Raw genomic sequence first — 71,621 nt, 5'->3', positions numbered from 1 at the left:
GAGGGCATCAGGTTGACCCCAAGAGGGGAGATGGGCTTCTTGCATATGTGCAGCCCTGGGGTTGGGAGACAGCTCCAGACAGGGCCTGACAATGTGCAGAAGCACCCTGCATCCTCACCTCACCAGAGTCTGCAACACCCAGGGCCGTCCCTTACCTGCTGTCCCGGTGGTGCCCCAAATTATGGTGACGTGAATATGCAGACGCTGGGAGGAGAGGTTACCTGGTTAATGCCACCAGGGCCATCCCTAGGGGGGGTGCGGGGCCTGTGACAACCCCCACTCCATACCAGACCCTGCCCCTGCCTCTTCCTGCCCCTGCTCCACCCCCTCCAACCCTCCCCAAGCTTCTGCCCCTGCTCTGCCTCCGCCCCACCTCTTCCCAGCCCTGCTCTGCCCCCATTCCACCCTTCCCCCAAGCCCCCTTCTCCTAGCGATGCTGGGAGACAGTGGACTGGAGCAGGCTGGGGCCGGGTCACCCTGCTTCCCGCTGGTGACTGCGGGGTCAGGCCCGACCCCTGCTCCTGGTGCCAGGCCCCCACTAACCGTCCGGGCTGTCCTGGGCCCCACGCTTCCACTAAGGTGCGTATTCTGCTGCTCTCCTTTCTTCCTTGTGTCAGGATCCTGAACTCAACCATCTCATGGTCACTGCCTCCCAGGTTCCCATCCACTTTTGCTTCCCCTACTAATTCTTCCCGGTTTGTGAGCAGCAGGTCAAGAAGAGCTCTGCCCCTAGTTGGTTCCTCCAGCACTTGCCCCAGGAAATTGTCCCCTGCCCTCTCCAAAAACTTCCTGGATTCTCTGTGCACTGCTGAGTTGCTCTCCCAGCAGATATTAGGGTGATTGAAGTCCCCCATGAGAACCAGGCCCTGTGATCTAGTAACTTCATTTAGATGCCTGAAGAAAGCCTCGTCCACCTCATCCCCCTGGTCCGGTGGTCTATCGCAGACTCTCACCACGACATCACCCTTGTTGCTCACACTTCTAAACTTAACCCAGAGACTCTCAGGTTTTTCTGCAGGTTCATACCGGAGCTCTGAGCAGTCATACTGCTCCCTTACATACAGTGCAACTCCCCCACCTTTTCTGCCCTGCCTGTCCTTCCTGAACAGCTTATATCCATCCATGACAGTACTTCAGTCATGTGAGTTATCCCACCAAGTCTCTGTTATTCCAATCACATCATAATCCTTGACTGTGCCAGGACTTCCACTTCTCCCTGCTTGTTTCCCAGGCTTCTTGCATTTGTGTATAGGCACTTAAGATAACTTGCTGATCATCCTGCTTTCTCAGTACGAGGCAGGACCCCTGCCCTCTCGCTCTCTCCTGCTCTTGCTTCTTCCTGGTATCCCACTTCCCCACTTACCTCAGGGCTTTGGTCTCCTTCCCCGGTGAACCTAGTTTAAAGCCCTCCTCACTAGGTTAGCCAGCCTGCTTGCATAGATGCTCTTCCTCCTCTTCGTTAGGTGGAGCCCGTCTCCGCCTAGCACTCCTCCTTCTTGGAACACCATCCCATGGTCAAAGAATCCAAAGCCCTCTCTCTGACACCACCTGTGTAGCCATTTGTTGACTTCCACAGTTCAATGGTCTCTACATGGGTCTTTTCCTTCCATGGGGAGGATGGACGAGAAGACCACTTGCGCCTCAAACTCCTTTATCCTTCTTCCCAGAGCCACGTAGTCTGCAGTGATCCGCTCAAGGTCATTCTTGGCAGTATCATTGGTGCCCACGTGGAGAAGCAGGAAGGGGCAGCGATCCGAGGGCTTGATGAGTCTCGGCAGTCTCTCTGTCACATCGTGAATCCTAGCTCCTTCCAAGCAGCAGACTTCTTGGTTTTTCTGGTCGGGAGGACAGATAGATGACTCAGTCCCCCTGAGGAGAGAGTCCCTGACCACCACCACCTGCCTCCTTCTCTTGGGAGCGGTGGTCGTGGAACCCCCATCCCTAGGACAGTGCATCTCATGCCTTCCAATCAGCGGAGTCTCCTCCTGTTCCCTTCCCTCAGATGTATCATCTAGTCCACTCTCCTTGTTAGTACCTCTGGAGAGAACATGAAAACGGTTGCTCACTTGTATCTGCATTGCTGGTACATGGACGCTCCCTTTTCTTCTTCTGGAGGTCACATGCTGCCAATTTTCTTCACCATCCTCCTGTCCCCGCTGCGCAGCCTGCTCTGAATCTTCAGAACGTTGTGTTCGTAGAAGCATATCCTGACGTCTGTCCAGGAAATCTTCCATTTCTCTTACCCAACACAGGGTCGATACTTGTTTCTCCAGACCTTGAACCTTCTCTTTCAATATGGAGACCAGCTTGCACTTTGTACAGACAAAGTCACTTCTGTCCTGTGGAAGAAATACAAACATGGCACAAACTGTGCAGGTCACAACAGCTGAACGCTCACCATCGATATTACCTTCCATCATTTCTATATACCTGGAAAGTAGTCCATGATAACCAGGTAATAATATCCTTTGAATGTGCATAAATCTGCAGCCAGTCTATTCCAAGACTAGTCTCTCTGATAGGGATTTTTGTACACTGTTTCTGTATTGTCTCCACTTGATTTAGACTGGATCTCCATTCAAAAGTTAACTATCATTAAATCCTCCATTGGGTTCTTTCTCATTGGGCTCATCCTGACTGCCAAAGTGCAGCTCAGAAGGTTCTTGGTCTTCAGTCTGTTGAACACATTCACTCTGAATGCATAGCCTTTGTCTTTGTAAATTGTTTCTGTGGTGAACTAGTCCACGCAGTTCAGAATCCCTCCAGAGCTAGTCAGAGCTGTGTCAGCTGACTTCAGCTCTGGGAGGGGCTGAATGTAAGTCCCTTCTGAAATGGCTGTGACATCAGCTTCTGAATCAATTTTTAAGTCAATAGTCTTGCTATAAATATCCAGTTTTACTCTCCAGGCAGATTCTGTGTTGTCACAAGTGAAAGATCCCAGAAACAATGGCTCTTGATTCTCTGTAATATTAGTCAAACCTCTGACTGCACTGGTGCAGAAAGCAGCTGCAAAATTGTTAATATTTTGTGCATTTATTACACCTTCCACCTCTGGGTTGATATGCATCTCTCAGGCTATGACTTTTACCGCACCTTGTACCTTGGAATTTGTCCCTCTTAGTTGGAAGTTCTGTCTCCTTGACTCTGGCATTTTATGATAGACTTTTAGCATTCAGGTTTCTGTTTGCAGCTTCTAAGCTAGTTTTGGGGGTTTCAAGTTTGTCCTGCCTTTTGCTCTGTGCTTGATTAGTTCAGAAAGCTTTGCTTCCTGCATAGCTGTGGCTAGGGTTAAATCTCTCTTCTGCTGTAGCTGCTGTGAAAGGTTTTTATTTGTTAACCCAATAACCAGCATATCTCTGATATTTTCATGTTGTACCGTTTCAACATGACAGTTTTCAGCCAACGTATGCCGAACTCTTATAAAACAATCAATATTGTCCCCTGGTGCTTGAATTCTCTGGTGGAAACATGCTCTTTCATAAATCATGTTTCTCTGCAGTATAAAGTATGCAGCAAAGATAGACAGAACCCTTTCATGGTCATCTTTGTGACTGTTTTCAGTAAAGTCAAAGGATTTAAGGCTATGTTCTGCCTGCTTCTCCATAGCATAAATTAAAGAAGATACTTGTATAGGTCCAGTTTCCTTGTGGAGTTTGTTTCAATGTACAATCTTGCAAAATATGTTTCTAGTCTGTCCATTCTGAAGGTTTGTCAAAGCTGAAGTTCTCTGGGGCATTTAAAAGTGGCATGCTGATGAGATCCTGCAACCTTTGCTGGTTTTTTTCCCTTCTATTTACATGTCTGTTGCTTTCTTCCTTCAGTTTCCGTTCTTCTCTGGCACTAGTTTATTTCTGATCCCGTAACAGGCATCTATCCCAGATATGGACTGGCTACAGAGGTTCCTTCTAAGACAGATACCCTCACACGAGATGTGTTCAGTATAAGGGCATGTCTACACTATGAAATTAGGTCGATTTTATCGAAGACAATCTTTAGCAACTGATTTTATACAGCCAATTGTGCATGATCCCACTAAGCGCATTAGGTTGGTGGAGTGCATCCTCAATAACATGGCTAGTATCGACTCACAGAGTGGTGCACCATGGATAGCTATCCCACAGTCCCCGCTGCCCACTGGAATTCTGGGTTAAGCTCCCAATGCCTGATGGAGCAAAAACATTGTCGCGGGTGGTTTTGGGTACATGTTAGTCTCCTCTCCTCCCTTCCTCCCTCCTGGAGAGCAATGGCAAACAATCGTTTCGCTCCTTTTTTCCTGGGTTCTCCGTGCAGATGCCTTAGCACAGCAAGCATGGAGCCCGCTCAGCTGCACACTGCTTTTGTGAGCATTGCAAACACCTCGCGCATTATCAGCAGAACAGCACACAGCAGGAGTTTGCCTGGGATTGGTGAGTATTCGAGTGCTTGTTTGCTGAGTAAGTATCCGAGTGTGTGTGTGTTTGCTGGGAGGGCAGCGTGAGAGCCTGAGCAAGTGCCTGATTGGCTGGTAGCCTGCAGGGGGCGGGCCTTGGGGCTGTCTGTTTGTTTGTTTCAGGGAAGCCTGGCTGTTTAAAAATAGCCAGAGCTTCGCGAACCAGCTGAGCAGCGGGGGACATCAGAGCAGCACACAGCAGGAGTTTGCCTGGGAGTTCGCCTGGAGTGAGCCCAGTGAGGCTTACATCTTGCCAACTCCTCTGAGGAACCTCAAGGTAGGAAAGTGATATGGAAGGGGGGGGTTCAGCTATTGTGACCTGCACTGGATGTGCCATGTTTGTCTTTCTTCCACAGGACAGAAGCGACTTTGTCTGTACAAAGTGCAAGCTGGTCTCCATATTGGAAGACAAGATTGAAGGTCTGGAGCAACAGATAATGACCCTGCGTTGCATACGAGAATCTGAGGATTTCCTGGACAAAAGTCAGGATATACTTCTACGGGCGCAAAGCTCTAAAGATTTAGAGCAGGTTGCACAGCGGAGCCAAGAGGCCAGTGAAGAAGCTTGGCAACATGTGACCTCCAGAAGAAGAAGGGGGAATGTCCGGGCTTCAGCAACACGGACACAGGTAACTAACCGCTTTCATGTTCTCTCCACAGGTACTAATGCGGAGAGTGGACCAGATGATACGTCTGAGGGAAGGGAGCAGAAGGAGACCCCGCTGGTTGGAAGGCATGAGATGCACTGTCCTGAGATGGGGGGTTCCACGACCACCACTCCCAAGAGAAGGAGGCAGGTGGTGGTGGTCGGGGACTCTCTCCTCCGGGGGACTGAGTCATCTATCTGCCGCCCTGACCGGGAAAACAGAGAAGTCTGCTGCTTGCCAGGGGCTAAGATTCGCGATGTGACGGAGAGACTGCCGAGACTCATCAAGCCCTCGGATCGCTACCCCTTTCTGCTTCTCCACGTGGGCACCAATGATACTGCCAAGAATGACCATGAGCGGATCACTGCGGACTACGTGGCTCTGGGAAGAAGGATAAAGGAGTTTGAGGCGCAAGTGGTCTTCTCGTCCATCCTCCCCATGGAAGGAAAAGGCCAGGGCAGGGACCGTCGAATCATGGAAGTCAACGAATGGCTACGCAGGTGGTGTCGGAGAGAAGGCTTTGGATTCTTTGACCATGGGATGGTGTTCCATGAAGGAGGAGTGCTGGGCAGAGACAGGCTCCATCTTACGAAGAGAGGGAAGAGCATCTTTGCGAGCAGGCTGGCTAACCTAGTAAGGAGGGCTTTAAACTAGGTTCACCGGGGGAAGGAGACCAAAGCCCTGAGGTAAGTGGGAAAATGGGATACCGGGAGGAAGCACAGGCAGGAACGTCTGTGAGGGGAGGGCTCCTGCCTCATACTGAGAATGAAGGGCGATCAGCAGGTTATCTCAAGTGCTTATATACGAATGCACAAAGCCTTGGAAACAAGCAGGGAGAACTGGAGGTCCTGGTGAGGTCAGGGAATTATGATGTGATTGGAATAACAGAGACTTGGTGGGATAACTCACATGACTGGAGTACTGTCATGGACGGTTATAAACTGTTCAGGAAGGACAGGCAGGGCAGAAAAGGTGGGGGAGTAGCACTGTATGTAAGGGAGCAGTATGACTGCTCAGAGCTCCGGTACGAAACTGCAGAAAAACCTGAGTGTCTCTGGATTAAGTTTAGAAGTGTGAGCAACAAGAGTGATGTAGTGGTGGGAGTCTGCTATAGACCACCGGACCAGGGGGATGAGGTGGATGAGGCTTTCTTCCGGCAACTCGCAGAAGCTACTAGATCGCACGCCCTGGTTCTCATGGGTGACTTTAATTTTCCTGATATTTGCTGGGAGAGCAATACAGCGGTGCATAGACAATCCAGGAAGTTTTTGGAAAGCGTAGGGGACAATTTCCTGGTGCAAGTACTAGACGAGCCAACTAGGGGGGGAGCTTTTCTTGACCTGCTGCTCACAAACAGGGAAGAATTAGTGGGGGAAGCAAAAGTGGATGGGAATCTGGGAGGCAGTGACCATGAGATGGTCGAGTTCAGGATCCTGACGCAGGGAAGAAAGGTAAGCAGCAGAATACGGACCCTGGACTTCAGGAAAGCAGACTTCGACTCCCTCAGGGAGCGAATGGGTAGGATCCCCTGGGGGACTAACATGAAGGGGAAAGGAGTCCAGGAGAGCAGCAGTAACTCTGGTAACAGCAGGAGAGTGGGGTGGGAGGAGGTATTGTTTCATGGTGTCTGTGTATATAATGTCTTCTGCAGTTTCCACAGTATGCATCCGATGAAGTGAGCTGTAGCTCACGAAAGCTTATGCTCAAATAAATTGGTTAGTCTCTAAGGTGCCACAAGTACTCCTTTTTTTTTTTTTTTTGAATGAGGGAGGCAACCTAGTGACAGAGGATGTGGAAAAAGCTAATGTGCTCGATGCTTTTTTTGCTTCTGTCTTCACTAACGAGGACAGCTCCCAGACTGCTGCGCTGGGCATCACAACATGGGGAGTAGATGGCCAGCCCTCTGTGGAGAAAGAGGTGGTTAGGGACTATTTAGAAAAGCTGGACGTGCACAAGTCCATGGGGCCGGACGCGTTGCATCCGAGAGTGCTAAAGGAATTGGCGGATGTGATTGCAGAGCCATTGGCCATTATCTTGGAAAACTCGTGGCGAACGGGGGAAGTCCCAGATGACTGGAAAAAGGCTAATGTAGTGCCAATCTTTAAAAAAGGGAAGAAGGAGGATCCTGGGAACTACAGGCCAGTCAGCCTCACCTCAGTCCCCGGAAAAATCATGGAGCAGGTCCTCAAGGAATCAATCCTGAAGCACTTACACGAGAGGAAAGTGATCAGGAACAGTCAGCATGGATTCACGAAGGGAAGGTCATGCCTGACTAATCTAATCGCTTTCTATGATGAGATTACTGATTCTGTGGATGAAGGGAAAGCAGTGGATGTATTGTTCCTTGACTTTAGCAAAGCTTTTGACACGGTCTCCCACAGTATTCTTGTCAGCAAGTTAAAGAAGTATGGGCTGGATGAATGTACTTTAAGGTGGGTAGAAAGTTGGCTAGATTGTCGGGCTCAACGGGTAGTGATCAATGGCTCCATGTCTAGTTGGCAGCCAGTGTCAAGTGGAGTGCCCCAGGGGTCGGTCCTGGGGCCGGTTTTGTTCAATATCTTCATAAATGATCTGGAGGATGGTGTGGATTGCACTCTCAGCAAATTTGCGGATGATACTAAACTGGGAGGAGTGGTAGATATGCTGGAGGGCAGGGATAGGATACAGAGGGACCTAGACAAATTGGAGGATTGGGCCAAAAGAAACCTGATGAGGTTCAATAAGGATAAGTGCAGGGTCCTGCACTTAGGACGGAAGAACCCAATGCACAGCTACAGACTAGGGACCGAATGGCTAGGCAGCAGTTCTGCGGAAAAGGACCTAGGGGTGACAGTGGACAAGAAGCTGGATATGAGTCAGCAGTGTGCCCTTGTTGCCAAGAAGGCCAATGGCATTTTGGGATGTATAAGTAGGGGCATAGCGAGCAGATCGAGGGACGTGATCGTTCCCCTCTATTCGACATTGGTGAGGCCTCATCTGGAGTACTGTGTCCAGTTTTGGGCCCCACACTACAAGAAGGATGTGGATAAATTGGAGAGAGTCCAGCGAAGGGCAACAAAAATGATTAGGGGTCTGGAACACATGACTTATGAGGAGAGGCTGAGGGAACTGGGATTGTTTAGTCTGCAGAAGAGAAGAATGAGGGGAGATTTGATAGCTGCTTTCAACTACCTGAGAGGTGGTTCCAGAGAGGATGGTTCTAGACTATTCTCAGTGGTAGAAGAGGACAGGACAAGGAGTAATGGTCTCAAGTTGCAGTGGGGGAGGTTTAGATTGGATATTAGGAAAAACTTTTTCACTAGGAGGGTGGTGAAACACTGGAATGTGTTACCTAGGGAGGTGGTAGAATCTCCTTCCTTGGAAGTTTTTAAGGTCAGGCTTGACAAAGCCTTGGCTGGGATGATTTGATTGGGGATTGGTCCTGCTTTGAGCAGGGGGTTGGACTAGATGACCTCCTGAGGTCCCTTCCAACCCTGATTGTCTATGATTCTATGATCCTGCAGTACATGCAGAGCCTAGCTAGGAGCCGCCACCACGAGGAAGATTGTGACGAGGACATGGACACAGACGTTCCTGAAAGCACGGGATGTGACAATTGGCATATCATGGTGGCATTGGGGCATGTTGATACAGTGGAACGGCGATTCTGGGCCTGGCAAACAAGCACAGACAGGTGGGACCGCATAGCGTTGCAGCTATGGGATGATTCCTAATGGCTGCGAAGCTTTTGCATGCATAAGGCCACTTTCATGGAACTTTGTGAGTTGCTTTCCCCCGCCCTGAAGTGCAGGAATACCAAGATGAGAGCTGCCCTGACAGTTGAGAAGTGAGTGGCAATAGCCCCGTGGAAGCTTGTAACGCCTGACTGCTACCGGTCAGTCGGGAACCAATTCAGAGTGGGCAAATCTACTGTGGGGGCTGCTGTATGGCACCATAGTAAAAATTGAAAAATGTTTCACAACCATTTTATTAGATTTAACTCATGTTTTAAAATCATCACACAAATTAAAGTTGACTACTCAAGCCTTCTATGAAGCACTGTACCTACATCCTTCTTGGCTTCTTGTAATTTTGCACAACTCTGTTAATGAATTTCTTGAGTGCAGTGAGTTCATATTTGCTGACTTCTCATGTTTCCAGTACTTCCAGTCCCTCACGATATGCTCATGATCAGGCAGAACGTGACTCCTTTCAGAGCACAAAATTCTATTCAATGAGGGAAAATAACATTCAACTGTAGCTCTTGTGACTGGGAGTAGCAAGAGATGAATTCCTACTTCTTTCACCCCGGGAAACATAGCACAAAAAGTGGGTCAAACCACTAGTGATGATAAAGAAGAAGTTGAAGTCAAATCTTAATGTGTTTGTCATGTGATATTCCAGTCTGTGTTCAAATTCTCTATTCTGTCCTGGGCACATGGCAGCCCCATGGCTGGTAGTGCCTCACTCCACTCAGCTGTCGGCGTTTTGTAAGACAGCGATCTGTAAAAGCTACGTAGAGGTTGAGTAGAATCCAGAAGTCACTGTTGTAGATTCGTAAAAATCAAGTCTGTGTACTATTTCAGCTGGTTTAACAAACACTTTCTGTCCTCTTCACTTAGGAAGACTTCACTTAAGTGCCTTTATAAGTCAACTTCTAGACTGAAGTCTTTGCTTCTGCCAATAGGTTTTCAATTAATATCTCTCTGATTGAATCAAATGTAGCTTCTATTGCTGGACAGAGATCTAGTACTGTTGTAGGAGATGCCTGGAAGGCATTGTTTAATGACCAAAGTGGTTGCAACAGTAGACTTACAAGAGAAAGAATGGCGATAGTTTTATCTGAATTTAGTAGCAAAAGTAGTCCACCTGCCTCACCACTCAAATCTGTCCCATCTCAGCAGATACTTTCCAAAGCCAGTAATAATGGTTGCAGTAATTTTAAGACAACAGCCAAGGATCACTCATGAGAAAGTCAGCAGGTTTTCCCAGGTAGGACTCATCTGAACGTCAATCCCAGTGTATCTTCTATTTTTTCCAAGACTTTCAGTCCTTTTGGACTCTTGCTGGAAAAAGGAGTATAACAAAGACATTACATTTATGGTTTTAAAAATGTCTTTTGAACATTCTGCAGCTCACACTAGTGCTAGTTAGAGTAGAGGGCCTCTGCGGTGAGTATAAGAGAGATTAGGACTATGTTATGCTTCTTTTCTCTGAGCAAAGCCATGTCTTCCAGAGAAGTTTGCAGCTCCATCAAATGCACAAAGAGCCATCTCGTTGGGGTTCAATTTACAAGCATTTAATTCTTCCAAGATGTGGATTGTCAGAGATGCAGATGATGTGTCTTCTCTAATCTGAACATCTAGAAATGCATCCATTGGCCTACCACTGACTTCAAGATAAGATAGGCAATGACTTAAAACTTGAACCCATTTCCATCGGTGCGTTCATCAGCCATGTGAGCACATTTTCTGAATGCACGGAGAGAGTCCTTCACTTTTTCAACTGCTGAGTCTCTCACTGTTGCACCGCGTGCTTCTAGCCAGACAGCTGAGTTTCTTGCAGAAAGATAGTGAGCATTTGTTGGTCTTGGTCAGAACCAGTGGCCAGCTTCAGAATTAACAAGTGACAATGCACTTAACATTGGCCTCCAGTTTCTAGTTTGTGGTATCTCTTGCTTAAATAGGAAGTACGATGTGACAGCCATGTTTGTTCACATAAACTATGTTGTGTCTCCAGCGTTCTTAACAGCCTCATCAAGTACTTCTAAAATTGGCTTTGACAGTGACTGGCTTATAAGGCTTTCGGTGTGTCGTTGCAGTCCAGAGGCTTGGTCTTTTGCAGCCTTTTCATGTAGGTTGATGGCCTTGGCTTTGTTGAACAGTCTGTCAAACTAAACTCCTCCACTTTTATTATATACGGTACATCCATGGTATGCCCACACTTTTAACACTGCATGTAGCTCTGGTTGCACCAGCTCAATAAAGATATACTAGAATTGGAAAAGGTACAGAGAAGGGCAACAGAAATTATTAGGGTTTTGGAACAGATTCCATCTGAGGAGAGATTAAAAAGACTGGGAATTTTCAGTTTAGAAAAGAGGTGCCTAATGGGGAAGATGATAGAGCTCTATAAAATCTTGCCTGGTGTGAAGGAAGTGAATAAGGAAGTGTCATTTACACCTTCACATAGCACAAGAACTAGGGGTCATCAAATGAAATTAACAGGCAGCAGGTTTAAAACAAATAAAAGGAAATATTTCTTCACACAACACACAAACTCTGGAACTTTTTTGCCGAGTGATGTTGTGAAGGCCAAAGCTATAACAGGGTTCAAAAAAGAACTAGATAAGTTTTTTGGGGTTAGGTCCTTCAATGGCTATTAGCCAGGATGGGCAGGGATGCAACACCATGCTCTAAGTGTCCCTAGCTGCTGTTGCCAGATGCTGGGAATGGGCAATAGAGGATGGATCCCTTGACGATTACCTGCTCTGTTCATTCCCTTTGAAGCACCCAGCATTGGCCACTGTCAGAAGACAGGATGCTGGGCTAGATGGACCATTGGTCTGACTCAGTATTGCTGTTCTTGTGTGCTTTATGGGCTTAACTGAATAATCACAAATCAAGTTGATTGTATTAAAGACCCTGGCACTTAAAGAGACTTACCATGCAATTGGGTGAAAGTTCATCAGGATACCTTTCTTCTCATACATCATTTCACAAAGGATGATATATTTGTGTCATGTGAGATTTAGACCACAAAGAACATAAAGCTGTTCTAGGAAATTCATCCCAATCGCTCTGGGTTCAGTCCACCATCTTCTGGAATGCTCTGTAAAAATTGTGATTGATTCGTCTATTTTCTTGAAATTAATAATTGAAGCTACTCACTTGAAGAGATAGTTGAGCAGGTCATGAGGGGAAGCACACCACCTGGCATTACGTCGACTACGTTTTTGTTTTAACCTGGATGCAGCATTAACACTTTTATTGTAGTTCAATTTTGAAGATTTATTCACAATATTCAATTTAGGGCAGAGTGCACTCTCCTCACTTTGATTATTTGAAAATAAAGACCTAAAATTATCTTGAGATGGATTCATTTGGGTTTTCATCCAACCTGCAGGTTTCTAGGTGGCATGGGCTGGTGAAGCTACTTGTTATTCCCAGGCTTTCACACAGGGAAAGGTTAAGCTGAAAATAAATATTTTTTCCTTAACATTTCATTCAGAAATACCTGTGCTCCTTTCCCTATTGCACACTGAAATTATGTGTAATTACTAGGGTTTCTTATCCAATCTTACTGCATTACAGCGGGGAGTAGGGATTTAACAAAGTGGGAAGGGGCGAGAGACCCCAAGGAAGAAGAGCCTCTGGATGGTGTGATGGATTTGGTCACAGAGATCCCCTTGAAACTGTCACTTGATGCGCTGGGGTACCACTGAGAATAACCCCCCTGCCCAAATGGGCGCCCCTCAACTCTGTCTTGCTAGCTAGACACTCCAGTTTAGCTCCAGCACATACTCAGAGAATGGGTCACACTCCTCTGCAGTTCCTTAGACACTGAGATTCACTGAGCCGTGGGGCTTTTCAGTTCACAGGGACTGTTCCAGCACCGAGTGTTCAGCCTTTCTGGGAGCCTGAACCCTAGATAAATATGCCTTACTCTGTATAAAGCTTATACAGGGTAAACTCATAAGTGTCCGCCCTCTTTATCACTGAAAGAGAGATACGTGCATCTATTTGAGCACCCCACCCCACCCCGTAACAATGACCTACCCTGGGTTTATCAATAAACAAAAGTGATTTTGTTAAGTATACAAAATAGGATTTAAGTGGTTTTAAGTAATAACAGACAGAACAAAGTCACAAGCCAAAATAAAACAAAACCTGCAAGCCGAAGGTTAATACACTAAGGGTATGTCTACACTGCACCGTTGTCACCAAAACTTTTGTCTTTTGCGGGTACTTAAAAAAGCCCCCCTGTGAAAGACAGAAGTTTGGCCACCACAAGTGGCGGTGGGAACGCTCTCCTGCCGACAAAGCTTATGCCGCTCGCGGGGCTGGAAGTGTTTTGTCGGCAAAAGTGCCATCAAAATACCGCAAAAGAGCGTTCACACAGGCTGACTTTTAGCGACAAGGCTGTGTCGACCCAGCCTTGTCGCTATGAGCTGCACAGTGTAGACAAGCCCTTAAGAAATCAGTTACAGATGATAACTTCTCGATGTTATTTCAGGTAAAATCCTTCTCAGGTCAGTTGCTTTTTCTGACCTGGGTCCAGCCTGTTCTCTCTCATCGCTGTGGTCACAATCCAGGTGCTTTCAGGTATCTCCTTGGGGTGGGGAGGCCATCTCTTAAGCCAGATGAAGACCCTCATTGTTTACTTCCCCCGCCTTATATAGAATTTCCCTAAGGTGGGAAACCCTTGTTTGAAATCCCACCCCCCTGTAGAAAAGTACCAAATTCAAGATGGATTTCAGTGTCAGGTGACATGGTCCCATGTCTCTGTAAGACCCCGGTCTCCATTCTTCCTGGGCTGGCCCACATGTACACCAGAAGGTTTGCAGGTAAACAAAGCCATTTGCAGCCAATTGTCCTGGTAAATGGGAGTCATCAAGTTCCTAAAGTATCACTAATGGCCCTTACTTAGCATAATTACAATAGGATCTCAGATTTATACTTCATATTCCTAACTTTAAATATAGGAATGGTACATACATACAAATAGGAAAACCATATTCAGTAGATTACAACTTTTTCAATGATACCTTACATGGGACCTTTTGCATAAAGCATATTCCAGTTATGTCATATTCATATTCATAAGCATATTTTCATAAACCTTATGGAGTGCAACGTCACAGATGGGGGAGGAGCCCAGTGAGTGCAATGGGGCCAGTGAGTGACAGGAAAGTCCTGGCATTTCCTGCCCCGGGGGAGTCTCTGCCCATGCAGAGGGATGAAATAGCTGCATGGGGCAGGAGTGAGAGTGACTGGGCCCCACTGTATGGACATGTTGCACTGCAGCCGTGGGGGGGAGCTGGTCCCAGCGCGATGGAGGGAGGGGTGGGGATAGCTGGGGAAGGGGATTCAGTAGCTGGGCAGGGGAAGGGGAGTGAGAGCCCAGCCCCAGGGCTGTGTGAGCGATGGGCCTAGGCTGGGTGAATGTGACCTGGTCATAGGAAAGAGCCCAGGCAGCTTCCCCCTTCCCATGTGTTTGCCCCACCCTGGTGCAGCATGACAAAGGAGCCTGCTGGCAAAGCGTGATCCTGCTAAGAAATACGGACAGACAGCTGGTGGCTGTTGCTGCTCCATCACGGTTTGCTGCTCCTCACCTTTCCCCACCCCCTGACCTAGTGATAGCAGATGGTGATGGACAGGACCATTCACTCCTGTTAGAATTTCTACCCCTGTAACATATGGAGGGAAAGAAAAAAGAGAGTGTTCTAACTTCGAAAACGTTATTAGAGTTACAAGGTGTAAACACAAGAATGTTTTATGTTATAGTTCAACAGTGTTTCAAAAAATGCCTCTAAACACATTTTTAGACGTGTAATTATTAACATTTACTTTGAGTCTTACCTGTACCTTGAAGTTTAACTTCTCTAAATATTATTCATTTGTATTTCAATTGTCATTTCAAGAAATCCAAAATCGGTAGTGACCTCATCAGGCACGTGTGACATTATATGACTAAAATATGACCATGTAGATCTTTGTTGCTACCACTGCTATATAATTGCAAGAAGTCTTATATGAAGTGTGCCATGTGTGATTATTCCCTTCTGTTCGGCACTGGTGAGGCCACATCTGGAGTATTGCCTCCCGTTTTGGGCTCCCCACTACAGAAGGGATGTGGACAAATTGGAGAGAGTCCAGCAGAGGGCAATGAAAATGATTAGGGGGCTGGGGCAGATGACTTACGAGAAGAAGCTGAGGGAACTGTAAAGTAAACAAGTAAACAAACAAGTAAACAAGTAAAGCTCCTCCCCTCCCTAGCTGGTCCATGTCAGTTTAATAGCATAAACCTCACTGACCTGGGCAGTGGCTGAAAGTCCATGTGTGGCTGCTCACGGGCCTGGTGGAAGGGGCTGGGGTCTCAGCCTGGTCCCTAGTGGGGCAGGTGTCCCTGTCACACACAAACATAACCAGTGAAGTCTGCCCTGCACCCTTTGTCATTAGGCTCAGGAGGGAAGCCAAGGACTCGATGGAGCTCCTCTCTCTCTCTGAGGTCAGGGCTGAGCCCCGTGGAAGTGGGCAGCCTGGGTGAGTGGATGCTGGGGATCCTGCCCTGTACAGGCTGTGGGATAAGCAAAGAACTCCAGTCCACAACGCTCTCAGTTCACTTGTCCAGTCTGGCTGAGGAAGGTAATCTGGGGACCCATTGTGGGGGCCTGGAAGAGGCCACCTGGGATGAGCAGCAGAAATTCAATTGTGCTGGGGAAGCTGTGATCACTATAGATGCTGCTGGGGATGTGGCTAGTTCCTGGGTACAATGATGCAGCAATTTGGCAACACGGTTAATAGAGATATTGTGGCATCTGAGCTGAGGAAAGCAGAGATGCTGCTTTGACTTCCCCCAGCCCTGCTGTTCCCTGGATGCTGTTGGCTGAAGAATTTCTTTAAGGGGAAGGAAATCACTGCTGCTGTTTAGCAGATGAATGCCCCAGCCCCACCGGAGCAGAGCTAAGGTTAAAAAAAAAAAAGTCATATGTATTGTGTCCTGTAATTTATGTGCTCTGACTGTAGGATGTTGAGTACTCAGCCGGTTAAATAGAAACATTGAGTTCGGCAGCTGAAGATGCCACCTTTGAACCTTCCTAAGTAAATGGTGGCTGTGTAGATAGATGTCAGCCCTTATGTCACTCCACAAATGTGAGTTATAGCTCTTAGTGCAAAACCTAGCTGAAATGCTGCTATATATTTATTGTGTTTAATAAGGAGGAGTTTTACTCTTACACAGAACTGGAGCCCAGTCACTTCCCTACCCCTCTTGCTTTCACAGGGGTCTGGCATTCAAGCCCCTGGCTTAACAAGGTCCTTTCAGCTGAGGGTGACCCCCTCATTTGGGACAGGCTAAGCACAATTCTGTTCCCCTTTACTCAAACAATAAAGACAACAACATTTCATTCAGTACTAAAGTGATTTGTAACCCAACACCAGCCAAAGTTGATCATTTTGAGCCACACTGCTCTATATGCTGGATATCTAGGCAGCGTAGGTGTGTTCATGTAAATACAGTTTGCTCCTGAAGTCTCTCCCCTTCCCAGCTAGCTGTCCAGGGACAGCTCATTCAGATCCTGCTCACATCCTACCCCCCACCCACAGATAATTTGTCGTTGCAGCAAAGCCCACTCCAGATGTTATAAACTGCATGAATTCTCATAAGTTTGTTTACTGGTCTTATAACTCTGTCATGCCTATTGAGAGTTGGCATAGCAGGGACAGGGACAGGGGCAGAGGGGACTTTTTCTTGGGCTAGGGGTGGTGAGGGTTCCCTTGAGGGTATCCCTGCTACTGGCACAGGCCCCTGCATCTTGGCTGGTGGGAATGGCAAGCAGGTGGTCGGTGGGAGTGGCTGGGCACTGAGGAACAGTAGCTGGCAAGGCGGCCTGTCATAGCCGTACAGCGAAGTGTAGCCTAGATAGAATTCCTCCTTACCTGTAAGGGGTTAAGCAGCTCAAATAACCTGGTTGGCACATGACCAAAAGGACCAATGGGGAAAGAAGATACTTTCAAATCTTGGGGGTGGGGAGGGGAGGCTTTGTTTTTGTGTGTTCTTTTGGGAAGGAGAGAAACATCAGGTCAGAAAACTCCTTCTACTATAAACCATCCTAAAAGTCTCTCATATTACAAAAATTGTAAGTAAAAGCCAAGCAAGGCGTGTTCGATTATCTTTTGTTTTGCTTGTGAATTTTTCCTTTGCTGGAGGGAGGTTTATTCCTGTTTTTTGTAACTTTGAAACTAAGCCTAGAGGAAGTTCTGCTGTGTTTTTGAATCTTTTGTTACTCTCTAAAGTTATTTTCTATCCTGATTTTACAGAGGTGATTTTTACCTTTTTTTTTAAAAAACAAAATCCTTCTTTTAAGAACCTGACTGATTTCTCTATTGTCCTAAGACCCAGGGGTTTGGGTCTGTGATCACTTTGTAACCAATTGGTGAGGATATTATTCTCAAGCCTCCCCAGGAAAGGGGGTGTAAGGGCTTGGGGTAATATTTTGGGAATAGGAACTCCAGGTGGTCCTTTCCCTGATTCTTTGTTAAATCGCTTGGTGGTGGCAGCATACCCTCCAAGGGCAAAGAATTTGTGCCTTGGGGAAGTTTTAACCTAAGCTGGTAGAAATAAGCTTAGGGGGTCTTTCATGCGGGACCCCACATCTGTACCCTAGAGTTCAGAGTGGGGAGGGAACCCTGACACGGTCAGTCAGAGCAAGTGCTCAGAAGGCAGAGAAAGCCAGGTGCTTTCTTCCCTGGGTGGGAGGTGAACTCACGCAGATGCACCTCTGAACCTTGGGTCCTACTGAGGAAGGGCAACCACTGTGAGTGGAGTGGGGTGTGGTGAGGGAGCGGGGGGGGGGGGGCACAGTAAAGGAACTTTTGGTTGTAGAACATGAGGCAGAAGACACTGCCCCATTCAGTGGGGGTGGGTGTCCTGCTCACAGGTTTATGTTTATGATGAATCCTGCTTGCAGCATTTTCCCTAATTAATGTCGGGTGACTTCCCTCCTTTCATTAAAAGTTTCTTTATTACACTCAGACCCTGTGTTTGCGAGTGGGGAAGTATTGCCTCTAAGAGGCACCCAGGAGTGGTGTGTAATTTTTCCAGGTTATTGGGTGTGGGCTTGAGACGGTTTTGTGTTGTACTGTTGAAAAGGAACCTCTAGATATTGAACCTGGCCCTGGTTGCTGCCGACTCCACCTGGCAGAAGGGTTACACATACTTATAGCTTCCTTTCACAGGAAACAAGCTGACAATGTCACCACCAGGTGGGCTTTTTCTTTGACTGGTGGAGAGAGAGAAGCCCATTTTGAGTCTTTGATCTCTGATCATCGCACACAATTACCGCTCGCCTTCAAATGTGCATGAATTAGCTCTTTCCTGCTAAAGTGCTTCATTTGCATTGCATGATTATTTCTTTCTCATTTGATGGGTTATTTAGTTACAGGGGTATATACAATGTAAATGTTTTCTATTACAGTCTATCAGGATACAGATAAGTGAAAACAATGCACGTAACATCCCACAGTTTTCATGAAGTTTAAACACCAAATAAATTTACAACCACTTTGATCTATACTAATGCACAAGTGAACTGGCCTAGGGCTTTGGCATGAGTTGGCAGCTGGTCTTCCAGCATCACAGAAGCCAAGCCAAGAACAGGGACTGAGACCCCAAGTGGATTGTCACAATTGTGTGTGTTTCTTTAAAAAGAGCTGGGTTGGTTTTTTTTAAAATCACAAAACCATGTGACTTTTCTGAATTCCTCCTGTGCTCTTCCACTTTCACATTCACCCTCTCATTGCAGTAGAGAGGGGCGTATGAAATGCTGATTAAAAATCATTCAAAATTAAAGTCTGTAAGATCTGAGGAACATCAAGGAGCTGGGGGAAAACTTTAATGCCCTGAAACAAAACTGGAAATATGTAATGGAAAAAAAGCAAAAAACAAACAAAAAAAGCCCGTCTGGCTTGACTCTGAGGAAGGAGAAGCTAGGAAGTCCCCACAGACCGACTCTACTGAGCAGTTTCTGCCAGTTTAAACAGGTAGGTGAAACACAAACACACCTCCTCTTAGCTGTATTTACATCTGTTTATTGCTGTAATTCAGGCCGCAGCATGGTCCAGCTCTGAGGACAGGCACAAGGGGCCAGGAATATCTGATAATTAGCTTCAGCTCTGCCACTGTAGCGAATGGTGGTCCTGTCTCTTTACAATTCAGGTTTCAGAGTGACAGCCGTGTTAGTCTGTATTCGCAAAAAGAAAAGGAGGACTTGTGGCACCTTAGAGACTAACCAATTTATTTGAGCATAAGCTTTCGTGAGCTACAGCACCTGATGCATCCGATGAAGTGAGCTGTAGCTCACGAAAGCTTATGCTCAAATAAATTGGTTAGTCTCTAAGGTGCCACAAGTCCTCCTTTTCTTTTTACAATTCAGGTGTGATCCGGGGATTGTCACCAGGGGGAAGCAGCATCCTTCCTGTGTGAGAAAGCTACCTGTGATGTAAAGGGTCAGCACAGAGCCCTGAGCAACATCACTTCAGCACCCCATGGGGTGCATGGCGAAGGGAAAGAGGGATCTCTTCACCACAGGGTGCGCCTTGGTCCCCAATTAGGCTGGCGAACTGGCTGTGAGAGTCAGGCCGTGCTGGATTCCTAGGACCCAGCCCCATGATGGGGGAGGATTCCCCCTCCCCAAAGTCCTGCTCTTTAGCTGCATAGTCTGATGGGTGGAGAGTCACATGGTGAAATAAAATTCTTTACAATAATAAATATTAAAAAAATAAAAATATTGGAGAAATAACTCCCTTCCCTGCCCCCACTCTTGGGCCTGACCCTGCCTGCATTGACGTCAATGGGGGTTTCACCACGGTCTTCAGTGAGTGAAGGGTCAAGTTCTTTGTGTCTCAGTTTCTGCGCCTGCCAAAAGTGGGTTATTAACATTCGCTCACCTGCTGCAACAGGGAATGGTAGCGATTGATTTTTTCAGCCCTGTGAAGATGTAAATTGCGAAGCAAATAGGAAGATGTGGATTTAGCACAGCCTTGCCTACTGGGGAGAAGGTCCTGAAAGACGCTAATGTCCCTAGAGGAGACACTCCCAGCAGGGCCGGCGCTAGGTTTTTTGCCGCCCCAAGCAAAAAAAGAAATAAATGAAAAGGGGGGTGGCCGGAACGCCTCCCCTGGAATTGCGCCGCCCCCCGCACGTGTCTGCTTTGCCGGTGCCGAGAGCCGGTCCTGACTTGCAAATATTTTTACTCATTCCAAACACTGGCTCATGAATTGTCAGTCTTGTATGTTTAACAAACTACAAAATAGACAAGCGATGTCAGGAACAACATGGCCCATTCTCCAATATCTGGAAGCAAGGGAAGATAAGGGAACTGGTAAAAGGGGAGACTGAAACAGGTGACACGGGAAGGTGAACTGTCAGGCTAGAGGGAGGTTCCTCGTGGAGTTCCTCAGGGATCAGTATTGGGACCAAACTTATTTAACATTTTCGTTAATGACCTTGGCACAAAAAGTGGGAATGTGCTAATAAAATTTGCCAATGATACAAAGAAGTTGGGAGGCATTGCCAATATGGAAGAGGACCAGAATATAATTAAGATGATCTGGACGACCTTGTAAACTGAAATAATAGAAATGGAATGATATTTAATAGTGCAAAATGAAAGGTCATGCATTTAGGGACTAACAACAAGAATTTTTTCCTATAAGCTGAGGACATAGCAGTTGGAAGTGACAGTGGAGGAGAAAGACCTGGGTGTATTGGTTGATCACAGGATGACTATGAACCATCAATGTGATATGGCTGTGGAAAAGGCTAATGTGGTCTTGGGATACATCAGGAGAGATATTTCCATAGGGATAAGGAGGTTTTAGTACCGTTATACAAGGCACTGGTGAGACCTCTCCTGGAATACTGTGTGCAGTTCTGGTCTCCCATGTTTAAGAAGGATGAATTCAAACTGGAACCGGTACAGAGAAGGGCTACTAGGATGATCCGAGGAATGGAAAACCTGCCTTATGAGAGGAGACTCAAAGAGCTTGGCTTGTTGAGCCTAACTAACTAAAAGAAGGCCGAAGGAACATATGATTACTCTCTATAACTACAGCAGAGGGATAAATACCAGGGAGGGAGAGGAGTCATTTAAGTTAAGTGCCAGTATGGACACAAGAACAAATGGATATAAATTGACCATCAGCAAGTTTAGGTTTATAATAAGAGGAACATTTCTCACCATCAGAGGAGTGAATTTGGAACAGCCTTCCAAGGGGAGTAGTGAGGGCAAAAAACCTAACGGACGCCAAGACTGAGCTTGCTAAGTTTATGGAGAGGATGGTATGATGAGACTGCCCACAATGGCATGTAGCTGATTTGCGACTGGCTGGTGATGGGAGACTCGATGGAAAGCACTCAGAGTTACCTTGTGTTGATTTCACTGAATTGTTTTGGTAAAAAGAAAAACAAAATTAAAAAATCAGAAAAAATGAAAAGTTTCATTTCAGGATTTTTGAAATTCAGTGCTTTTGAGTTTTTATTTGAAATGACTTTTCATTTAGAATTTTACTTCAATTTTATTTTATTTTTTAAATTAAAAGGCTTTAAAATAAAAAAGGAAATTAAATGTTTCATTTCAAGTATACTTAATCCTGTCTCAGCCTGGGAAGATGGACTCATGGCTTTCTGGGGGCCCACCGAGTCCTACATTTCTATGATTCTATTATATGATTCTGGATCAAATGAAATGTGAAATGTTATACCTATTTACTTCTTGATTTGCTGAAATTTGTAAAAAAAGAAAAAAAAGATTTTTGGGTCAAGCTGAATATTTTAACTTTAAAAAAATAAAATAAATATTCCTATTATTATTATTGGGACTGCCACCAAACTCCATTATTTACACAGCTTTAAAGAAGAGGCGAGGCAATACGATTTCAGCTTTTTTGTAAAATCTTACAGTGATGATCAAAACAGTTACTTACCTTTGTACTCTTTCAGAGGCCATGTCCTTTTAGAGTTGGTCAATACACTTTTTGCTGAGATTTAATTGAAAAAAATGATGATCTCTTATAAGCTGGTCAAACAATAGCAAAAGATCATGAAAAAATACAGAATTTTTGCAAAAAGTATTCATCTATTCTTCATACTCCAGCCTCCAGTTTTTCTCTTGTCACAATCTCTGCATTATGCTCATTTTTCTCTCTTGCTGTCCTGATATAGTTATAAGGAAAATGAAGGTTTCCTCCTTCCCTCATGGCCCTGTAATGAGCTCCTCTCTGCCTGGCTACATCATGTTCTTCATTATTCTGTCCGGTCACAAAGTGGACTCAGGTAAGGAATTCCCATGGCTTCAGTGTGCTTTCTGCTCTCGTGGTAGATCGATAGATGATTTAGATTAGATATAATCTCTTTAGCATATGGATATGTGTCAATTCCAACCTTTAGGAACATGTACAATGACATTTATACATAACCAAACACAAACTATAACTGCAAACTGCTCTTATATCTGGAAAAGAAATCTTCCCACTCCATCTAAACACAGTCATTCTTGATTCAATTTGTCCTTTCCCAAAATCAAGGGGAATAGTTAGGTCTGGGCTGGCAGCCTGGACTAAAGATCAACGGATCGGGAGTCAGCCAGACCAAGGAGCAAAGAAAGCTGAAGCAACAAGGACCTTTCACTGAAAGTTCCCTGGCACTCCATTTAAACCAGAGAGCGGTTACGTCAAGCAGCCCAGCTGATATGATCTGCCATGGTATGACGTAGCGAGGCAACACAATCTCTTATGTAGTCAAGCCCTGGACTCCACAGGACTTAGATCCAAACCACCTTGAATTGCACTGGATGCCTGAGCAGATCACAGAGCTGAGAGGTGAAAGTTTCCCTGTGAGATGAACGAGTGCTCTGCCCATTCTGCACCGGTCTTAGACATCTAAGGTGGACAGACCGAACCACGGCCTGGTGCAGCTGGAGCGGTGGGTCAGGGAAAAAATAAGTAAACATCAAGGAAATACCTCATTGTTTCAGTTTCCTCCCTCTGTCTCTCTGGTGTCCTAGCACCCTCTAGCAACCTTTGCCTCTTCCTCTAATATTGTGCTGCCAAAAGGAAGCCGCATTCATTTTGTGCATGTCTGGAGGGTAGGTGTCTTTATGCTTTGGGGGGGTCCCACTTTCTGGGGGCTGTCCCTTTCCCCTGGGATGCCGTAGCAAACAGGGTGATTATCTGGATATACATATCCCCTAATCTATAGCCCTGAGTGTTACCAATAGGCTTATCTCCGAGGCATTCGCTCTGAATCGAGGCGTGCGTCAAGCATCCAGCTCTTCTATTCAATATGGCCTTGGAACTGTTAGCTAAAGGTGCTGGAGCCTGTCTACATGCCTCTGGCATCGAGGTTTCTCAGCAAGCATGTTAAACAATGTTACACGAATAGTTACTCCTTCCCCGCCCCACAAACCCTGACAGCTCTGTTCCTGATTTACCAAATTTCTGTACAAAAGATATGAGTTTGTCAAGCTTTTAAAGCAGGCTGGAATAATGCCGACATTTTCTCTGTTCCTAAGGGGGATGCCTGAAATACGACATTGACTGATGGGATTTTGGGCAGGGGCAAGGAGGAAGGAAAGACAGGTTCAGCATGTAGGGATACCGAGACTGCCAGCATTATGGTGAACCGGAGCATGTTACCCCACACGAATGAGCAGCTGTAAGTGCGCTGAGGCTGTGGTATCAGGGCCCGTACACATCCGCAGATAGATACGCCTGGGGAAAAGTGGAGAGCTCTGTCATGGGGTTGCAATGTTACTGTTCTGTTAAAAGGAGGGGGTTTGTTTTGTTTTGTTTTGTTTGGGGGTGTAATATATATTTAGGGTGCAAAGTCTAACACTCAAAAGTTAGGAAATGCCAGATTTAAGATTGCAGGTGCAACATTAATTCAGCTCCCTTGTATATACAAAGTCACGTGTTAATTTCCCATCAGTCTCCTTCCTCATGTATTCAGGGCAGAGGATGGATGGTGCTCAGGGAATGCGGGAGCTATGCCTCATTGCGCTGAATGAGGAATGAATGACCTTGTGGGCTTTTCTAGGGCATTCATCACTGAAGTATCTTGAGTGCCTCACAAACATGAATGTTTGAGCTTCTCATTTCTGGTGTGAGATAGCAGAGTAGAGGACACTGCCCATTATCCGAATTCCCTTTATCTGAAAATCCACAGTGTGTCCCCCCCGTAAACACTGGGGGTTCAGATAACAAGGAGAGCCATTTACAGCAGGGAGTCTCATTCGTGCCACATGAGTGCCACATTGTATCCTCTCACATTGTGGTTCCGTGGCTGCAACACTGCGTCCAGATCAAAGCGCCGTCCGGGCAACTCCTTGTATCTGCAGTGGCATCTCTAGTCAGGTCTCCTCTCTCATCAGCGAGCCCAACAGCACAGTTCAAAACAGCACTTCCCTTTATCCGAACACCTGGTTATTCAAAAGCTTCAGGTGGCCCTCGGGCCATTTGAATAAACAGAGGTGTTCGGTGTTATTTTTTATTACTAGTTTAGCGGTGGGAAACTGAGGCACGGAGTGATTAAGGACAAAATTTGCAAAGGTCACTATTAAATGTAGGCCCCAATGTGAGACATCTGAGGTGTCATTTATTTCAGGGTAGGTCACATTTTTATATGTTCGGAGCACTCTGTGGACAGCTAATTAATCTCTGTAAAGCTCCAGAGAAGTAGTTGGGTAAGTATTGTTCAGATGGGGAACTGAAAAGTAAAGTGCAACACCCCACAGTGACTCGGGATCTTGTCGCAACACAAAGTAAAAAAAAAAAAAAATACCGGGCTGGCCAATTGTCGACCGACCACAGGAAACAACAAAAAGCCTCCAGCTTACGGCAGGTTCTTGTCACATACACCAAAGGTGCCGTGTGCAAACCCGCTGACGCAAAGGGCACCAACCGGGAAGGCGGAAAAGCTAAACGACCTATAGCAAAGCGACACGACCCCAACAAAGCTCCATAAAATACAGCGGCCAACAAGCGCGGGGGGGGGGGGGGGGGTTCCGTGTGTCCGCCAAGGAGACTGATCATCCCTCGGCTGAGAGAATCCTCCCGTTAGCACCGGCCCGTGTCGTGTCGTGTTTATTGTAGCTCGCCTTACGCCTACCATGCAATTGGTGTCTGTACTGCTGGTCAGCTGGCTCAGCTGTGTGGTATGTATGTAATTTTCCTATCATTTAAAAGTACATCCATTACTTCTAGGTCTGTACCCACCCCCCTTTCCTTGTCGCCTAAGAAGCTGTATAATTTGAATCATTGGCAGGCAAAAACGTTTGCTCTGTTCCTCAGTCACCGCGTTACTTTGTTATCCAATAAACGTTGCCACCGTGTATTTAAACTAATTCAGTTGTCAGTGGGCTTGTGTTTTACCCAGTAATATACCTCCCGAGCCTGTTCGCGTCGCGGTCAGATCTGAGACAGGATAGAAACTCAGCATCTTTTAATGCCTAACACTCCTTACTACTGTAATGACAGCGTAGATACTTTCCACTGACTTCCCTTGCAGCTGTGAGTGCTCAGCGCTTCTGAGGTTTCACGCCCAGAAAATGAAGAGCAAAGAGTGTTAAAAGCAGCCAACATAGAGCAGTCACTGCCAGCTCCCCCTACTATTGCATGCACAAAATTACACAACAGGAAGGTTAAGGTTGTAAAGTCAAGCGCTCAAAGGTTAGGAAATGCTGGAATTCAGACCCCTTGATGCAGTCATGTCCAACACCACGCAGTGGAGCCTGGGATCACTTTCAGTGTAGACGGAAGGGCCTTAATGTCAGAGCACAGTCCGTGCAGTGAAAAGACAGTGAGGTTGGAGCACGCTCAAAGAAGACGGAACTTTTGGAGATCGTAACAGTCAACCTCCCCCCCATAGGGACCCAAATGAGAAATAAACAAATCTTCTCGATGGCACAGGCACAAATGGTGGTTTTCAGAGCATTATAACTTGGCCAAATCTGCGTGGATTTTCATAGGGACAACAAGAGTCACCTCCCTGATTCCCAGAGCTGTCTGCCTGCCAAATTTCATGTCCCTGCTCCAAATATGGGGTCCTGGATTGTCCAGGGCTGCAACAGTTTAAGAATTTATTTTAATGTTAGCAAAACAATGTATTATTTCCTCATCATAGCTGAGGTGAGTAGTGTTAGACCAGCCGTAATGAAATATAACACAGCGCTTGTAATGATTACATTTTCATCAAAAGTTCATTGTTTTCAGATTTGTTTTCTTTGTCTCTTTGCTACATTTCACAGCTCAATTTAAAGTGATTGGACCTGACCACCCTGTCATGGCCACTGCAGGTGAGGACATTGTGTTACCCTGTCGCCTCAGCCCCAGGGTAAGTGCTGAGAGCATGGAGGTGAGGTGGTACCGGTCCCAGTTCTACGCACTCGTGCACCTGTATCGCGATGGGGACACTCAGAACGAAAGGCAGATGCCGGAATATCAGGGAAGGACGGAATTTCTGAGAGACGACATTGCGAATGGAAGCGTTGCCTTGCGAATACGCCACATCAGACCCTCTGATGAAGGACAGTACAGGTGCTTTTTTCGATCAAGTGTTTTTCACGAAGAATCCCTGTTGGAACTGAAAGTAGCAGGTCAGTACCTTGGGCTGGTGTTTCCTTGTGACACAACATTTCCCACCCTCACTTGGGTATTATCACGACACTGTCCTGTAGGCTTCCAGCAGCCCTAAAAAATTGTCTGACATCTTCACCACGTGTCTCTCTGCATTTCAGGTTGTCCCCACCCCCTCCTCACCCCAGACCTCTTTACAGCTAACAGGCTACAACTTCCCAGGTGGCCACGGGTCAAAACATGAGAAACCTGCCGTTGATCTCAGTATTGTTTTGCACTGGGCGGTGTGTGAGGGTGTGTGTGTGAGGGTGTGTGGGTGGGGGGTGTGTGTGTATGTGTGGGGGTGTGGAGGGGGTTTGGGGGGGTGGGGGGCGTGGGGGGATAAGGGTGTGGGGTGTGGGTGTGGGTGTGTGTGTGGGGGGGGTGTGTGGGTGTGGGGGGGTGTGGGTGTGTGTGGGGATGTGTGTGTGTGACAATAGTCAGCAGATGCCTAAACTCTTTTTGATCGTCAAGTCGAGTTATTGTCCACAGCAAATCTTCCCAGCACAATGAATTGACCCCCTCCCACTTTCTTCCACCCAGCCTCATTCAATACATCCCATAAAAAAACCATATTGAGAGATGAGATGGGCTTTGCAGCACGCTCCAAAATTCATCAAATTCAGGGTCTGCAAGGCCAAGGAAATGGGGGGTGTTAGAGCTGGCTAAGAAATGAGATTTTGCTCCCAGAAACATTTCTACACAAATTTTAATTGAAATTATCCCTTCAGAGTTTTCCAGTTTTCATTGACCTCCCACACCCTCCCCAGAAAAAATTTCAAACCAAATACTTCAACTAGCTCTTAAGTTAGTTCCTTACTTTAGAGTCCTTCTCAGAGAACATCCTTCCTCAAACACCCAGGCAAAAACATCAGAACTGAAGTGCAAGAGATCTGAAGAGTGATAAGAAGCACGAGCAGAGAGGTGGCCCCTGAATTACACAGAACTCAAACTTCATGGGGCTTATGATCAAACTGAAGGTGATCAGGGAATGAGGGGCATCTCACTGGAAGATATGTTTGAAAAGAAAATTAAGAATGTGGTTAAGTTTTTTGCTGGGCCATGGTTTCCTGGATGATGAGTACTAGGAATTCAGAGGGGAAACCCATTCATTCCTTTTATTAGAGATTTAAGTATTTATATTTTATACTGAATATTCATATAAGTTAGCATTGAGAACTAAAGCAGTTTATCTCACTTTCCTTCAGGTCTGGGCTCTGCTCCTCTCATCTCTGTTGAGGGTTATCAGGATGGAGGGATTCAAATGGTGTGTCGATCAGCTGGGTGGTACCCAGAGCCCGAGGTGCAGTGGAGAGATCCCAGTGGACAGGCTTTAACATCACTGTCAGAAACAAAACCCCGAGGGGCTAACGGCCTGTTTGAGACACAGAGTTCTATCATTATAACAGAGACTTCTAACCAGAGCCTGTCCTGTCATATCAGGAACGCCCTCCTCAACCAAGAAAAGGAGTCGACAGTTTATATAGCAGGTCAGTTACTATCCAAACAACACCCAGCGGTCACCAATAATTAATAAGTACATAAAATAAAAATTGGTTAAATAAATTACGACTGATAAATAATATGAAAGTATTTGCACCAAAGACAGCTACTGTTAAAGGTCTCATGAGTGCTCTTCCTTTTCATCTAATGTTAATGACATTGCAAATGTTAAATGTCAGACACTTCGTCTTCTCTTGTCTGGGGTGAATTAGTAATGTGACACTTTCTTGGGGGTACCCAAGACTGTGAGTCACCATGTTACCGCCTGTCTCAGTGAGAGAGTGCTAAGCTGGGTGTCAGCTCCCTGGCACCACCAGCCTGTCACCCCCCAAACAATCTGCTCAGGGCTCTGCCAGCCCGGACTTTACCTTGCAGGTTAACACTAAGGGCATCCAAGGCCCCGAGCTTCTCTGAAGCATCCCTCTGTAATGTCCAGCCCGTCCACTGGACACTCCCAGTAACTACCAGGTTCACTATTCCCAAGGGAACAGTATACACACAGCTTGATTGGTATACTACTCAGGATCAGGTCCTTTATAACAACAAAAAGAAAAGGAGGACTTGTGGCACCTTAGAGACTAACGCATTTATTTGAGAATAAGCTTTCGTGAGCTACAGCTCACTTCATCTGAGGTATAATTATAGTGAAAACAATCATAAGTTTGCCGAAGATTAAGTTTTAAGAGATACTGAGTAAAGATAATGTAAACAGACATGGTTACACATAAAACAAAAGTATAACATGCTTATTAGAGGCTAAACTTAACTTGAAGAGACTAAAATCCTTGTCTAAAGTAGTTTCTCACCTAAAACAGTCTTTTCCAGCATCATCAACCCACATGACTAGGACCCACCATTCATGGATGCAAAAAGTGCTGTGAGGAATAACAAAATGACTTACTTACTTACTCTTAGACCCCAGAATCTATCATTTTTGTCCTCAGAGTCTGTATGACTCCCCTGGTTCCTGGGTGCTGGCTGCAAGGCTTCTTTAAATATTCCTGTTTCCCCATATTCAGCCAAGGCTCCCATGACTTACAATGCTGAATTTACATCTTATCTCCTGTCTGGAAGAAACCTGTCTGTCTGCTCTGCCTGGGACACAGTTTCTAAATCATATTTTCAGTACATACACACACCTTCTTAAGTATCATCTGTACATACATCTCACAATGATTAGGAAGAGCAGTATGACAAAATCTTTTATTAGGTCCCTGTCAAGGCTAAAATTCCCCACTCTGGCACTTCCAGTGCAGAAGGTGGGGGCCCACACGAATGACCCCCTGAGCTTATATTTTACCAGCTTAGGTTTAAACTCCTCCAAGGCACAGAGTCCTCTGCCTTGGACAGGTATTGCTCCCACCACCAAGTGATTTACACCAAATATTCAGGGAAGGGTCACTTGGAATCCCTATCCCCCCAAGTCCTTTCACCTCCTTTCCTGGGGAGGCTTGAGAATAAAATACCAACCAGCTGCCTTAGCAATGTGAGCACAGACAAACCCTTTGTCTAAGGACTTTGGAATCAAAGTGTTCTTTTTTTAAAAAAGGTAAATTTTATTATAAGAACAAAATAGAGAACCACATCTGAAAACTCAGGCTGTTAGGGATTAAACACCAAAAATAACGTTCTTGGGGTCCAGCTTAAAGGTTACAAGCAAACCAAACAAACACACCGGGGGTTAGCACAGGGGAACCCACAAGCCAAAACAAACAAAAAGATCCCTGACCATAATTTCTAACATTCTCTAATCTACTGACATGTCTGGGGTTCCAATGAGGCGTGTCTCAGTCTGATGCTGAGGATTTCTCATACCTGGCCCGAGGTTCTGACGGCATATTTTCTGTCTGGTTTCTCTCCGCCACCCAGAGAACAAAGACCCTGCACCCAGCAGATTTCCCCAGTTTGAAAGGGTTCAGCCTCCCTGTTGGTTCCCCCGCTCAGGTGCCAGCCCACTGTAAGTTTACCTTTGCATAGCATTGAGACCTTTTAACCCTTCACAGGGAAAGCAAGCAGAGACCAGCTACTAAGAAGGATTTTATAACTAACTGACTGGGCTGGCATACATAAAGGTTACCTCCTTTCCCCCTGTATTCATGACAGCCCCTTACATCATTTTCTTGACGGATAAATACCGTGAAAGTGGTGTGTGGGGTGTAGTGAGTTTCTCAGGACTGTCAGGTTTCAGAGTAGCAGCCGTGTTAGTCTGTATCCGCAAAAAAACCAAACCACCAGGGGTACTTGTGGCACCTCAGAGACTCACAAATTCATTAGAGCGTAAGCTTTCGTGGGCTACAGCTCACTTCATCATCATGGGCTACAGCCCACTTCATCGAGTGCATTCAATGCTGTAGCTCACGAAAGCTTATGCTCTAATGAATTTGTGAGTCTCTAAGGTGCCACAAGTCCTCCTGGGTTTTTTTTCAGGACTGTCAGCAGTTGCTGACCCAGAGAAGCGAATCCTTTGCCAGAGGGCACCAATGGATTGCTGTGTCACAGCTGGTGTTACAGATTCAGAGATGATGACGATTATCACAGCTATAGCACCAGGGAGCCCTCGTCATGTGCCAGATGCTGTACAAACACAGAACAAGAAGAAAGTCCCTGCCCCAGGGGCCTTACAGCCAGTGGTGGATTAACACACAGGCCCATGGGCCCTGGCCAATTTGGGGCCCTCACAGGAGTGCCAGAATCTGTGCAGAGGGGAGGATGGGGGATTCGAGTGCCAGAACAGGGTAACTCCTGCTCCCCGTCTTCCCCCCAGGAGCCTGCCACTGCTCCTGCTCTTCTCCCTGGGGCTCTGCCCTCTGGCCTGGCTGGAAGCTTAGCCAGGCCATGGTGAGGACTGCTTGGGGAGCCCGGGCCACTGTGAGTAGCCCTGGACCCTCCACCTGCCCTGGGAGAGGGGCTGGGGTGCCTGAGAGCAGCTCCTGGCCCGTGTCCCTGCCCCCCAGGGCAGGTGGTGGGGCTGCTCACAGTGGCCCGGGCTCCCTGGGTGGCTCTTACCATGGCCCGGCTCTGGCTTCCAGCCTCGCCAGGGGGGAGGGCCTTGGGGGAACAGGAGGAGCAGGGGGCAGGGCCCCATGACAATGAAGTGCTAAGGCTCATCTCAGCCCCCTTTCCGGGAAGAGGCTGGTACAGCTAGAAGGGGCTGCGCTTCACAGCATGGGATCATCTCCCCCACCATGAAGCATAGCCCCCGCCACTGCTACTCCATGCCTGCCCAAGGCTATTAAGCCCGTGTTAAAAAGTAGGGGGCCATAGCCCCACTGGGTCCCCCTGTTCTGGTGCCCCTGTGCCCCTGGGCATAGGGGATTCAAATGTTCTTTGTGTCCAGGGCCCCAGTAAATCTTAATGGGCCTCTCCTTAGACAACGGATGGCTATAGACAGGCATGGGAGTATGAATAAACAATGAGACAATGATAGGGTGTCGTCTCAGCACACTAGCAGTCTACCCATTGCCAAGTTCTGTGATCATCTAGTCCAGGGGTTCTCAAGCTGGGGGTTGAGACCCCTCAGGGGGTGGAAAGGTTATTGCATGGGGGGTTGCAAGCAGGCAGCCTCCACCCCAAAGCCCGCTGTGCCTCCAGCATTTATAATGGTGTTAAATATATTAAAAAGTGTTTTTAATGTATAAGGGGGGTCGCACTCAGAGGCTTTGCTATGTGAAAGGCGTCACCAGTACAAAAGTCTGAGAACCCCGATCGAGTCTGACTCCCGCGTAACACAGGCCACAGGATTTCCCTGACTTAATTCCTGTTGGAACTAGAGCATATCTTGTATGGGGGTGGGGGGGAAGCCATCCAATCTTGATTTCCAATGATACAGAATCCACCCCCCACCCTTGGTAAATTGTGCCAATGGTTAATAATCCCTGCTGTTAAAAATGTGGGCCTCATTTCTAGTCTGAATTTGTCTACTTTCAACTTCCAGCCATTGCATCTTGTTCGCTGAATGAGATGCACAGAAATCTGCAGCCTCTGCAGCTAGTGCAGAGTGAATTGGTCACATATCCATACGTTGTCTGTGTCTGGATGGTGAGGAACCTGACCTACACTGGCAGAGTGACTGGCAGTGATAGAGTAGGTCTCCAGCCTATACACAGAGGGCGGAAGGGACAAAAAGAAACACAAGTTATGTCCATGGATCATAACTCTATTGACAGTGACAGACGTTGCAAGGAATTTCTGCCTGCAACGGATAAGGAAACACGCTGGGCACACCACATGGATCTCCCCCCTGTTATAATGCAAATTCCTGTTCACAGCGACATGCTCACCCCGCGAAGAGGTAACACACTGCACACCGAACCTGGGCACGTATTCCAACCCTCAACATTTGCTCATGTTGCTAAGACTGTAATTAAGGTTGGATCCTTTATACAAACTAAAGAGGTTGACTGGGTCCAGGAAGTCAATGGGGTTACACTTACATGCTATTCAGTGCCGCACTGCTTAATACCTGGCAGGACCAAGCCCGAAGTGAAAAGCTGAACCGAACTTTAATACACTTTTTGAAGTTACCTGTAGACCTGGGGTGCATTTTTTGTCCGAAACTTTTTTCCAAGCAAAAATATAGATTCAAAAAAAAAAAAAAATCATGTCGGTTTCACTCAACTGTTCGACAAAACACCCCCCAAAAGACAAGATGTTGTTTTGACATTTTTGAAACATTTGATTTTTCAAGTTGAAATGACTTTCCTTTTCGAATTGCCTCCAATTTTATTCTTAAAAAGGGCAAAAATTTAAAGAAAAACATTCAAAATTAAAATGAGTTTTTACTTTTTGGTTCATCAGAATTTCTGTAAATCGTTTTCAGATTGACCCAAAATGATTTTTTCCCCCAGAACTGAGAGCAAACTGAAAAGTCTGTCACTTGTACAGGTCTAGTTATATGTGTTAACTTTAATGTTCTCAACTTCATTGACTTTAAGTTTAAAAAGTTGTGGGGGGGTTTTGGTGAATTTGATAAGCCCAATACCAGTTCTCTTCCTATGTGTATTAATTAAACCAATCCTTTAATGGAGAAATGAAAGGAGCTGCAGCTCCCCTTCCTATACTCTCTTCGAAGGTGGAACCTGGGTTTGGCTGATGGATACAGAAATAGCTCCTATTCCATTCATTTCTTTGCTGTCTTTAGTATTTTTTTAAACGAATACATGTGTGTGTGTGTTATGTGTTTCACATTCTTACAATCACCATTGCACTCTGATCACTAACTTGTACATGGTCTAAGTTTAGCTATTATTTCAGTTAGTGCTGATTTTTTTTTTCTCCACAAGCAGGGATTATTTCTAAAGTATATTGAGAAATAGACAAATACATTCCCCCCCCACCCTTCACTTCTGCTTTGTGACACTTTCATATTCCCCTCCCCCACTCTTTCTTCTAGATGGTTTCCACATTAGAAATATGGGATCCTCACTTCCCTTTGTTTGATGTACTTTCTTCCCTCCCTACTCTGTTGAAATTATGTAGCTGAAACAATGTTTAAAATCGGATTCTGGTATTTTCTGTTGCTCAGACAAGAGTATTTACACCCTTATCTCATAAATCTTGCTGGGATGTATTTTTCTGAGATACAAGTATTTTATTTTCCAAACTGCCGCATCTCTCTGGGGTTTTGTTTTTCAGAACCTTTTTTTCCAAGGGTGTCTCCCTGGATGGTGGCTCTGTACGTGTTCCTGGTTATCTCCTTTGCTTTGTTAGGCGTTGCTGCTTTTCTCTTCACATTAAGAGGTAAAGGCCTAAAGAGGCGAATACAATGTGATAAGTGGAAAAAAAAGATTTCCTCTGTAGAAAAGATACTGGTAAATGGACAAGACAGGAATGACTAGGACAGAACAGCATAGAAAGGATGAAAGAGACAGGCACGGAAAGTGCAGTAGGTGAGGAAAGGAGAGGGGAAAATAATAATGATGTAGGACCAGGCTCAGCTGAATAGGGATGTGATTACACACATGATTAAGCATGTGCTGAAGGGTTTTGCAGAATCAGGGCTATAACCATGGTGCAGCATTATGCTTTTAATATGAACATGTGGTTATCCTGATAAACCCAGTGTGAGCAGTTATGCATGTGCGACCACATTAGCTGTGCATGGAAATTGGTTAGTTAATTGTGCCACTAATTTCATAGAATCATAGAATCATAGAATATCAGGGTTGGAAGGGACCCCAGAAGGTCATCTAGTCCAACCCCCTGCTCGAAGCAGGACCAATTCCCAGTTAAATCATCCCAGCCAGGGCTTTGTCAAGCCTGACCTTAAAAACCTCTAAGGAAGGAGATTCTACCACCTCCCTAGGTAACGCATTCCAGTGTTTCACCACCCTCTTAGTGAAAAAGTTTTTCCTAATATCCAATCTAAACCTCCCCCATTGCAACTTGAAACCATTACTCCTCGTTCTGTCATCTGCTACCATTGAGAACAGTCTAGAGCCATCCTCTTTGGAACCCCCTTTCAGGTAGTTGAAAGCAGCTATCAAATCCCCCCTCATTCTTCTCTTCTGCAGACTAAACAATGCCAGCTCCCTCAGCCTCTCTTCATAAGTCATGTGCTCTAGACCCCTAATCATTTTTGTTGCCCTTCGCTGGACTCTCTCCAATTTATCCACATCCTTCTTGTAGTGTGGGGCCCAAAACTGGACACAGTACTCCAGATGAGGCCTCACCAGTGTCAAATAGAGGGGAACGATCACATCCCTCGATCTGCTCGCTATGCCCCTACTTATACATCCCAAAATGCCATTGGCCTTCTTGGCAACAAGGGCACACTGTTGACTCATATCCAGCTTCTCGTCCACTGTCACCCCTAGGTCCTTTTCCGCAGAACTGCTGCCTAGCCATTCGGTCCCTAGTCTGTAGCGGTGCATTGGATTCTTCCATCCTAAGTGCAGGACCCTGCACTTATCCTTATTGAACCTCATCAGATTTCTTTTGGCCCAATCCTCCAATTTGTCTAGGTCCTTCTGTATCCTATCCCTCCCCTCCAGCGTATCTACCACTCCTCCCAGTTTAGTATCATCTGCAAATTTGCTGAGAGTGCAATCCACACCATCCTCCAGATCATTTATGAAGATATTGAACAAAACCGGCCCCAGGACCGACCCCTGGGGCACTCCACTTGACACCGGCTGCCAACTAGACATGGAGCCATTGATCACTACCCGTTGAGCCCGACAATCTAGCCAGCTTTCTACCCACCTTATAGTGCATTCATCTAGCCCATACTTCCTTAACTTGCTGACAAGAATACTGTGGGAGACCGTGTCAAAAGCTTTGCTAAAGTCAAGAAACAATACATCCACTGCTTTCCCTTCATCCACAGAACCAGTAATCTCATCATAAAAGGCGATTAGATTAGTCAGGCATGACCTTCCCTTGGTGAATCCATGCTGACTGTTCCTGATCACTTTCCTCTCATGTAAGTGCTTCAGGATTGATTCTTTGAGGACCTGCTCCATGATTTTTCCAGGGACTGAGGTGAGGCTAACTGACCTGTAGTTCCCAGGATCCTCCTTCTTCCCTTTTTTAAAGATTGGCACTACATTAGCCTTTTTCCAGTCATCCGGGACTTCCCCCGTTCGCCACGAGTTTTCAAAGATAATGGCCAAGGGCTCTGCAATCACAGCCACCAATTCCTTCAGCACTCTCGGATGTAACTCGTCCGGCCCCATGGAGTTGTGCACGTCCAGCTTTTCTAAATAGTCCCTAACCACCTCTATCTCCACAGAGGGCTGGCCATCTCTTCCCCATTCTGTGATGCCCAGCGCAGCAGTCTGGGAGCTGACCTTGTTAGTGAAAACAGAGGCAAAAAAAGCATTGAGTACATTAGCTTTTTCCACATCCTCTGTCACTAGGTTGCCTCCCTCATTCAGTAAGGGGCCCACACTTTCCTTGGCTTTCTTCTTGTTGCCAACATACCTGAAGAAACCCTTCTTGTTACTCTTGACATCTCTTGCTAGCTGCAGCTCCAGGTGCGATTTGGCCCTCCTGATATCTTTCCTACATGCCCGAGCAATATTTTTATACTCTTCCCTGGTCATATGTCCAACCTTCCACTTCTTGTAAGCTTCTTTTTTATGTTTAAGATCCGCTAGGATTTCACCATTAAGCCAAGCTGGTCACTTGCCATGTTTACTATTCTTTCGACTCATCGGGATGGTTTGTCCCTGTAACCTCAACAGGGATTCCTTGAAATACAGCCAGCTCTCCTGGACTCCCTTCCCCTTCATGTTAGTCCCCCAGGGGATCCTGGCCATCTGTTCCCTGAGGGAGTCGAAGTCTGCTTTCCTGAAGTCCAGGGTCCGTATCCTGCTGCTTACCTTTCTTCCCTGCGTCAGGATCCTGAACTCAACCAACTCATGGTCACTGCCTCCCAGATTCCCATCCACTTTTGCTTCCCCCACTAATTCTACCCGGTTTGTGAGCAGCAGGTCAAGAAAAGCGCCCCCCCTAGTTGGCTCCCCTAGCACTTGCGCCAGGAAATTGTCCCCTACGCTTTCCAAAAACTTCCTGGATTGTCTATGCACCGCTGTATTGCTCTCCCAGCAGATATCAGGAAAATTAAAGTCACCCATGAGAATCAGGGCATGCGATCTAGTAGCTTCCGTGAGTTGCCGGAAGAAAGCCTCATCCACCTCATCCCCCTGGTCCGGTGGTCTATAGCAGACTCCCACCACTACATCACTCTTGTTGCACACACTTCTAAACTTAATCCAGAGACACGCAGGTTTTACCACAGTTTCGTACCGAAACTGTATCGTATCGTATTTATTTGAGGTCTGGCCCTAATAATGACATGTTATCCAAATAGCAATCTTCATTTGTTAGCCCAAATCCTCCTCCTTCCCCTCCAAAGAGAGCCTCTAGTACCATTTGTTCACCTTTCCATACCCCTCTCCCAGTTCCTGGCTGGCTCTAATGAGACCTGATGCTTCACCGTTTACTTAACATAGAGCCCTGCATAGATCCGTGTTCCTGGTGATTTACAGAATTCAGGACAGATTGTAACTCTGTAATTTGCTCTGACAAAGGGTGCTGCCCCAGAAACAGACTGGAGAACACTGTAATTCCTCCCAGTCTCCCTCTTGCTCTGCTGAGGCACTAAGGCCTGGATCCACAAATAGACTGAAGTGTTAAAATGCTGAGCATCACAATGGCTAATGTTCTGGCACCCAGAAAATCACTTGCACAGCACTGTGATCCACAAACCTCGAGTTAGGCTCCCTAGTCAATGACTGGGGGGAGAGAGGCACCTAAGAATGGGAGCCACAAAAGCCAGAACGCCAGGCAGGGAGCCACCTAAACTAGCCAGTGGCAGATGCCAAGGAGAGGGGTGTGGTCTGAGTCCTGCCCCATCTCTGAGTTTGGCACCTCAATTTGGGCTGGAGAGAGGTGTCTCTCTATGAACCCCTCTCCTGCATTGAGCCATTTCTTGCAAATACAATGGCAGAGTAGACCCAATGCCACACAAAATGGCCAGGGGGACGAGGGGCTTTCAAGCACATAAGTCTCATTGTGGATTTGGGTCTGAGTGATCACTGAACACCTCACTAACGGGGTTGCCAGTTCTCTCAATTTTAGTGCAAGTCTCTCGCTCATTTCTCCCACTCAAAGCTGCAGCAACTGGAAAAATTTGTTTGTGAGAGAATCTCAACTTTCTTTAAAAAAAAAAAAGTCTAATACCAACAGTTATGGTTGAGGAGAAAAGGTCAAAGCCATAGAATGATAAAAATGTAAGACTGGAAGGGTCTTTGAGACGTCACCTACTTCATCCCCACACTCTGTGGTAGGACTAAATAAGAGCATCCCTGACGTGTTTGTCTAACCGGTTTTTAAAAACCTCCAGTGATGGGGGTTCTGCAGCCTCCCAGATGAACGTGGTTACGAGCAGCTCAAACCCCAGTAGACAAGTAAGAACACAACGTTTATTTAAATCTCACTTTTTAATCTAATCTCATGAGTAGAGGCCTGAGTCAGGCTATTTGAAAACTTGGCGTTGGTAATGCTGATACACCAGGTGTGTGATGTGTTATACGCAAGGGCTATTTGATGATTAAATACCTACTTTTGTGAAAAATATCTTAATAGAAAACAAAATATTTGAAGAAGTATTCATTGAACGTTCTACAACAACAATATTGTGTGGGGGCGGATACCAAGCATGAGACAGTTCATGACAAAAGACAACTTGAGAAAGTTATAAGTAGGGTTTGTGTATAGATACACGCTTCAACCCTGATTTCTGCATCAGTAAACTGGTGTAATGCAAAGATACGAAGGGGAAACTGAACGCTTTCGGAGTTGAAGAGGTATTAAACAGATGGAGAACTGCTGACAAGATGCAGTTATTATGAAAGAAACACTAAGGGTCAGATATTTGGAAGTATTTAGGTGCCTGAATCCCATGAAAATCAATGGAGTTTGGCATCTAAATACCTTTAAATATCTGGCTCTAAATGCACGTCATTGTTAGAGAGCTTATTCCTTCACTCTCCCACTTCCCTGGTCCTTCTCGCATGAACAGAGAGCAACAATACCCGAAGTCCGAAGGTGCAAACAATTCAGTGTTTATTGGGGTGAACTTCCAGCAAGCTTAAATACAAGTTCCTTTTTCCTTCTTTTCGAATCCCAACTTACTTCCTGTTTGCCCCTAATTTATATAGTAATATTCTTAGCTATACCTTAACCAATCATTCTACTGAAATTTAACTAACCAATCCTAACATATTGTAACATGATTAGGTAACCAATTATATCCCACCACCTTAATTAGTTTACACCCAGCAAAATTAATTATACAGCAGACAGAAGCAATCACAGAACCAGACAGAGATTATACAGACAAACAATAGCAAAGTGGGAACTATAATGACAAAACAATACAGAAGTGAGGATTTCACATCCCAGCTATTGATAAGCGAGTTCTTGCCAGACAGGATGCTATCAAACTAAGTTTCCTTTTACATTTTCTAGGCACTTCCCTTTCTCTGGAGGTGATAGGAATTATCAGGACAGGATTGTATTCCGGACAGGATTGTATTCAGGACAGCCCAATAGCACCTTCTTTCAATGTGACTAGTTTGGAATGTGAGGATGTGACCTGTCGCTTCCTGGCTTATGGCTGCCTCTGCTGCTTAGCCAAAGGCCTTAGCCTAAGCACAGGGCCTCAGACTGTCATAGTAAGAGAAGGCCCTTACATCGGCAGACAGTGATTTTGATTCTTTCTTTTATACCTCTAACTAGCCAAGTAATAAGAATACCCCTAAATTCTTAAAGTACAGGCCTTTACAGACAGGCCTGAATATCTATATCCTAACAGTCATGTTATCCAGATATTAATTTGTTCTCATTCTTTGAGGCTCACACATCTTTCTCAAGAATGATTTATGTAGCATTCTTGATGTTCAAGGTTTCTTCATGATTTACACCTGAGTGGATTTGCCTTGACGATGAAAGTGAATGCAAAATGTGTGTAAAATGTTATTATTCTATTATCATAGCTTCTTTATGCCATTTTACAGCCACAGTGGAATCATTAAGAATGTTTAATAGCATAAAAATAGAATGAAACTATATCATGAGGCTACGAAGACTTTTCTTTAGATATGTATTTACTGAAACTGAAGAGCCTAAGTAATCTATACTAACTTACACTGGTTTGTTTTGTTTTAGGAAACCTTCATGCAAAAATTGGTAAGTTATTTCCTCTTCTTCACTATATCATACCTGTGTGTGTCTGTTAGTGTTTTAATTTGATTGTTTAATATAATTTATTTTAAATAACGTTTGAGAGTCCAGGCAGACATCATTTCATGACCTAAAGTGAATGGAAATGTTGCCCACATTTTCAAATGTGACTACAAGTAGTGACTTTGGATACCTTAGTTTTTGGGTGCCAAACTTGAAATCTCCTGGACTTTTTTTTTAAATTATTCATAGTTTTAATTATAAGAATACAGTGCGGGGGGGGGGGTAGCCAGTTGCATTTGAACAATAACTGACATACAGTTTGCTCAAATATATTTGGGAGTGGTCTCACGAAACATGATCTGCTGAACAAGTCCGTAGTTCTTGAGATGTTTCAAGGGGCAAGAAAACTGTTTCCCACCCAGTTCTACAGTTGTGTATAGGTCAGCCCTCAAGCAGATGAGTAACTTCACTCCCATATACATTTTCAGGACTGGCCATACATGTAAAGCACATTGACAAATAATCATAGGGTACTCACTGGGAAAGTCTACCAATAATAAGTTACTACGACTAAAGAGATACAGTAATTGAGCTTGGAAGGATAAGGTTCTAATTGGTAGTGTTGGTCAATGTTGATTTTGCCATACATGTACAAACTGAACAAAGAAGATTTCCGTAGACAATAGAAGTTTTCAGGTAGGCAAAGTAATAAAAATGCTGCTTGAGAATTTAGGGTTTGATTTAAGGATCTTTACTTTGTATATTTGGACATGCAAGGCTGAGAATTTGTCTAGTGTCCTCAAATCATTGTCTGACACCATCACCACCACCCCAATTTCCCTCAACTGTAGGAATTCAGATAGATAAATATAAAAAGCTTAAAATAAACATTATCCATCAAGATTTTAAAAAATGGAATTCTGCCAAGCATAATAGCTATGTACATTATTAGAATGCTTAGAATAAAACCTGTCCTTTCACTCGGTATGCGCTCAAACAGAAGGTCATTCTTGTGATATTTCTTTTTTACTCTGCTTTACCTATCTTCTTTCCTTAGGGAAGATCCAGGCTGAAAAACGTAAGTTACATTCTTCTTAGTATAATCTTCTGTGCACATTTGTATCCTTTTGATTTGTTTTAATCTACTCACCAAGGTCTAGGTCCTAAAAGAGACTTAAGTATTGCAATTCCTAACTCCAGACAGTGAGAGAGAGCCCCCCATCTCACTATATCCATAATACTCACGCCACGTCATGAAGAAACCCTGTCCTTTTTCCAATTGGGTGGGTGCTGCCAGCCCAGTGCAGGTGAAAGAGGGCTTCTCTGGGGCTGCAGGAGGTATAAATTCCCTCCAGTTCTTCTGGGCAGCAGTCCTGTCCCCTTCAACTTGCTTCGGCCACTTGGAGCTCAGTGGTTAAAGCAGTCACCTGGGCTGTGGGAGAGCTTCTTTCCAAATCCCTGTTCTGCCTGATTAGGAGCGGGGACTTGAACTTGGGTCTCCCACACCCTAGGCGGGTGCCCTAGCAACTGGGTATTCTGGGACAGATGCAGAGACACTCACTTTCTCTCACTCTTCCTGATCTGGTTGCTCACACCTTTTTTTTGTGTAATGTGTGGTCTGGGCATGCCTACTGGATCAGGTCCCACAGGCTAGACAGGGGAATGCCTAGCCAGAGTATCTCCCCAAGCACCTTTGTGCCACCAGGACTTAGGCAGTTGTGTGCATGCCCAAAGGCAGAAGCTTGAGTGCCTAAGGGATTTAGACACCTATAGGGTAGGGGAGAAGGCAACTGGCAGCACATTCTCTGTGAGAGCTCTGAAACTTGCTCCCTTCCAATAGTCTGTGTCCCACTGCCTGATATGGGACACAGCAAGAGCTCCATCACCCAGACAAACCAGACTTCTGTGATACGTGATTATTAAAACCAGAAATCACATATATTAGGCTCTTCCAGATCTTACCCCAAAATCACACTGATAGCCAATCCTTTAGTAACTAAAAACTAAAGGTTTATAACAGCTTTGAAAAGGAAGAGCGTTGAGATTAAAATGAATCAGATACATTGCAGCTGGTTTCAGAGTCTGTAGGTCAGGATAATAGCAGTGATGTTAAATCTGCTAGCTTGCAATAAATCTTTGGTTCATCCCAAATACTGGGGTCCTCAGTCCATTGTTCAAAGCTCTTCTTCGTTAGAAATTGTAGTCCAGAAATGTGGAACAGGAAAGAGGCAAAGAAATTATGTCACCGTCTCCACTTTTATACCCTCAGCCTATATGCATGGAAAGTTACTGGCACAAACATGGAGTCAGGGATCACATGTCTTCCATGCCCCGCTGAGTCACTGGGCCTCCATTGTCCATATGCTCTCTGCAACATCCTCTGGAGATGCCCACTGGCAGAGTTCATTCTCCTTAATGACCCATCAACCACGGCTGGCTGGTCTTGATGTAAATCTGTCATGTGGCTGCCTCCACCCTGTTGGCATCCTCTGGTGCATTGCCTGATGTCTAGAGTGCAGTTACAGGACAGTATTCTCCTGGTCCCAGGCTCCCTAATGGAGCTGGGGCCCTCATCAATATCTCAGACCCAGTCACTTGGTGCTGCTCAGTGGGTCTGATGATTCCCGGGACCTGCCTACTGGGCTTCTCCCAGGAATAGGGCTGTCTGGTCCCTGGCCCCTCTGGCCCTGAAAGGGGCAGTCTGGCCTGTTACAAAGAGGGTGTGTCCCCAGGATGATGGGGATGGAAGAGCTTTTTGTAGCTGCTGGCTGCCCATGTTGGCTTCCTTTCCTGTTGAATGTTCTTTTTCATTGCTTCTATGATGTCAGGTTTTTATATTAGTTAAAATTAGAGCTTCTGTCTTGATGTCTTTATCCAGCAATAAGTAAATAGAAGCACAAAGCTAAGCTTATTAATCTTGATGGGAAGGAGAGCAGAATGGATAAAGATTCAGTTACAGAATCAAATGAATATTAAATGACGATATAATCTGATTCAAAAAAGCTCTGATAGTCTTTAAAGTTAAGTGCATGTGCATTCCCATTGACTTCGATGTGCCTGGACCCAAGCACGTGTCTAAACGCTTTTCTGAATTGACACCACTGATATGCTACAGGCCTGTGACACAGAAGACAAAAAATCTAACCCTGTCCTACTTTTATTTTCAAAAGCACCCATTGCTTTGCTCTGATTGAATGGGAGTTTCACCACTGACTAACTGCAGCGGGAGCAGAGCCAGGGCAACCCTACTCATAATCTTTATAGTAAAGACAGAAGAACAGCTAAAGATTCAGGTACAGAACCAAATAACTATGAGAGGCTCCAGTCATGTTAGCCAACTGTTAGCATTGTAGGAGCTGACCCTGCAGTCTTTGCACACTGTATGCTGCTAGTGAAGCCAACAGGAGTTTAGGGTATGTGAAAAAGCAGATTTGGTGTGAATCCGACAGGTAATTCAGACCTGTAAATGTCTGAAAGTATTCATTTGTTTGATAGCTAATCGTAGTGAATGCACAAGCACGAATGAAAACTCAGCCTAGTTGCCACCTACCACCCCACACTGGAACCCAGATGGGGTATCAAACACCTACAACCCATACTGAAGAGGGACCCCATCCTGAAAGAAATCTTTCCTAAACCCCACTTCTGGCCTTCAGGCAACCTCCCCAGGCTCTCCAAGCTCATCATCAGAACAAAGCTCCACACAGACCAGGACACACCAAGTCAAAGCAGCACCAGACCCTACCAGAGCAGATGCAAAACCTGCAGCCGTATCTCCATTGCTACCATGATCAACCCCCCATGAATCCTACACAGGCCTAGCACAACAACTTGTGCACTAAACGCCCCAACATCTATGTCTATGTCTACACCACGACGTATACTGGCAACGTACGCTACACTGACATAGGCGCTGGTGTGGACAGTCAGTGCTATGTCAGCGAGAGAGCTTGTCCTGCTGACTTAGCGTCTGCTGCTCGCGGGGACTGGTGGAGTTAAGCTGAAGGGAGAGGTCTCTCCCATCGGCTGACAACAGTTACATTAGCGCGCTTACAGCGGCATTCGTGCAGCTGCGCTGCTGTGAACGCGAGTGTGGCTGTGCCCTTTGTGGGGGAAGCCAGACAATCTCCACGCTCCTAGGCTTTGGCAACACTGCCAATTGAATGACAAAACTTTCGTTGTTCACAGGTGCTTAAAAAAGCCCTCCGCCCCCACCCCGAAAGACGCTCGTAGGGGGTGGAAGTATTTTGTCGGGAAAAGTGCCTACAAAAAGCATTCACACTGCCAGACTTCTAGCGACACGGCCATGTCGCTAAAAGCTGTGTCGTGTAAACCAGCCCCCAGATGAACTCTCAGGAAACTGATAAAAGACAAAAACACTCTATCACCTGTGGTGAACACTTTTCCCAAAACAATCACTCTATATCTGACCTCGCAGTCCTTATCCTCAAAGGAAACCTGCACACTGCTTTCAAAAGGCTTTCATCACTCTGCTAGATACTAAAAATCATGGACTGAACAGAGACTCTGGATTTGGGCTTATTACAACAATCCGTAACTCACTAACCCTTTCTTTTTGTCCTATGACTGCAGGTGTTAATGGGACACTACCTTGAATGGTCCCTTACAATATACACTAACTAATCTGTTCCACCTTGCCTTTAGCTATGAGCTCAGATTACCTTTCCTAGATCTGAAGAAGAGGTCTGTGTGGCTCGAAATCTTGTCTCTTTCACCAACAGAGGTTGTTCTAATAAAAGACATTACCTCACCCACCTTGTATCATGAATCCAAATGTAATTCATTCATAGATTTAAGGCTGGAAGGGACCATCAGATCATCTAGTCTGACCTCCTGCATGACACCAACCAGAGTATTTCACCCGGTATTGAGTCCAGCGCTCTGTGTTCAGCAGATCTTTCAGAAAGACATCCCGTCTTGGTCTGAAGACATCAAGAGATGGAGAATCGATCACTTCCCTTGGTAGTCTGTTGCGGTGGTGGAAGTTCTAATTTGAGTAATGGTTTTCTTGAAACTGTAAATCAAAATAAAATGGAAAAGTCCTTAATATCTCCATTCAGTGAAAAAAATCTTAAATAATGTATTTATCCATTTGTTTTATTTTAGGGAAACTTCTTGAAAATATCAGTAAGTTTCATTCCCCTCCTCCAATATCACCTCATATGTGAAGTTGTGCGCAGTTAAGTTTTTAATTTAAGGGACAAGGTCAACTGAAAAATCACAGGTAACGTCACTAACTTATTAACAGTAATCCCCACGCTATGTTATGGGAAGTCATAATGCAACCAGGATTTTAAAATACTTTGAAGGACTGACTTTCCCTTAGTCCTGAATAGCTCATACTCCCGGTGAAACTGAAGGGAGCAGCAGTAAAGCGTCCTGTGGCGCCTTACAGACTATCAGACGTACTGGAGAATGAGCTTTCGTGGGTGAACACCCACTTCCCACGAAAGCTCATGCTCCAGTACGTCTGATAGTCTGTAAGGCGCCACAGGACGCTTTGCCGCTTTTACAGATCCAGACTAACACGGCTCCCCCTCTGAAGCTTGAAGGGAGGAGGAGGTTCCCAAAGAATGAAGGTTTACAAAGACTAGTAAGCAGTAATAATACCGAGCTCTTCTGTAAAGAAACTTCATCGGTAGATCTCAAAGCACTTTAGAGATCATGATCATGAAACTGAGGCACAGAAGGGGCAACTAACATGCCCAGGTCTCCCAGCAGGCCAGGGGCAGAACCATGATTAGAACTCATGTCCCCTGAGTCCCCGCGCTGTGTCTGCTGGGCCACACTACCTCTCTAGTAGTAATTAGTGATCGGGCCTAAACATATTGCACCATTCCAAACGGTAAACCTTTGACGGTAATGCTCCAGTCCTTCAGGCACTTGTGTTCGTGAGAAATTTTTCTTACATGCCTAAGTGTTTTCAGGCCCGGGAACCCATAATGCACTTTTCACCTGCCAGGCTTTGTCTACATCAGAAGCACTTTACTGGTCTAGGAATACCAGTAGATTACAGGGGGAAAGGGCGGATGGGGGGCGGATGGAGCCTGTGCCAGCAAAGCTGTGCTCTGTATGATATAGTAAAGCCACCCCCACGAGCGAAACAAGCGCTATCGGTCATGGCACCGTTTGCCATTATAACTGGATCTCCACAGCACAGCCCTGTCAGCCAGGGATCACACCTCCCCACAAGGCCAGTGGGTATAATAGGCCAGGGGAGGCTAAAGCCTTCCCAAACAGGATGCAGGGCACCCCCCTTTGGAGCTGCCCCGCTGCCTGGCTGCCTTTGGAGCTTTGCCCCTGAAAGGGCCCTGGCCCATGGCCCTGCCCACACTCCACCCTGAGACCCCACTCCTGCATTCCCCCATGACCCCCCTACCCACACTGCTCCTCTTCCTGCCCTGCCTCTTACCCCATGGCCCCTCCACCCACCACTCATGCTTCTCCACCCCTTTCTCCTGTGGCCCCCTCACCTGCCTTTTGTGACTCTTCACCACTTCCCCCACATTCCCCACCTGCCTCTCACGCTTCTCTTCCCCTTCCCCCACATCCCCACCCCTTTCCCCATGCCCCACTACCTGCTTCTTGCGCTTCTCCACCCCTGTCCCCTGATTCCCCCCGCCACCCTCTTGCGACTCTTCACCCCCGGAGAGGCAGAGAGACACCGGTGACAGGACGGGGGCCCTTGGGTGAGGGGGCAGAGCAGCACGGGTGGCAGGACCCCTCGGGTGGAGAGGTGTGGGTGGTGGGAGCAGGGCCTGGGGTGGAGTGGGGGTGGAGTATAGGCAGGGCCTCAGGGGAAGGAGGCTGAGCAGGGCTGGGCTCGGGGGGGCAGGGGTCGTGGCCACAGACCAGGTGCTGGTGGCCCCTCCCATCTCTTGGGAGCTTCCAGCTCTCAGGCTTAGCCTCCCCAAATGTGGGAGTCACTTACCACCCATGCCTCCCCACCTAGGTGGCAACTCCGTGGGTGCTCCGGAGCTGGTGCACCCATGGAAAAAAATCGTGGATGCTCAGCACCCAGCAGCAGCTCCCCGATCAGCGCCCCCCCGCCTCCCCCCAGTGCCTCCCACTTGCTGGGGTCAGCTGTTCAGCGGCGTGCAGGAGGGGCTGCGGGGAGGGAGTGGCGCAGGGACAGGAAGAGGCAGGGGGAGGGGGAAGAATAGGGTGGGAAGAGATGTGGCAGGGGTGAAGCGGGGTGGGACGAGGCAGGGCAGGAGTGAGGATTGGTGGGGGTGGAGCATGGGGCACGGCAGGGGTCGAGCAACCCAGGGAACTCGGGAACTCGGCGCCTCTGTCTCCCCACGCGCCTGGCTGACGTAGCTACGCCAACAGGCGTCTGTGGTGTAGATCTGCTCTTACTGCCCTACCAAGGAAATATGACCAGAGGCCCTGATCCTTCAGACACCTGTCTTCACTGCTGCGCATTGTGCCCTGGAAATCGACAGTAATTCCGGCGCCCAGGGTACAGAGACTTATGCACGTACTGAGCGTTCGTCTCGTTGTCCTGTTGAAGTCAGTGGCTCTCTACAGGGTTACAGCAAACTGCCCATTTGGGATTGGGGTCAAAGTAGATTAATTAGAGTGCTTATAATGAAAGCTGACCTTGAGATCCATAGCCTTGAGAAACAAAGCTCTTGATAGGCTTTCATTTACTTATCTAGTTCTTTCCCTTTTTTTTCAAGGTGATCTCCAAGAAGAAATTAGTAAGTTATAACCTCCTCTAATGCAATGGTTTGTATGGAGTTGCATCCTAGGCTGTGTCTACACTGGCAATTGAGCGACAAAACTTTTGTTGTTCAGAGGTGTTAGCCACCTTCCCCCCGAAAAGACAAAAGTTTTGCCATGACAAGTGCCAGTGTGAACAGAACGTTGTTGGCAGAAGCACGTTCCTGCCAACAAAGCGAACGCTGCTCATTGGGGGTGGGAGTATTTTGTCGGCAAAAGAGCCAACAAACAGCGGCTACGCTGCCCGACTTTTAGCGACAGGGCTTTGCCGACAGTCGTGGCGCTAAAAGCTGCATAGTGTAGACAAAGCCCTCGTAAGTACTGTAGGCTTCAGTCACCGGTAGGGAAATGACATGACACCCCAGGCTTGGTGAATAAATGTAAAGTCTGGGATTTTCAAAAGATCCGAAGGCAGTTAGGCACCCACTTTCCACTCAATGTCAATGAAACTTGGGTCCCTTACACACTTAACCTGCTTGGAAAATCCAAGCCCAAATCAACTCTTTGGAACAGCGTCTGTCTTTATTCTGTGTTTGTACAGCACCTACCACAACGGGGTCTTGACCCAGGGCTGGAGCTCCTCTGAACTACCCAATGCAAATAATAAATAACTAATAGAAGTGCTGGCTCCTATTTTCAGCTGTGGCCAGAGGAGGACATAAAAGAACGGCTCCCTGACTCTGGGACCAGTCCTGCAGACTGAGCACGGACATAGTCTGTGTCACTCTGGTCATTTTCCAGCCCCAGGACACCTTCTTCCCCAGAGGCTGCTGAAGGGGTGGTTCAGAAGTTGTGTACACCAGCTCTGGGCCTGCTAGGGACTCCATCACACCAGGGAAGCCTTCAGCCTGGGCCATCCAATTGCTTTTTAGTCTAGACGTCAAAAGGGCCCACAAAGTAGCAGAAAATCCAGTCCCCTGCCTCAGCCACATCATTATTAATTATTGTTATAAAAATGCTAGAATGTGTTGCCCAAGTTGTAATCTTCGGCATAAGGCGTACAGCTTGGCTGGGGTGGTTTTTTGTTTTGTTTTTTTGAGGGGGGACTGTAAATTCACTGAAATATGTTTTTCAAGGTACTGAAACTATTTGCAAATTTGGGTTGAATTCACTGAATAATTTCAACTGAAAACACTTAAGAATTCAGAAATGGTAAAATGGTTTCTTTCAAAAATGTGAATTCAAATCAATATTTCATTTAGAGAGTGTCAATTTGAATCAATATTTTGTTTCAAAATAGCCACTCAGATTGATATTCCAAACATTCTGTTCACCCAACTGTTTTGTTTTTTTCATTTCTCATTTTGTGAAGGAAAAAACAAACTGAAACAACAAAAGTGTGTGTGTGGGGGGGCAATGTTCAGTTTGGCCACCGAACAGAAAAATCAACAATTCACTGATCTACACAGCTGCTGACAGCTCTGATTCTATTAACCAGAAAAGTAGAAAACAAGCCATAGCCTCAAATTGTTAGTAAAGTATTAGTGATTTCAAGGCCTAGTTTTCATTCCTTCTGTGTGCAGAACTCCCAGAGTAGTGAACAGGAGTTTGGGATGCACAAAAAGTGGAAAAAAGATCAGTAACAAGTGAGCAGACAAAACCGCCTTGCACCCATCAAACCGGTAACCCTTCCAAAATAATTTTCAGAGCCCAGCCCCACACAGGATCACACGTATGAATAATGCTCTTCCTGTGCATAAAGATTTGCAAAATTGGTCACAACTAACACAGGTCTGACCTGTAACCTGAGGGTGCATGCTGGGAGACATATACGGTAATAAGAAAGAATAATTTTGTGCTTGTAATGAAAACGATCTTTCATATCTGTAGGCACCTGGACAGGAGCACGACATTTGTATTTATTTTTATCTGTTTTGCTTTTTCTTCTTTCCTTAGGGAGATTGCAGGCAGAAATCGGTAAGTTAGCTTTTTCCTCGTATTCCCTTTTGTACATAGTCATCTCATATGAAGAATTTTAACTCTATTCTCCAGCACAATCCCCCTCCCGCCCCAAGGTTCACTATGCACTAAGGTCACCAAAAGGCAATGGGAGAAACATGAAAAGGAACAGAAATAAAGGTTTCCAATAGAAACTCTGACGCTGTTTTATTGTTCGCTGTAGCATCCAAGTGATTATAGGCCGAGGCCCCAATTCAACGTAGCACCTAAGCAAGTGTTTATCTTGAAACACAGGCTTAAGTGCTTTCCTGAATTGGGGCCATAACATAATAGCGTTGTGGCAGACAAGGGACCGTCTAAACCTATTAGGGTGGCATTATCAAAAACACCCAGGACTGGCCTAAATTTGCTCTTACTGAAGTCAATGGTGAAACTCCCACTAACTTCAGTGGGAACAGAGCTAGGAAAATACTACCCTTAATCTTTATAGTAAAAGCAACAGCACGAATAAAGACCAAGAGAATTGTAGAAATGCAGAACTGGAAGGGACCTCGAGAGGTCTTCTAGTCCTGCCACTTCCCCCCATCCTGCCTTGGTACATGTGGGTGAAGCATACGTAGACCATCCCTGAAGGTGCCTGTCTGATCTGTTCTTAAAAACTTCCAGTGATAGAGATTTCACAACCTCCCTAGCTAGAGAAGCAAATAAATATTGAAGGTTCAAGTCATATCAACAGACTATTCCCATTTTAGGATTTGATCCTGCAGTCTTTGCACTCTTGATTGCTAGTGAAGCCAACAGGAGATTAGGGTCTGTGAAGCAGAATTGGCCTGAATCCTACAAATAATTCAGAGCTCTAAACCTTTGAAAGGATCAGTCTGTATGTGTAGTGAATCCAGAAGCGTAAAGCAACATGAAAGAAAAATGTTAGTGCTGATGATCTTGATACTGGGAATTAATGTAAAAATGAAAAAAAAAATCCTTGACATTTTTATTCACTGCAAGTTCCTAAATAATTTAAATGAAAATATAAATTAATGATATCATTTGTATTTGTTTTTGTTTTATTTTAGGGAAACACCTTGAAAATATCAGTAAGTTCTATTTTTCTTCTAATGAAATATCTAACGTGAAGTTTTAGGCAGTAAAGACAAATCCCATGTAATAACAATTGAACCCAGATATTGCAAAGACATAAGCCAATATGTAACTTTATGCAGTTCAGTGGGACTCTTACACGTGAATAAGTGTTTGCAGGGTCAGGCCTAAATCTGGATGCACTCAGATAAAATATTACAAGCTTCCAATTATTTATGTGGATTTCTTTCTCTCTCTTTTTAGGTGAACTCCAAAAAGAAATTAGTAAGTTATATTTCCCCCAGTTGAAACTTTTTTGTAGGGTGTTACTTTCCATTATAACATAATTTTCTTTTTCTACCCTCAAAGCTCCTGCAGCTTTAGATTAGACATACAGTGAACGCTCTGATGTAAAAAGGCAATGTGAGAACATGTTTAAGTGACTAGAAGTCAGGGTACTGACTCAGCCCTGGTCTACACGTGGGGGGGGGAGGGGATCAATCTGAGTTACGTAACTTCAGCTATGTGAATAACGGAGCTGAAGTCGACGTACTTAGATCTACCCACCGCGGCGTCTCCACGGCGGTAAGTCGACGGCTGCCGCTCACGGCGCTGGAGTTCTGGAGTCGACGGGAGAGCGCTCGGGGGTCGATTTATCGCGCCTAGGCTAGACGCGATAAATCAGTCGCTGCCCGCTGATCCAGCGGGTAGTGTAAACATACCCTCAGCATGCTGACTGAGAGCGGCCGCAGCAGAAGATGGAGAGGACTCAGTAATGGCTCCCTGGCCAGTTCAACACAGACCCCAGCCTTACTGTCGAGTAGCCTAGAGGGGTGGAATTTTTTAACCAATTTTATTTTTAGGGGGGAAAAGAGGAAATTCAGTGACATCAAAATGTTTTGAGAATTCATGTTGAATTTGCCAAATTGTTTTGGTGTAAAAAATCTGAAGAGATTGAAATGTTTTGGTTTCACGTTTTGAAAATGAAACATTGAGTTTTTGATTCAAAATGACTTTTTGTTTTGAAAATTCCTTTATTTTATTTTTTTTAAGAAAATGCTTGAAATCAGAGCAAGGCGTTTCACTTCAGGTCAAACAAAGTATCTTGGTCACCCTGGAACTAATTTTTTACTGACCTTTTCAGTCACTGAGAATAGCTAAATAAAAAATCTTTGTGGTTCAACCTGAAATGCGCCCTCCCCGCCAACTATTTGGAATTGCAGAGATCTGAGAAACCTGTTATTCGCCCAGCTTCTGATTACAGCAGCCGCTGGGCTAGTCTAATCCATACCACCTGGCTGCAGCTGCTCTACGGCTTCTCGCCAGCAGATGTTACCAGCGGGCCGTGCTTTCTAGCCACCCCCTTTCTGACTTGTTGCGTGGCCCCATTGTGGTGGGCTGCAGGGTGGCTGTGCAGAAGCTGGCCATGCTAGTTCAAAGCCTGTTAGGGACTTGCCCATGCTGGGGAAGACATCAGCCGCTTCCTGGCCCCTTTGAGCAACTCACATGACAGGTTTCAGAGGAGCAGCCGTGTTAGTCTGTATTCGCAAAAAGAACAGGAGGACTTGTGGCACCTTAGAGACTAACCTATTTATTTGAGCACAAGCTTTCGTGGGCTACAGCTCACTTCATCGGATGCATGCAGTGGAAAATACAGTATGACAATTTTATATACACAGAGAACATGAAACAATGGGTGTTACCATACACACTGTAACGAGAGCGATCAGTTAAGGTGAGCTATTACCAGCGGGGGTGGGGGGGGAACAAAACTTTTGCAGTGATAATCAAGATGGGCCATTTCCAGCAGTTGACAAGAATGTGTGAGGAACAGTGTGGGATGGGGGGGGGGGATAAACACGGGGAAATAGTTTTACTTTGTGTAATGACACATCCACTCCCAGTCTTTATTCAAGCCTAATTTAATGGTGTCCAGTTTGCAAATTAATTCCAATTGAGCAGTCTCTCGTTGGAGTCTGTTTTTGAAGTTTTTTTGTTGTAATATTGCGACTTTCAATCTGTAATCAAGTGACCAGAGAGATTGAAGTGTTCTCCGACTGGTTTTTGAATGTTATAATTCTTGACATCTGATTTGTGTCCATTTATTCTTTTACGTAGAGACTGTCCAGTTTGACCAATGTACATGGCAGAGGGGCATTGCTGGCACATGATGGCGTATATCACATTGGTAGATGTGCAGGTGAAGGAGCCTCTGATCGTGTGGCTGATGTGATTAGGCCCTATGATGGTGTCCCCTGAATAGATTATGTGGACACAGTTGGCAACGGGCTTTGTTGCAAGGATAGGTTCCTGGGTTAGTGGTTCTGTTGTGTGGTGTGTGGTTGCTGGTGAGTATTTGCTTCAGGTTGGGGGGCTGTCTGTAAGCAACGGCTGGCCTGTCTCCCAAGATCTGTGAGAGTGATGGGTCGTCCTTCAGGATAGGTTGTAGATCCTTGATGGTGTGATGGAGAGGTTTTAGTTGGGGGCTGAAGGAGACGGCTAGTAGCGTTCTGTTACTTTCTTTGTTGGGCCTGTCCTGTAGTAGGTGACTTTTGGGTACTCTTCTGGCTCTGTCAACCTGTTTCTTCACTTCTGCAGGTGGGTATTGTAGTTGTAAGAATGCTTGATAGAGATCTTGTAGGTGTTTGTCTCTGTCTGAGGGGTTGGAGCAAATGTGGTTGTATCTTAGGGCTTGGCTGTAGACGATGGATCGTGTGGTGTGGTCTGGATGAAAGCTGGAGACATGTAGGTAGGTATAACAGTCAGTAGGTTTCCGGTATAGGGTGGCAACTATGGTGACAGAAGGAGGGGAAAGGATATAATGGAGAGATGTGCCATATTAGAAGAAAGTTAAACCAATCCATATTAAGGATAAGGAAAGTAGACATGACATGAAGATCTAGATTGCATGATAAATGTCTCCCCTACCTCAGCCATATCAGCATTAGCCCCCAGATGCTATGATATTGTTATTTGGAATACTGTGTCCAGGATGTGGACAAATTGGAGAGAGTCCAGCGGAGGGCAACAAAAATGATTAGGGGGTTGGGGCACGTGACTTACAAGGAGCAGCTGAGGGAACTGGGGTTATTTAGTCTGCAGAAGAGAAGAGTGAGGGGGGATTTGATAGCAGCCTTCAACTGCCTGAAGGCAGGTTCCAAAGAGGATGGAGCTCGGCTGTTCTCAGTGGTGGCAGACGTGGCTACACCTTTGAAGAGAGAGGGGGAACTCTGGTGACAGAAGGAGGGGAAAGGATATAATGGAGAGATGTGCCATATCAGAGGAAAGTTAAACCAATCCATATCAAGGATAAGGAAAGTAGAAAGTCTAAAAATTGAGTTATAGAAACCGAATGAATATTAACTGTTCATGTGGTGTTAGCCGTTACCATTTTAGGGCTTACTCTTGCAACCTCTGTACGCCTCAGGCTCCCAGAAGCAGAGCTGGGCCCCACTTCTAGATAAGGTTCAAACCTGTAAACCTTTGAATTTTTAGTTTCACTTGTAACCAGAAAATCCACAATATGGATAGAAATGTAATTAATGATTATCTGGACACTAAGAATCAATATAAAATGGAGAAAAAATATTGAAATCTTTGTTCATTGAAAAAACTCTTAAATAGTTTGTATTTATTTCTGTTTGCTTTATTTTAGGGGCACATCTTGAAAATATCAGTAAGTTCAATTTTTCTCCCAATCTAACCTCTCATATGAAGTTGTACACGGTTAAATTGTTGTTGTTTTTAATTAAAAACAATAATGTCAATTTGAAAATCAAATGGACTAACTTTGGCCACAATTCAGAGGGCACAGCAGATCAGTCATTTGCAGGATTGGGGTCTTTGTAATAAATCATTGTCTACAAAATGGTATGTCAGAATAAAAACCAGACTTAGATAATTATGTTAAGGTCTGACCTTTCATTTCTTGCATGCACACCACTCCCAGTGCAATCAAAGGGTACTGCGCCGTGAGGAATAGTAATCAAAATATTCTGAATTTTGATTTTCCATCATCATCATTTTTATTTCCAATGACCAAAAAGGGGCGGGGAAAATGTCCACCAAATTGTCACTTACCCTCCCCCCACAAACACAAGCTATTTTCCCACCAGCTCTAACAATTAATAATCAGACCTAAAGACACCTTGCTCTGCAAAACTGTAAATCTTTAAAAAATTATATTGGAGCTCTGAGCCAACACGTTCTTAAACTTATGCTTCATTTTCAGCACACAGGTGGCCTTGTTGAAGTCAATGGGAGTGCTCACATGCTTAAAATTACTTACGAGCCTCACTCTTTGTATCATCAGTGCCTAAGAGTCCAAGCCTGCAAATACATGCATGAGTAACTTTATGCATGTGCCTGAGTGCTGGTCAGATTGGGTGTTTATAATGCATTGTTGACCTGTAATCTTAGCTCCTGATCCTGAGTTTGGAGCCATGTGAGTGAACTGTTGAATTCAGCCCCCCTGATTTCAGTGTAGATTCAGGTCTTTAGAATACCACGGGAAGGTAGATATTAATAGTAATGAACAGCCATGATCCTTCTGCATTATATAACCCACTGGTGAATGTGTTACAGGCCTGCCTGCGTACTGCTCTACATACAATATGAGTCTGCTACAGACCCTTGCTAAATCTACAGCAATTTGGTCTTTTTGTTAGCTCTGGAGGTCCCCAGTTAAATCCCTGGTGCATCAAACAGGATGGTGGCCATCACACTTGCATATGGTTAACTTTAAGTATGTGATTACTTCTACTGAAATAATTCAAGGCCTATGTACGTGAGCTGAATGACTATAATGAAAAGTGATCTTTAAATTTCCAAACATTCTAAGAGAATTTTTAATTGCCTTTTCCTTTTCTTTTTATTTAAGGTGAACTGAATGAAAAAATTAGTAAGTGATATTTTCTCATTTTTATATGGATTGCATCTTCTCATGACATTTTCCATCTACTTTTCTCCCCAGACAGGAACTGCAGGCTGAATTCAAACACACAGCAAATGATTTGTCACCAAGAAAGATTGTGAGATGGTGATTAAAACTAAGGGTATTGAATAGATATGCTGGTCCAGATTCTCAGCCACCTAATGAAACAGTGTGACATACATTCTGAGTTTTGACAAGCTCTAGTCTGGAGTTTTATAGTACTTCCTTATGGAAGCACAGAAATGTATTGAAACGCTGCGAGTACCAACTCCAGCACACACACGCAGGCCTTGACTTTGTACTAAAGTCCCAGATCAGATACAACAAGATAATAACATACAAGACAACAATTTAACACTAAAATAAAGATACAGCACTATCTGTAGGTAAGGAGTTTGTCTACAGTGATCATCACGTTACATAAATTCACTGCCTACAACCCCTGTCCCACGCTGTGTAGTGGTTGGGTATAGGATGTGGCCTTTAACCCCACTTAGGGCTAGAATAATTGATACTGGAAGAATTCAGAGGTGCCTTCTCCGTGGTTTGGAAGGGAATCGTTTCCCAAAGACTGATTAAAAAGTCTTGGCCTGAGATGGTTTTGATGAAGGGGTCGGGCTTCATTTAATCTTGGGAGAAAAGCTCGTCCACAATGTCTTTATTTCGGATGTTTTAATTATTGTTACTATTATTATTATTTAGGTGGACTGCAAAGAGAACTTGGTAAGCTTTTTCCCCCCTTCTTTTTTCTGTAATGCATCCTTTTTTATTAATCAGATTCAGCTTAACAATGAACTTATTCACATGAGTGCTCACCTTTATTTGATTTGCTTGGTTTCAGAATGGAGAAAAGCCCTAGTTTGTCCAAGTAAGTAAAGTTTGTATTTAGTTAATGTCCAAATTTCACTTCCTTGAGAGATCCTTGCTCCCTTTCTTTGTAGAAATAGTTTAAAACAACACAAAACACAAACAGGAAATAATGCAATAGTTTCTCTGGTTGAAGTTTGAATGGTGAAGGCGGTTCCCCAAGTGAGCTGTAGAGCTGGCGAATCTTCCTTTGGGAACACAGAGAGGAGTGAATTAACATTTTTCTGGATAATACATGCTCAGGTAGTACTTGAATGGGATGCTGTCCTGATGTTATTCTTTGCACATTCATAGGGGAAGGACAGTCCAGTGGCTAGGGTGTTAGCCTAGAATTCTGAAGGCCTCAGTTCAGATCCCGTCTCCTGTGTGACATTGGGCAAATCACTTAATTTCTTTTTTGCCAGAAGCTGGGACTGGGTGACAGGGGATGGATCACTGGATGATTCCTGTCTGTTCATTCCCTCTGGGTCACCTGGCACTGGCCACTGTCGGAAGACAGGACACTGGGCTAGATGGACCTTGGGTCTAACCCAGTCTGGCCATTCTTATGGCCATTGCATTACATGTATAAACAGTATATTCCTGACAGTGCGATGCCTCTAACCAGAGAATGGCTAAATCCTTAGTCTCCTCCTGAATATATATATATGGATGAACCATAGCCTAGCTCCTTAAGTATATTGTAAAATTAACTTCCAGAGCAGAGGGTCAAATTATGTCACTGAATCTAGCAAACTGATTTACATTTTCAGTAATTGTGAATACAGTGGGGCAGATGGCTCAGAAATGTCCAGTGTTTCTCAGGACATCGTGCATGATTCACTGAACTTTTTTCATTTCCCTGACTATCTGGCATTTAGTGCTCCTTTCTTTCTGTTCATGCATGAACGCCACGGCCTGCACAGTAAACTGCATGAGCCTCCCTGACAGAGCCAGAGAGACGGGAAAGAAGGGGAGTAAAGGTTATCCTCGGGCAGGCAGGTTAGAAAGAGGAAGAAGGGGGAGGTCAGCATGAAGGAAGAAGAACACTGGAAAAGAATGAAGGAAAGGGAGCCCTGGGGAATGAGGAAGAAAGAAGCAGCTGTTTGAAGGGAAGGGATCAGGTATCAGGGAAAGGCTATGAAGAGGAGAATTAGGAACCTGACTGAGAGAGTCAGGATAGGGGAAGAAAAGGGGAAACATACCTGAAAGAAAATGTATGAGCAAGGAAGTAACAAAGGAAGAGAAGAGAGATCAACAGAACAAAAGCAAGGTGATTCTTAGCCTGCAAACTGATAGGCTAAGTCTGGGCCCAAGGTAGGATTTTTCTATTGAGTTTGAACTCAACAAATCACCCACAAGGTTCTCCCTGCCTGCAGACATTTCCTGCAACATGAAAGAAGATTTCTTCCCTTCCACCCAAATCTCCTCCAATCCTCCTCTCCAAGCCCAATTTCCCCCAATCTCCATTTTGGTAATGTCCAAAATGAAATATTATGATTTTTTTATTCAAAAAGACTTTTCATTTCAAATTTCACTTCATTTTTTTTTTCAGGTTTAAAAACCCTCAAAAGTGAAACAAAATGTTTTATTCTGTGTCAAACAATATATGCCATTCAACCCAAAACAACCCAAAACAAACACATTTTAAGATTTTTGGTTGACCCAAAATGATTTTTTTTAATTTATTTTTGGTGTGAACCTAAAAATCAGTTATTTGCACAGTTCTGGGAGAAGAAGACAAAGATGCACAAACGCTTCCCACACGGGTTTCACCTGCTGCTCCATGGGTCTGCTCTTATATACATCCAGTGTTTAACATGTAATGAAAGAGGTTCCAGGGCTCAAGCAGTTTTTTTACATTCATAATTGATGCAGCAAGCCCAGAGGTACCAGGGCTACAAACTGCCAAGCCTAGAGATGCCAGGGCTCAACGCTGGCATGCCCTGGCACAAATTTAAGCACTGAACACATCCCCTTCCCCACACAGACCTCCTTATTCCTGATGTATGATTTGATGGAAATTGTCTGTCCTTTTTTATTGTCAGCCATCCTAGTGATCAGGCTATACTGGGAGCTCTGTCTTCAGGGGAAAAGACTACTTTGTCATTTATTGTTAAAGTTTGATTCTATGGCAGTCATTTGATGTGCTTAGTGGAGGTGTGTGAATAGCCAATTCTTCAGTTTGCCGGCTGTACTGAAAACAAATACATGCAGGAGAACCTCAGAGTTACAAACACCAGGTTTATGAACTGACGAGTCAACCACACACCTCATTTGGAACTGGAAGTGCACGATCAGGCAATAAAATAAAATTAAATAAAAAAGCTAATACAGTTCAGTGCTGTGTTAAACATCAACTATCAAAAAAAGGGGGGGGGGCAGCAGCATTTTTCTTCTGCACAGTAAAATTTCAGAGCTGCATTATGTCAGTTGAACATTGTAAACGTTTGAAAGGACAACCATTACATTTTTTCAGAGTTACGAAAAACCTCCATTCTTGGGGTGTAAATAAAATGAAAAAATCTTTTCAGGGTGGCTCAAAATGATTTTTTTTTTTAAAGAAATTGGGCAAACTGAAAAGTTGAAAAAATCTGGTTGAATGAAACAAATCTTTTGGCCAGAAATGGCTGACTAATCTATAAAGGTTTAAAACATCTTTTAAAATAAAACTGAAGCAAATTTCAAAAAGAAAAATCTTTCTGAACGAAAAAGTCAAACTGTTTTGTTTCAAAAATGTGAAAAAGCAGTGTGTCAACTTTTTCAGAGTTTTTTCCCTACCAAAAAAATTCTCTGAATTTCACACAAATTCGTGAAATCTTTCAGTCAGTCCAAATCTACATTTTTCAGCAAAAAAAAAATTTCCCCCAGCTTCAGTGCTTAGATTGCCAAAGAGAATAAACCATCTTAACTACTTTCAAATTTAAACTTCAATCCCCTACATTTTGGTGCTGGACACTGGTCTTCATATAGGGTTGTCCTGCTGACTGCTGTGTTGTTGATTGTTTGTTTGTTTTCAGCTTTATTTATATAATATTAAGAGCCAGACCTCCTCAGCCAATTTTGAAGCTAATATAAGTATTGTAACCGTGGCAAAAATGGGCTATTAAAGGAAACTCAGCTGGGACCTTATCTATAGAGTGAGTTTCACTGGTCCACATTGCTACCATGAACAAACTTTGATAGCTGCATAGATTTCATGACAGCCATGAAATTCTGACTCATTCACAACAAGCATTATCTATATTAACACTGAAACGGGGCATTGGCCTTATCCTTTGCCATGCCAGGACCTCACACAAGGTGAGAATTCTCAGTCAGATCTAGCTTTGGGATGGGAGATGGCCTACATTTAATTTCAAATGGAAAAAGTGATACCACCTTCTCAATCCCTCTTCATTCCACCTGGATGCCAAGCTAGAGACACCTGAATCAGCTGTGGGCCACCTGTGTCTTCTGTAGTTGAGGATGCAAGTGAGCTTCCATTATAAGCCCTGCTTTCCCTCCAAACTGCATACACAGGCATATCACTAACAATAATCAGAACATGATTGTTAGGGGAACATGGCTTGCAAATTCAACCCATGCATTTGAAGAGCCAAGTAACTCCCAGCTGAGATGACCCCAGAGCCACTGAGCATAGGAAGGTGATGGTAAGGTCAGCTCTGCAGTGGCCACTGCAGTGTAGGGTAGCCAAAGGACAGCTGCTTCCCCAACTTTTTACCTTGGAAGTGAGCTACGTCTACATTGGCACTACTCTGCAGTGACTTACATCGAATGAGAACTGGAGTAACATCCATGGATGGTTAAAGGATAGAGAGTGGGGGGGGGGGTGTGGTGGATAGGAGAGAAGTTTCCTCTCCTCTGCTGAAAACAGATGATCTCCTCCTTCCTCCTTAGATAATGTCATGAGGAGACCTGGGTGAAAAATGGATATTTCAGTTCATTGGCAATTTCAAAAAACTGAAGACAAATTTGTTTTGGGTCAGACCAGAAATGAAAATTTGTAGAGAGTTAAAAAAATTATTTAAACAAAATGTTTTATTTTGAGCATTTATAAAGTATTTTTGCTTTTTTAAAAATAAGATTAAGGGAAATTTTGAAATGAAAAATTGTTCCCAACCAAAAAAATCAAAATGTTTAATTTTTAAAATATCAAAACAAAATATTCTGATTTTTTTGAATATTTTTATTTCTCTTAAACAAACAATTTGGCCAAACTGACGTGGATTTGGAAAATGTTTGTGTTATTGAATCTGAATTTTTCACCAACAAAAGTTTTGGCCTAACAATGTCACCGACTCTAGTTGTGAGAGCGGCCCATTGTGTTTCAATCTACTTTAAGCACCGTTTGTGCTAAACTATCTCTCTGCTTCTTCAGCCTGTCCTAATTCCCTTTTCTTGTGGATCGCCTCCCTCTAGTAGAGATGGCCTCTTGGCTGTTATCCCTTTTTACCTGGCCTTGATTATTCCCCATGGAACTTAAGTTAGGGGTATATCAAATCATGTTATGGTGTGATCTGACTTTAAATATTAGGAAGGAGGAGCACAGCAGGGGTTCTGTCCGTGAGAAAGAAATGGGAATAAAATCCCCAGCATTCCTGGGTCTCTGGTCCCAGGGAGAGGCATCTGCAGGAGAGGAAAGAGTCTGCATCTCAGGCCTGGCTCAGATGACCTTTTGCTCTTGTCGCTGACCTGTTCCTGCTCGGGTTTGTGACTCTGCCCTGCACTCTGATGAGATCTTGGAGTTCCTCCCCATTCAGAGCTGGGCAAATCCTGGAGGAAGGAGCTGGGGCAGATCAAACCTTCCCCCAGAGATGAGCTCTGTCCAGGGCTGATGGATCCGTCTTCCTAAAAGTGACGGGCGGGGGGGACACGAGGCCCCACCCCCCTCCATGGCCCTGCCCCTGCCCCGTCTCTTCCTCCGGAGGCCCTGCCCCCTTGGCCAAGCCAGACGCTGGGACCTGGGATGGGGGGCGGGGCGAGAGCAGCCCCTGGCCCATGTCCCCGTCCCCTGGGTCCCCACCAAGGCAGGAGGAGGCTCTGCAGCTCTCCACAGTTGCCCGCGTGGCTCTTACCCTGACCCAGATCCAGCTTCCAGCCTGGCCTGGGGACAGGGCCTGGGGGGCCAAAGAGCTGCAGCCGGGCCATGGTAAGCGACAGCCGGGCAGCTGCTGCGAAGAGCCACAGACCCTCCATCAGCCTTGGATGGGGGGTCATCTGGGGGCAGGGCCATGGGGGGGTCCATGACTCCCCACAGCTGCAGAGGTTCCCCAGGTCGGGCTTCAGCTTCTGGCCTGGCCAGGAGGCGGCCCTCTGGGGGGAGGAGAAGGGGCAGGAGGCCAGGACGTGGGGAGTGGGGGGGCCATTCCCGCATTCCTGCACCGCTGGCTCTGCCTTTAGCGTCCTGATTCTCCCTCTCTCCACTGCAGCGAATGTGACCATGGATCCAAACACAGCAAACGCCCAGCTCGTTGTGTCGGAGGATCGGAAAAGCGTGAGGCGTGGAATTGCACGGCAGGAGGTGCCGGACAATCCAGAGAGATTCCATTCTTTCTGTTTGCTGGGCTGCGAGAGGTTCACCTCGGGGAAACATTACTGGGAGGTGGAGGTGGGAGATGGGGGATTTTGGGCTGTGGGTGTCGCCAGAGAGTCTATGAGGAGGAAGGGAGGGATCAGATTTAACCCTGAGCAGGGGATCTGGGCTGTGGAGCGGTGTGGGGATCAGTACCGGGCTCTCACCTCCCCTGAGACTCCCATGCCCCTGAGTGAGAGGCCTAAGAAGATTGGGGTTTATCTGGACTATGAAGCGGAGTGGGTGGCATTTTATGATACTGGTAATGAGACCCTGATCTTTACTTTCACGTCAGCGTCTTTCACTGGGGAGACAATCCTTCCCTTCTTCTGGGTGGGGATTGGCGTCCTGCTCAAAATCTGCCCCTGAGGCCTGGAGATGGGGAGGTGGAGTCAGGGGTAGCAATATCCCACTGGGGTTCCCTCTGGTTGTGGGCCAGAAATGGACTGAACTAGTCATTGTCCCAGGGACAGCTCAGATGGGTTACAACACGCTGCTATGGCTCTAGAGAGGGGGACGGGGGAGGCAGAGGAGATGGGGGGTTGAAGGGAGCATAGGCACCGACTCTGTGGGTACTCTGGGGCTGGAGCACCCATGGGGAAAAATTAGAGGGTGCTCTTCACCCACCAGCAGCCAAGCTCCCATCCCCGCCCCCCCCACCTCCTCCTCCTCCCCCTCCCCTGAGCACGCCGCGTTCCCGCTCCTCCGCCTACCTCCCAGCGCTTGCCACCGCCAAACAGCTGTAACCGGCTCCGGGAGGGAGGGGAAGGAGTGGGAACGTGGTGCGCTCAGGGGAGGAGGCGGGGCCGGGGCAGGGATTTGGGGAAGGGGTTGGAATAGGGACAGGAGGGGGCGGGGCCGGGGTGGAGTCGGGGTGGGGCCGGGGCTGAGAGGGGTCGAGCACCCACCGACGCCAGTAGAAGTCGGCGCCTATGGTAGGGAGAGGAGAAGCTGAAGACTGGAAAGGGGAACATGGGGCTTTTCTGGGGAGGGAGATGCTGGAAGGAAATGGAGAGAGAAAGAAAGGGAAAGGTGATAAGTAAAGAGAGAGGGAATAAAACTGTTAAATATTATGGAAAGTGATTGTGTTATTGGACGGCTTATTAAATCAATCCCTTTGTTCATGAGAAAAGCTATTTTAGGGCCTTAAATTATTCTCACAGATTTTGGACACTCTCTTCTCTGTGTTCTGATTATTACATTTAATTGTTTGTAATTCTCACATTTCCTGACTGTAAATATAGCATGTATTTTAAATACTGTTATTTCTGCTTGTTATTTTCTTTTTTCTCTGTTTCTTTCAAACTGTTTGTTTTTTAAAGGAGAGTACCTTTTGTTCTGCATAAACTCTGGACTGTCTGGTGGGCATCCCAGGTCTGCAGGATGATGTGATCTCACCAGTCTCTGCTTGAGGCCCTGTGCCAGTCTACCTAGGGAATACCAGCAGTTATGCCAGTTATACTGAGCAGCATATGCCAGTGTGATTCTGCCATGCCAGGGTACTCCTTCTCCTCCTGCTCCATCATACAGTCCATCAGGTACCTTTGGTGGGTCAGAAAATTCCTCTGAAATGTCCACCAGCACTTCAAGGAAGCTCTGTCCTTTTTCTGATGCAGGAGTGAAAGCGCAAACAAGAGGACTTCTTCAAAAGGTGCCTTCTCCATGTTGCTGGCTCTGGTAGCTGGGCACACACAGACCAAAATCACTCCTTGGCAGTCTGTGTTGGTGGGCTGTTCAAACTTCCTGTAACAAGCAGGGTGGGCGGAGAAGTTTTGCTACACTGAAACATGGTCAAAGGGCCACAGCGGCCACATTTCAGGTGGGTGTTGGGGAATCTGGGATAAGGTTGGTTTGACTTAGGTCTACATGTTGCAGCGTGGACACCAGAGCCCCAGGTTTGACCCTAGGTTAGAAATGTCTTTATGTAAGGTTAAGAAACAGTGTAGATGCTCAAGCCCAGGGTTCTCCAACATGGGCCAGCTGACTCCAGACCCAATAACCCTGGGCTTACATTGCATTGTAGACAATCCCAGAGTGACATACATGCATATCCTCATTAATGTTCGGTGACACAACCACTTCAGGAGAAAAAAAAATTCCACGACTATCTTCAAAAATCTCAGCTGGAAAATGAAAGGGATATAAACAAGGAAACATTTTTATATGCTTTATTTACATTAAGTAAATGTCAGGCTTAAAGAGAACTGGGAGGGAACTTTCATAACCAGACCATGTGGTAAAAACATTCAAAAAATTGAAGTATTATCCTGAAAGGCATTAAAGTGTAAATATTGCAAATGAACTCTGGGTAGGAATTAATGAGCAGAGGTGAAAGTGGGCTGGTGCAGGCCGGTATGGCGTATTGGTGAGAATTGGCCGCCGGTACCAGCCTGCACACGGCCAACGTTAAAGCGCTGCCACTTTTGCTCCCCCGAGTCGGCAACCCTGCGGTAGGGTCCGGCGGGGCCCCTGATGGGGGGGCCAAAAGGGGCAGCAGCCTTGGGTGGCCCTTCAAATCACAGTGGCGGCAATGAAGGGCTGCCTGGGGGAGCCTGATCCCCAGCCCCCTCCCTTCCACACGAGGCCCCACCCCTTCCGGTGGCCAGAGCCACCACCCCACACCTTGCCCAGGAGGGACCCGGGGTACCAGTAAGTCCCTCTGCTTACTTTCACCCCTGCTAATGAGTTACAGTCACACATTCAGAAAGATTTTATAGATCTCCCTCTTGTGTTTTCTTTCCTTCTCCCTTTTATTTTATTTCACCTAGTTTTTCACATCATTTTAGCTAGCACTTGTTTTCCATCCATTTATTTCTCTGTCTGCCCCTAAATCTCTTTTATTCCCTATCACAAATCATTCCAACACAGGTTCCCAGTTTTCTCCCCGAGCTCTTCCCTTCCTCTTCTCTGCCCCAAAAAGGTTTTCTGGTTTCAGAATTGTTTTGCTTTCACTCTTTTCACATTAGTTCCCTACCCCCCATGCCTTTCCCCAGGTTTCTCTATTTACACTTGTTTTACTTTATTCCTCCCCCCCCCCCACTTTGATTTCTTCTCTCCCTTCTGATTAAAGCTGCTCTGTACCTGCCTCTCTCCTCCGTGCAGCCAGCTCACCTTCATCCAAATGACATCCCCCCCGCCCCTCCTCCTCACCACAGCATCCCTTCCCCAGTAGCCTGGAGGTCACACTTCCCAGTCCCTGGGACTGGGTCTCTATCTCCCAGGCTCCCTGCTGGTGCAGACGATCCACCTTCTCCCCAAACCTCCCAAATCACAATTGATTTGGTGTCCTTGCCACCCCCACATCTGCCTGTCCCCCAGACCCGCTAGTAGTTACAGCGCCAAGCCCCACATCACTTCTGTCCCTGACCCTCCAACAGTTCTCATCCTGCAGCCCCCACATGTGCCCTTCAGGGCCCCTATGCTCCTCCTGCAGCTCCAGAGCTATTCACACCCCCTCCTTGCCATCCCTGGGGCTGCAGGGCGGGAGGGGGGTGTCACAGAGATTAGATATTGGAGTTGGGTAGACAAGTGTCCTCCAAAGTCATAAAGATGAGCCCCAGGCTAGGTAGATGAGAGTCCTCCAGTATCAGAGAGACTAAGATGACTGTGATTAGAGACACCCATTTTTTCATGCCCATTGAACTATTCCCACCGCGTCTCAGGAGCACTGTCTGAGCCAGAATTCCCAGAGTCCTCCTGCGCCATAGAGGACAGTGCCATACGGGCGGCAAAAGCCGTGGGTCGATGAGATTGGAGGAGGTAGAGAAGCTGCCCCTGCTTTCTATACTTTGACAGGTTAGACACCTATCAGGCCCTCCAGGGTCATAGAGATTGCATGGCAGAAAGTCTGAAGGAAGACAGGAAACGTCCAATGTCACAAAGACAAGGGTGCGTGAGACTAGAGAGGTTGATTTCAAGGGGATATCCCTGTGACGGGTTTGGTCACAGAGCCCCCGTTGGGACTGTTACCTGATGTGCCAAAATTACTTCTGAGCCAGTTTTCCCTGCCAGCCTGGCCCCCCCAGAATCCTGCTTTGTTGAGCCAGACATGCTAGCCTCCCCAACACAGACCCAGGGTCTGGGCCATGCCCCCAAAGCTGCAGAATTCACTGAAAACAGCTCAGCAGGGTACCTGTCTCCAGCACCCAGACACCAAGCTACCAGTGGGATCCAAACCCCAATTAAATCATTTTTACTCTTTATAAAGCTTATACAAGGTAAATTCATAAATTGTCCACCCTCTATAACACTGATAGAGAGAGATGCACAGCTGTTTTCTCCCCCAGGTATTAATCACTTACTCTGGGTTTATTAATAAACAAAAGTGATTTTATTAAGTATAAAAAGTAGGATTTAAATGGTTTCAAGTAATAACAGACAGAACCAAGGTAAGTTACTAAGTAAAATAAATCGAAATACGCAAGGCTAACTTAATACACTAAGGATCTAGTTACAGCTGCTAACTTCTCACCCTGGATGTTATCTCAGGTATAATCCTTTTCAGACCAAAGCTGTAGTTTATGGCCTGGTTCCAGCAATCACTCCCACCCCTGTAGTTACTGTCCTTTGTTCCAGTTGCTTTCAGGCATCTCTTTGGGGTGTAGAAGCCATCTCTTGAGCCATCTGAAGACAAAATGGAGGGGCTTCCAGGGCCTTTTATATTCTCTGTCTTTTGTGGGAGGAAATCCCTTTGTTCTTCTGTGCAAAATTACAGCAGCAAGAGGGAGTTGGGAGTCAGATGGGCAAGTCACATGTCCATGCATGACTCAGTTGGCAGGCATTGCTCACATGCTATCTTGAGCATTCCCAGGAAGGCTCCTCAGACATGTATTGGGGTCTCCCAAGGTCCATTGTCAGTCAATTACTTGAATAGTCCCTTCACAATAAGATTAAAATTAAACTCGATAAGTTTATGGAGGAGATGGTATGATGGGATAACATGGTTTTGGTAATTAAATATTCATGGTAAATAGGCCCAATGGCCTGTGATGGGATATTAGATGGGGTGGGATCCGAGTTACCCAGGAAAGAATTTTCTGTAGTATCTGGCTGGTGAATCTTGCCCATATGCTCAGGGTTTAGCTGATTGCCATATTTGGGGTCAGGAAGGAATTTTCCTCCAGGGCAGATTGGAAGAGGCCCTGGAGGTTTTTCGCCTTCCTCTGTAGCATGGGGCACGGGTCACTTGCTGGAGGATTCTCTGCTCCTTGAGGTCTTTAAACCACGGTTTGAGGACTTCAATAGCACAGATATAGGTGTGAGGTTTTTTGCAGGAGTGGCAGGTGAAATTCTGTGGCCTGCGTTGTGCAGGAGGTCAGACTAGATGATCATAATGGTCCCTTCTGACCTAAATATCTATGAATCTGTGAATATGTTGGCCAAACCTCCCTTATGTGTTTTCCACAGCAAACGCTTCAAATACAAGCATAGAGCCAATGCTCATAACTTCAGAAATAAAAATGACACATGCATACAAATAGGATGAATATATTCAGTAGATCATAATCTTTGCAAAGATATGTTACATGCCATATTTAGCACAAAGCATATTACAGTTATGTCACATTTGCACTCATAAGCACATTTCTATAAAGCATTATGGGGTGCAGCATCAAAATCCCCCCACCCCCACCCCACATCTCAGCTACACTGTTTGAGCCAGGATCCTGTCCAGAACCAGGGACGAATTCGCTGCCCGGTGAAAGAGGCTGGTGGGAAAGTGAAGATCGGGGCCTCATTATCAGCATCAAAAAATGCCACCTGCCCCCATTCACAGTCCAGAGAAACCTGGATCCTTCTGGGGACCCGGCTCAGGGGAAGGGGGATCTCAGGGAAGGTGAGAGCCTGGAACTGATGCCCCCACCACTGCACAGCCCAGATCTCCCCCTCAGGGTTATGACTGATCCAGCCTTTCCTCCTCACAGACTCTCTGGCCACCCCCACAGCCCAGCGCCTCCCATCGCCCAGCTCCACCTCCCAGCAATGTCTCCCCCAGGTGAATCCCTCACAGCCCAGCACACAGAGCTCAGTGTCAAATCGCTCAGGATTGTCAGGCAGATCCTGCGGAGTGTATCCCCATCTCACACTTTTCCGATCCTCAGATAGGATGAGCTGGGGATGAGCGTGTCTGGATCCAGAGTCACAGTCACTAGGGAGAGAGAATCAGAGTGTGAGGGGCAGGGCTCAGTCCTGGGGGAGGCTGGGACTATTTCTCACACTCCCCAGCAGCCCTGGTCTGGCTGGGACAGGCCTGGATCCCAGGGAGCTGCCTCTGTCCTGGGCACCTGACACTGAGTAGAAATGTCACTGCAGTTCTCAGTCTGGGTAATGGGACCCACTTTTGTACGTTCTCATTTGGTTACAGAGGCTGCAGCTCCCTGTTCCCCAGCTGGCTCTAGCTCAGGTGGCAAAGAGTCTGGAGGGGGAAAGGGTCACAGAGATGAGAGCACCTGGTCTCGGATTTACAACGCCAGCCTGGGGAGCCGCTTCTCTGCCCTAAGTGCTTGAGACCCAGCAGAGATGCCCTGGCAGCTCCTCCCCATGGCTGCTGGGACCTGCTGTGGGGGCTGCAGAAACTGCCCCTCTCTCCCCTCTTCCCTGCTGCAACTCCCTGCTGGGGCTGCTCCTCTGAGGGTCAGAGAGGAAGAACCTGACGTTGTGCAGAGAGGAGTGAGAGGAGGGAGGCACCAGATATAAACCTAGGGGGAAGCTGTACACTGAGCCCATCAGCATGCGACCTCCTTAGCATTTCATGTTTGTATTTTTATTTCTTGGGGGTGGGGGGTGTCACAGTCGGTGTTGGTTTGGTTTGTGTTTTTAGCTACTCGTTCATAAAACTGTTTTCATGCATTTTTTCTCTGAAGTGAAGAGTTCAGCCCTTTCTCAGTCAGCTGGCCAAATGCTTCATTGGTGCTACTCAGCAGCAAACAGTGAAATACAGCTCTCAGAGTAGCTGCCATGTTAGTCTGTATCCGCAAAAAGAACAGGAGGACTTGTGGCACCTTAGAGACTAACAGTTTTATTTGAGCATAAGCTTTTGTGGGCTAAAACCCACTTCATCGGATGCATAGAATGGAACATATATATACACATACAGATAAGTTGGAAGTTGCCATACAAACTGTGAGAGGCTAATTAGTTAAGATGAGCTATTATCAGCAGGAGAAAAAAACTTTTGTAGTGATAATCAAGATGGCCCATTTAGACAGTTGACAAGAAGGTGTGAGGATACTTAACATGGGGCAATAGATTCAATATGTGTAATGACCCAGCCACTCCCAGTCTCTGTTCAAACCCAGGTTAATGGTATCTAGTTTGCATATTAATTCAAGCTCAGCAATTTCAAGTACATAGCCAGTATTCATAACTTCAAATACAAGAATAATACACACATACAGACAGCATATGCATAACCAGCAAATTACAGCCTTTTCATAGACACTTCACTTCACCATCTTTGTACAAGATTTGCTGCAACTATATGACAGGGGTTGCAATAATGGTCTATATGGTCATAGTTCAATTCGATAAGGTCACACGCCTATCTACGCTCCATGGACTTGCCTGTGAACGTTCCATCTGGAGTACAGGTCATGGCTTCTGCTGTGACTAAGCGGAATCATGCGACTCCAAACACCATCTTGTTACCTGTAATTTTCCACTATCTCTGCTGAGGGCTTTGTTTGAAACAATGGGGGTTTCCATCCACAAGCTATAAAAGGCCCTGGAAACATCTCCATTTGGCCTCTTTCCTGCTCAAACCTCTTGACTATGACCGTATACTAATGGGAGCATTCTAATCAAAGGACTGAGGACCTTCCAATGATTCAGAAACAACCAGAGACTTAATAAGCCAGCAGTTTATTCCATCACTGCTGCAAGCCTGATCCAAGAATTTTGCAGTTATGGTATGCATTTGATTCCTAAATTTTAGCCAATTTTAACTCTCACCTTCCTTCCTTCCTTTCTTCCTTCAAATAAACCTTTAGATCTTAGATACTAAAGGATTAGCAATAGCATGATTACTGGGCTAAGATCTGAGTTGTATATCAACCTGGGTATCAAGAAAAGGAGTACTTGTGGCACCTTAGAGACTAACAAATTTATTTGAGCGTAAGCTTTCGGGAGCTACAGCTCACTTCATCGGATGTAGAGGAAAATACACTACATGCATCCGATGAAGTGAGCTGTAGCTCACGAAAGCTTATGCTCAAATAAATTTGTTAGTCTCTAAGGTGCCACAAGTCCTCCTTTTCTTTTTGTGGATACAGACTAACATGGCTGATACTCTGAAACCTGGGTATGTGGCTGGTCCTTTAGGATCAGAAGAACCCTTTTGGTTGATGAAATTGGTTTCCAATAACCACTCATCAGTAATTTCAGTGTTTTTGGAGACAATATAAAGACTGGAATGCCTAAGGAGACTGCTTTTCTGGCTTCTTCTTAGCCAGTGTGGTGAAACAGAAGTTTACTTTTGTTGCTGGTTTGGTATCTCTTATGGGAGTATAACCACCACTTTTGGGGTGTGTCTGCCCCATTTCTCAGCAGTTTGCCCTGAATTTGGTATTCTCAGTTGTGACCCACTGAGGCACGGTGAAAGATGGCTTTTGCTCTTTTGCTTTTCTGCCTACTGCTAATGACAGGGAGGCTAACACAGGAGAAGAAAGAGGCAGGTGGGCTGACCACACTGGCCAAGAGGGAAGGGAGAAGAAACAACAAGTCATCGCTTGGAGAATGTGGGCATCAATCCTGCTACTGTTCACAGGCAAAGTGAGCCCTCTACTACTTAAGCTAATTCCCCACCTTTGGCCCAGGCCGAGGCGCCAGCCAGGTAAACCGCGGACTTTGGGTTCTTAAGCACAACAGTGTCGGGGGAGAGGGGATACTTATAGTCCTGGATCCCAGCCATGCACCTTGGCACAAAGACCAACGGTCCCTGCATGAAATGTGTTGCAGGGATAAGAGTTAGCCCCTAGAACAAGCACCAGACTTCAGAAGAGAACACCACTTTTATCTAACCCAACAAGTCCAGGAGCAGACCCAGCTCAGGATCTCCAACCGGACCTACACAAACTCTCTGGCACAGCGTCCAGTTAACACCCCTCCCTTGGCCTGGCCAGACACCCACAGATACATGGCCGCACGCAGCCCTTAGCTGGTTTGGCTCACTCCAAGCTGTCTGTATGCCTCCATCATGGGCTGAGCTCAGGAGGCCATGTGGGTTACATGACCTACAGCTATGATGGCATCAGGCACCTCCCACCCGTCTGCTCAGTCACTCAATGCATCCCAGAGAGCAGAGTCATCGTGTCCTTGAGTGACACTCCCTCCTAGCCAATCAGCTTTGTGCAGAGGAGCATGGAGGAGGGGGCAAAGGGTGGTCGGTGCTCAGCAAGAAAAGGGCCAATTCCTCACCCCAAGAGAGTAGGCTGGAGAACATGGGGAGCAATCCCACTACCTCTCCCATGCAAAGCCAGCACTTTTCCAGTTGAGCTAACGCCACCACCCGGAAGCCTGTCTAACCTTCCAAATTTTCTCATGCCTCTAAATAGGAAATGCGCTTACACGTGCACAGAGAGAGCGGGAGAGAGAGAGAGAGAGAGAGAGAGACAGAACCCTAATGCTCCCCCCATAAAAGAAAAGGAAAGGATTTCACAATGGCCACGATACACTTTTCACACTTCTTGCAACAGTTGATGAACTTTCACATGCTTTTCACATCTTTAACCGTACGCTGGTGGAATGCTTTGAGGAGCTTCCCAGCGGCTGCCTCGTTCAGTTGGCCAGATCCTGGCACTAAAGAGGTCAAGATTGTGGCTTCGAGCCCCTGGCTAGCTGCAGGCCTGGGACGGAAGGCGTTTGATCTTCTGCCTGACTGCTATGGACAGGGAGGCCAGAACAG

General features: G+C 45.9%; 1 protein-coding gene across 3 annotated transcripts; it reads left to right on the top strand.

Moving 5' to 3' along the window:
* Positions 1 to 18,410: 18,410 nt before the first annotated feature.
* Positions 18,411 to 62,089, top strand: LOC141996205 (butyrophilin subfamily 1 member A1-like). Of its 3 annotated transcripts, XM_074968170.1 has the most exons (17): positions 18,411 to 18,818; positions 22,000 to 22,110; positions 26,081 to 26,428; positions 27,656 to 27,937; positions 33,585 to 33,689; positions 39,627 to 39,647; positions 40,702 to 40,722; positions 44,772 to 44,792; positions 47,348 to 47,368; positions 49,287 to 49,307; positions 50,363 to 50,383; positions 50,631 to 50,651; positions 54,022 to 54,042; positions 55,246 to 55,266; positions 56,002 to 56,022; positions 56,141 to 56,167; positions 61,578 to 62,089. In XM_074968170.1, exons 2-17 carry the CDS (start codon positions 22,011 to 22,013, stop codon positions 62,087 to 62,089), a joined length of 1,584 nt encoding a protein of 527 aa, XP_074824271.1. In that variant the 5' UTR covers positions 18,411 to 18,818; positions 22,000 to 22,010. The 3 variants fall into 3 exon arrangements, with proteins under 3 accessions (XP_074824271.1, XP_074824272.1, XP_074824273.1); XM_074968171.1 differs by lacking the exons at positions 18,411 to 18,818; positions 22,000 to 22,110 and adding an exon at positions 23,428 to 23,490; XM_074968172.1 differs by lacking the exons at positions 18,411 to 18,818; positions 22,000 to 22,110 and adding an exon at positions 24,905 to 24,988.
* The last annotated feature ends 9,532 nt before the right edge of the window (positions 62,090 to 71,621 follow it).

This window comes from Natator depressus, chromosome 11 (assembly GCF_965152275.1).
Source record: "Natator depressus isolate rNatDep1 chromosome 11, rNatDep2.hap1, whole genome shotgun sequence".
Lineage (NCBI taxonomy): Eukaryota > Metazoa > Chordata > Testudines > Cheloniidae > Natator > Natator depressus.
This window is presented reverse-complemented; position numbering and strand designations above follow the sequence as displayed.

What these genes read in the sequence shown, in the direction of transcription:
- LOC141996205 (XM_074968170.1), top strand. Translation starts at nt 22,011, where the DNA reads ATGAAGGTTTCCTCCTTCCCTCATGGCCCTGTAATGAGCTCCTCTCTG. An exon ending in TTTTCTCTTCACATTAAGAG is followed by an intron (nt 33,690 to 39,626) that starts GTAAAGGCCTAA and finishes GTTTTGTTTTAG; the next exon opens with GAAACCTTCATGCAAAAATT. An exon ending in GGCACATCTTGAAAATATCA is followed by an intron (nt 54,043 to 55,245) that starts GTAAGTTCAATT and finishes TTTTTATTTAAG; the next exon opens with GTGAACTGAATGAAAAAATT.